Here is a 72,089-nt window from a genome sequence, read left to right as displayed (position 1 = left end):
TGAAGTATCTGTTAACAATAGATGGTAAAGCATTTGTGAGTTATTTAGCTGATATCTTTGGAAAACTAAATATATTAAATAAGCAACTTCAAGGAACAAATAAAACTCTTGTTGATGCAAAAGCAAAGATATTTGGTTTCATTACCAATATTGAGTTATGTCAGAAACATATTAACAACAAAAACTTTAAACAGTTTCATTGGCTCCAAAAATGTGAAGTAACTGATACCGCTTTACTTGTTATTGTCAATCATTTGAATATTCTATCGGCTAATTTAAAAGGAAGATTTTCTGATTTAATTTTTTAATTTTAATTTTTATTTTATTTTATTTATTCATTTTAGAGAGGAGAGAGAGGGGGAGAGGGAGAGACAGAGACAGAGAGAGAGGAGAGAGAGACGGGGGGAGGAGCTGGAAGCATCAACTCCCATATGTGCCTTGACCAGGCAAGCCCAGGGTTTCGAACTGGCGACCTCAGCATTTCCAAGTCGACGCTTTATCCACTGCGCCGCCACAGGTCAGGCCCAAAAGATTTTCTGATTTAAAACAAATTGATTTCCCAACATGGATGATGCAACTAATGTTAGTGGATTTGTCTGATATATCAAATATGCAGTATCAAGAAGAACTCGCAGAATTGCAAAATGATGAGTCAGTTAAAGCTTTATTTAATATCAAAGGAGTGATGGCATGGCTTTGTGAGGAAACAGAAATCAAATACCCAAATTCAACCAAATGTGCAAGAAAACTATTGCTACCGTTTCCATCTTCATTTTTAGCTAAATGTGGATTTACTGCTGTAAATGATTTACTGGTAAAAAAAAAAAAAAAAAGAAATCGGCTGGATATAACACAACGTGGAGACTTGAGACTAAAGCTAACCAAATTGGAACCTAATATAAAATCTCTGTGCAGCAAGCATCAAGCGCAAGGATCACACTAAGTTAAAATAATAAATCAATATAGAAAAATCTGTATTAAAATTATTTGGAATTTAAATTTCTGTTTTTCATTATATGTTTTGAAATTTTACTTACTGTGTTTTGTTAACAATTTCATAGTGATTTCTTCCTAGAACCTATCATTTATGTTTATTAAGTGAACAAATCAATTTTTTAATGTTAAAAATTTTGTATGTTACATAGGGGGGAACATAAAAATTTTAGAAAGGTTAAGGTGGGGCATGGCACAAAAAAGGTTGGGAAACACTGTTTTAATCGGTCTGTTTAGGATTTCTGATCCTAAGTTTTGGAAGATTGAGTTTTGGAAGATTGTGTGCTTCTGTGAATTTATACATTCAGCCTAGGTTGTCCAGTTTTTTGGCATACAGATCTTCATAGTATTTTCTGATAATCCTTTGTATTTTTTCAGTGTCATTTGTTACCTCTCCACTTTCCCTTCTAATTTTATTTATTTGAGTCCTCTCTCTTTTTCTCTTGATGAGTCTTGTTAAAGGTTCATCAATCTTGTTAATTTTTCAAAGAACAAGCTCTTGGTTTCGTTGATCTTTTGTACTGGTTTTCTTGTTTGTTTGTTTGTTTTTGCCACGATGTCATTTATTTCCACTCTGATCTTTATTATTTCCTTCCTCCTACTTCCACTTAGCTTTATTTGTCCATTTTCTAGGTTTTGTAGATGCAGTGTTAAGTTGTTTATTTGAGCTTTTACTTGCTGCTTAAGTTATGCCTGTAATGCTATGAAAATCGCTCTCAGGACTGCTTTTGCTGTGTCCCATAAATTTTGAGTTTCTGTATGTTCATTTTCATTTGTTTCAAGGAAATTTTTTATTTCTCCCTTGATTTTGTTGTTACATCATTTGATATTTAACAACATGCTACTTAGCCTCCAAGTGTTGGAATGATTTTTATTTTTTCTATTGTAGTTGATTTCTAGTTTAATACCATTGTTATCAGAGAAGATTCTTGATATGATTTCAATTTTCTTAAATTTATTGAGACTTGTTTTGTGTTCCAACATGTGGTCTATCCTAGAGAATGTCCCATGAGCACTTGAAAAAATGTATATTCCACTGCTTTGGGGTAAAAGGTTCTGAGGATATGAATTAAATGCACCTGATCTAGTGTGTCACTTAAGGCCACTGGAGGCCTTAATTTTCTGTCTAGAGGATCTATCCATTGATGTTAGTGGGGTATTAAAACATCCTACTATTATAGTATTGCTGTCGATCTTGCCCTTTATATCCAACTAAATCTACATTATATATTTAGGTGTTCCTGAATTATGGTCATAAATATTTACCATGGATGCATCCTCCTGTTGGATTACTTCCTTTATCATTATGTAGTAGCCTTTTTTTTATCTTTTACTATAAACTTCATTTTAAAGACTATGTTGTCAGATAAATGCATTGTTACTCGAGCTTTTTTTTTTTTTCATTTCTATTTGCATAAAATACTTTTTTCCATCCCTTCACTTTCAGTCTATGTGTATCTTTTTTTCTCAGGTAGGTCTCTTGTAGACAGCATATGTACGGGTCCTGTCTTCTTATCCATGTACCTACCCTATGTCTTTTGATTGGAACATTTAAATCATTTACATTTAGTGTTACTATTGACATGTACTTATTTATTGATACTTTATTCTTTAAATCTACATTCCTCCTTTTCTTGATTTCTTTTTTTTCCTTTGTTGTTTTTATAGCAGGCCCCTTACCATTTCTTGCTGTAATTTTTTGTTATAATGAATTCCTTGAGGGTATTTTACTTTTTTTTTTTTTTTTTGGTCTGGAAATCCTCTTATTTCTTCTTTAATTTTAACCTATAGCCTGCTGGATAAAGCAGTCTTGATTGTAGGTTCTTGTTTTGCATCACTTTGAATACTTCTTGCCAATCCTTTCGGGCCTCAAGTGTTTCTGTTGAGAAGTCAGATGACATCCTTATGGGGGCTCCTCTGTAGGTAATTAATTGCTTTTCTCATGTAGCTTTTAGTATTCTTTCTTTTTCTCTTAACTTTGGCATTTTAGTTATTATATATCTTGGTGTAGGCCTTCTTGGGTTCCTCTTTAATGGGACTCTCTGTGCTTCTTGAACTTGTGTGACTTTTCCCTTCATCAATTTAGGGAAGTTTTCAGCTATGATTTCTTCAAACAGGTTCTCTATCCCTTGCTCATTCTCTTCTCCTTCAGGTATCCCTATGATGCAGATGTTGTTTCTCTTCAGATTTTTTTTTCTAGTAAAGAAAAAATTTTTTAATTAGTTATGTAATAAACATACTAGGTAGCATATGAATTCAAAGGAGTGAGGAATCACATTAGTCCAGGGTTAAAAAGAAATGTATCTCAGATGTTGGTGCATTTGAGGATGCAATAATGAGACTATTACTGTGGTAAAAGCTGAAATATGTGTACTCATTGGTATTTTAGTTATCTTGGCAATATATCTAACCACTGTGGACCAAACACATTTTTAGCAACACACTTTAAGGTGTACTTTTTTTGGGGGGGGTTATTTATTAAATTTAATGCAGTGACATTGATAAATCAGGGTATATATGTTGAGAGAAAATATCTCTAGATTATTTTGACATTTGATTATGCTGCATACCCCTCACCCAAAGTCAAATTGTCTTCTGTCACCTTCTATCTGGTTTTCTTTGTGCTCCTCCCCTCCCTCAACCCCTCTCTCCTTCTTCACCCCATCCCCCCTCCCCCCACCCCACCCCTGTTGCCATCACATTCTCGTTCATGTCGCTGAGTCTCATTCTCTTCAGATTTTAACAAAGGTTTTATAGTTTCCTCAGTCTTTTTGTGTCTTTTTTCGTTTTGCTGCTCTCCTTCTGTGCTTATGTTTATCTTGTCTTCTACATCACTGATTCAATCCTCTGCTTCACCAGCCTGCTGCTGATTCCTTCTAGTGCAGTCTTTATTTATGATATTGCATTTGTCATTTCTGACTGGTTCTTTTTTATGATTCCAATGTCCTTTTTGATGCTTGCTATTTCTTTATTTAGGTTTTCATTATGTCCACCCATTTTTCCTCGAACATCCTTGAGCATCCTAAAAATCATTATTTTAAACTATGCATCTGGTCCTTTGGTTACTTCCATTTCATTTAATTGTTTTTCTTGGGATTTCTCTTGTTGATTTACTTGGGTCACATTTTTTTGTTTGCCCATTTTGTCTGTATATTAGGTAGAGCTGTCTGATTTTGAACTTTTGGTGGTTTCTTTATGTGAAAGATTGCCTCAGTGGCTCTGACCTCCAGGCCACCTGTTTTTCTTGTTCTAGGAATGCTGCTTGAGCGTATATTTTTCTCCTGTTGTCTGTGAGTATTGAATGTAGTTGGTCCTTTTCTGGGTGCAGTTATCCCTTCAGGCAGCTGGTTCTAAGAGTCAGCCATGATCATGTATATTACACACTGTGCAATGCTTGTCTTGTTGGGTATATTTATTCTTCACAGTGTCTGGTGCCTTCTAGACCCCTCATTTGGATGTGCTGCCTGTGTAGGTAGCTGAGTCTAGGGTTGGTGCTGTCTGCCACTCACTACCAGTTGTATTGGTTCTAGATCTTCTTGGGTTGGCGTCAGCTGTTGCTTGTAACTGGCTATGGGCTAATTGCAGCTACTGCTCTTTTCACTGTTTGTGTCTGCGTTTTCTGTGCCTGAGTAGTGTGGGAGGGGTGAATCTGTATATAAGGATCAGCTCCCTCCTGCTTAGTGATGACAGAAGCTCCATAAAATCCCAACACTTCGCAAGATTTGCCCCCACTTTTCAGCTGCTCCACCTCCTCTTGCAGCTGACTGGTCTTCCCAAAGAGTCTTCAATAGTAAGACTATGTAGTGTGGGCCCAGACTGATCTCACCCAACCAACCCCTCTGCAGGTTGCACGCTTGGTGGGTTAGGGCAGCTGAGGTTGGGAATACAAGGTTAGTGGGACCCCCTACTCAGTGGTCTCTTGGTCAGGAGCTCAGTACAGGGAATATGGCCCTTACTCCAGAGCCTAATCCCTCATCCACTGCTGGATACTTAAATTTTATTTCTCCCCAAGAAGGTGAGCAGCAGGTACAGATTGAAGTGGGGCCAACAGTCCCCTCTGCAGAAGTTCTTACAGCTGGTGAGACCCTGGTCTCAGGGAGGATGACTGAGATAGTCCTCTTCTTGAGCTGACTGTGGCCCCCTAGAAAGTGGTTAAGCCCCTTGATCAGATCCAACCATCAGCTCACAGGGACCCACTTTGAGTGTCCATGCTCCAAGCCTGTCTCCTTTCCCCCAGTGGAATCTAGCCCAGCAGGACAGGATATCCAGCACTTGGGCTGGCTGACTGTGAAGCTTCACCCTATCCAATGCACATGAGCCTCTGGGCTGGTGCTGATCACAGAGAGAGAAATTTACCTCAGCTGGGACAGGTGTGAGGACCCCTTCCTTTGGATATCACTATAGCAAGGGTTGATAGGTCCTGAACCGATGCTCTTCATATATGCCATCCCTGGGCTTCCTTGGCAGGAACCCAGTGCAGACCAGTGGGAAACACTGCCTGTGACTGACCTTCAGCAACCTTCTTGGAGCTACTTGTGGCTGGCTCTGCTGGGCCGAGGTGCACATGGAAATATCAAGCTGCATACTTAGGCTGATGTTTACCCACACTGGGCCTGGAGGAAGGTCCACTTAAAAGGCCAAGGTTCCTGAGTCCCACCTCCTACAGCCTCTGTCTGCTGGCTGCTTGTTGGGCTTGACCACTGAATAAAACTCTACTAGAGTCTAGAGCAGGCATGGCCAACATACGGCCCACTGGCTGGATCTGGTCCACGTAATGAGTTTATGTGGCCTGCGACTACATTTTTAATATTCTCTGCTACTTTAAAATCTCAGCTACTCAGAAGCGGAAGTGTCTTTGATTACTGGAAATCAAGATATTTAAGAAGATAGTGATACACAGAATTCTGTGCGTGACTAATCTAGGGTTAACGTCCAATAATTGGTTGAATGGATTCGTGATACTTCTTTATTTTTTGAAAAAAATTCATTATAAAGATTTACAACTTCTGTACTCGTCTGTACTAGTATGAACTGTTTGACATTTAGCGGCGATGTGAAACCCACATTCTTTTACGTGGAGCTTGCCAGTGCGCACCCAAGGTCAAACAATTCGTAATTTTTGTGGTCAAGTGTGCTGAATCAAGTGGCATTGTAGCATAGACAATAGCTGCAGTTGATAACTGAAAACGTGTCCAGGCTGTTTGTAAAATGAAATAATTGTTTTATTTGCGATATAACCCCTTCAAGTTCACTCTATTAATTAAATATTGTTTTGATTGATTGCGATATAGTTTGGATATTTATACAGTATGTTATTATATTTTTATTAAAATATAATTTTATTAAAATAATATTGTATATTAAAATTTTTTCACTCACATTTATTCATAAACAAATTACATAATAAAATTTTGTTTATTTAAATGAATCGTTTTTGTATTTAACATTTTTAAATTTTAATATTTTGTCTGGCCCATGAAAAAAGTTTTCTTTCTAATCTGGCCTGGGGGCAAAAACTGTTGGCCATGCCTGATCTAGAGCCTGCATCAATTCAGGGACTAGGAAGGGTGGTGGGTGTGGCTCTGCCCTCTTCCCCCAGCCACCAGTCTCAAACTGTCAGGACTTTTTTTTCACAGACTTTAGTAAAGTGTGGCTCCAGGGGTCTGGTGGTTGTGGCCTCTGAGATCCAGAGGTGTGGTCTGCCAGCATTCTGGACAGTTTCTACTGAATCTCCTGTGAGGTGGAATTATCAATCTTAGACTCAGGAGCTTAGGTGAGTGGGGGGCAGCTCCGGCCTCAACACCAGAAAATTGAGTCACTGATGAGCCCCTGCCTCCTGGCCTGTCAGAATGACCTGTGGCCATGACTGGAGCAGGAGAGACTTCCGAGGGCAGAGCAGTTGCTTCTTCCCAGTCTGTTGCCACTCAGAGGGGACTACTCCACCCAAGAAAGGTGGCAACTGCAGAATTGGGGAATGACTCAGCAGAGCAGCTCCAGTGGCTGTCCCCCACAATGTCTCTCCTTGGGCCTCCAACTTTACACTCTTCTCATGCAACTTTTGTCCTCTCAGTTCTCCCTCTACCAGAGTTCCCTGTAAGTGGCTGTGGACAAGATTTTGTGCACACGCCCTTTAAGACAGAGCCTGTGCCTCTGAGAACTCCTTCTCTTTCTTGCAGACAGAAACCCAGCACTTTTCACCACCAAATGCTGTCTGGGTGCCTCTTTTAGGTTCTGGGGCTCTAAGCTGCAGCTCCAGGCCTGGGGCTGAGGACCCACACCTCTCAGGGAAACCCTCCCCACAGCGTGTGTCCCTCTGGACTCTCAGCCACCACTCTCTCACTCCTGGGAGCAGGGCAGCCCTTTCTATGTCTCCACACTTCCTACCATTCTCAGTGTGGCTTTTGTGATCCTTGGTCATAGACTCCTCTTTCTTTAGTACAAAGTTGGTTTTTCAAGATGATTGTTCTTAAATTAAGTTGTAATTCAACTTGGTCCTTGGAGGCGACAGTTGGAACATCGGCTTACTCCATCATCATCTTTGAATCCTTCTCATGTCCTTTTAAGAATCTATATTCTGCTTATGAGAACCTTGCTCTAGGTATTGGTTCATATGGCCATATGCAGACTATGGTAGATTGATTGCAGAGAGGGTGGAAACAATTCCTCTCATCCCTGAGTGTGCATCCCTTTTGCACTGGGACTTTTCCACTCCTTCTATCAAGAGGTGGAGTCCATTTTTCCACTTCCTTGAACCTGGGCTGGCCTGTGATTTGCTTTGACCTATAAAATGTGATGAGGGGATACTCTGGGATTCCTGAGTCCAGTCAAGGAAGCTTGATACTTCTTCTTTTGTTCTCTTGCAACTCTCAGTCCATATCAAGAATCTGGAAACTTAAATCTGGGGAATTCTGATTATACATACAAAGTGTAATTATATATTTACATACTTTTGAGCCCCATAGCTCCTGAACAAGAAGCGAGGACAAGCATGAATTTTCCCCTCAAAGTCATCCTGGAAAATACTGCCTTGCTACCTGGATCTAACACAAGGACCAATGACACATGGCCTGTGGTCTCCATGGTTCTGCATTGCTGGTAGATGGACAGTGACTCAGAATGTTCCAAGAGAGCAAAGGGAAGACCATGAACCTCATCTTCATACAAGCAGCCCACAATCCATCCTCAGGGAAGCAAGGCACACAGGTGGGTCTGTGCTCACTCCAACACACATCTTCCAGGCTGCTTTTTACCGTTTTCTGAATTTCTGTTCTGTGTCAAAGCTGTTTTCCACGTTCATTCTCACCACAACTCTGTTGTTTAAAAGTGTGTATGAGAGATGACGTCAGAGTGATGGCGCGGTAGGAAGCGATACCGAAAATCTCCCCATAAACTCAACAAGTTCTTCAACCAGAAACAGAAAAACCTATCCTTGGAGTCTTCAGATGCTTCACAACACACCCGAAGGTAGGATCGCGTGAAAGATTGGCTAGATATATGATCAAACCCCGGGGGAAATAAGGAGTAAGAAATGCTCCGCCTTCCTCTCTAATCCAAACAGGATGGCTTTCACTGAGAACTGAGAATATAGAAACTAAGGCGGGCATAGGGAGTGAATAGATCCAGGCCGTGGTACAAACAGCCAAACCAGGCTGTGGCACGGAGATCCAAGCCATGGAAAAACCTGGGCAATTCAAGCTAACACGCGCGCCAAACCCAGACAAAGAAAGACAAGTGGGGCAGCCATTTTCTGCATCCCCTGGTTGGCGCGCGCGTGGATACTGGGCAAGAGATTGCTACGAACACTTCAGGGGTGGGCACAGCCCATGCTAACCCACAGAGAAGCAGAGTCAGAGGACTCTGTGTGGGCAAAAAGCGGCATCTCCTAGGAGCCCCAGCGCCCTGAGGGAACCGGGCACGGGGAGGGAGCTGGAGCCAACTCCAAGGGCGGAACTTTTCTGTGCGGGAGGAGGGCTTTCTCGGAGCGAGAGGCGTCCCGCCTGAGCCTCATATTCTGGTCAGCGCGCACGCACGGAGAGTGGGCAGGAGATTCCTCCAAACTCCTCAGGGGTGGGCGCCCGTGTTTTCCCACAGAGGAGCAGAGTCAGAGGCCTGTGAGCGGGCCAGGAGCAGAAGCCCCAGCACCCTGGGAAAGCCGCACGGGGACAGAGCGAAAGCCAATTCCAACCCAGTAACTTTTCTGTGTGGGCAGAGGGCTTTCTCGGAGTGAGAGGCGTCCCGCCTGAGCCTGATATTCTGATCAGCGCGCACGCACGGAGAGTGGGCAGGAGATTCCTCCAAACTCCTCAGGGGTGGGCACCCGTGTTTTCCCACAGAGGAGCAGAGTCAGAGGTCTGTGAGCGGGCCAGGAGAGAAATCTCAGGCAGCCCTACCCCCCTGGGAAAGCCGCACGGGGATAGAGTGAAAGCCAATTCCAACACTCGATCTTTTCTGTGTGGGTACGGATTTCACTCAAAGTGTGACCTGGCTGGTCTGACATCCTGGTGGGTGCGCACGGAGAGTGGGCAAGAGATTCCTCCGAACGCCTCAGGAGTGGGCACCCGTGTTATCCCACAGAGGGGCAGAGCCAGAGGTCTTTGAGTGGGAGGAAGCCCCGCCTGATTATGCTAGCAGCTCTGACTGACTGAGCCTTACTCAGAGCCCGTGCTGAGTGGGAATAGAGTGGGGAGTTGCCAGCTCTTTGAGACTCTTACTATCCAGGCAGAGGCAGCAGCAACCACATAGCTGGATTATCAGGCTTCTAATTGTGGAAGGAAAGACTAGGAGAGAGGCTCCAGGAACACTCTCACAGTGAGAGATCTTCTCACTGTTGGAGCCTATAAACACTAATGAGCCTTGATTGCCAACGAGACTGAAGCCCAATACATGACATCGCCATAGAGAATTATCAACTGCAAACCTCTTCCAGAGCGTGCCACAGGGGCAGAACCCGGGGTACAAAGTCACCGACCAGAAAGACAGAAAAGAAAAAGCAAGACGACAACCTCTCAAAATCAAGAATAATCTGCAGATTTTATAACCTATCCCATTTTATTATATTTGTTCGTCTGTGTCTCTTTTCTTCATTCTTGATTTTTTTTTCTATTCCAATTTGGTCATTTAATTCTCTCTCAGTCTTACTCTCAACTCTCTTTGAACTACACTACCCATAAGTGTTACATCTCCCATTATCTTTTCTTTCCTCCTCCTTTCTCTCTATGAGGGTTGCAATCCAAAACCCCTAACTCTCTCTTTCTCTCTCCTCCTTTTTCTTTTTTCTTCTTTAAGTGGTTCCATCTTTTCTCTCTCCCTCTCTCTCTCTCTCTCTCTCTCTCTCTCTCTTCTCCCTCTATATTAGTCTCTTCCTCACTCCTTTACGTCTTCTCTCATTCAAACCTCAATAATGAACAAATTATCTTATCTGGGACTCAAACTTAAGTTTGTGGCATTTTGGAGGGTTTTTACTTCACCTTTTTAACACATTAGCAGTGCTCCCATCCCTGGCTCTCCATTTTATCTAGTTCTTGTTCCACTAAATACAATAGTAATTTTTTAATTTTCTACCCCTTTTTCCTGTTTCCCTCTTATTCCTCTCATCATAACTCTGAGTCAGCCAACACCTAAAAGCAAATCATTTTATTCTTGACCCAAATTTTTTCCTAATTTGCTTTTTGTGGGTCTATACTGCTCCCCCCTTTTTTATATATAAATATTTTTTTTCTATTCTTTTTTTCTTTTTCTTCTTTTTCCTTTACCCCTTTATTACTTCTCCCCAATTCAGGCCCTCCACTACAGGTATTGTTTGTTCTATTTAGTACAATATAATTCACAGTTCATCACAAGATTTTCTCAAGAAAGAGGGGAGAGGAGAGGAGAGGAAAAAAGGAGGGGAAGGAATTATTCCCTTTTTTTCTCAAATTTTTATCTTATTTTATTTTTCTTTATTTAATGACTAATTTTTTAAAAAACGCAATTTTTTATTTTTTTTATCTTTTTATTCCTTATAAAATCTCATTAATACTATCAAGAAAACCACCCTCAGATGCCATTAAAGAAGAGAAAATCGAATATCATGGATACAAAAGAAAGAGAGGTAACACAGAGAGATGAGGAAAAATCTATGGAGAAAAAAATTATATATTGGAAACCTTGGAGTTAAACGAAAGAGAATTTAAAATAGAAATCCTAAAAATACTCAGAGATATACAAGAAAACACAGAAAGGCAATTTAGGGAGCTCAGAAAACAACTCGATGAACACAAAGAGTATATCTCCAAGGAAATTGAAACTATAAAAACAAATCAAACAGAGATGAAAAACTCAATTCATGAGCTGAAAAATGAGGTAACAAGCTTAGCTAATAGAACAGGCCAGATAGAAGAGAGGATTAGCAAAATAGAAGACAAGCAACTTGAGGCTCAACAAAGAGAAGAAGAAAGAGATTCAAAAATTTAAAAAAATGAGCTAGCCCTACAGGAATTATCTGACTCCATCAAAAAGAATAACATAAGAATAATAGGTATATCAGAGGGAGAAGAGAGAGAAAATGGAATGGAGAACATACTCAAACAAATAATAAATGAGAACTTCCCAAGCCGGTGGAAAGAACTAAAACCTCAAATTCTAGAAGCAAACAGAACTCCAAGTTTTCTTAACCCCAACAAACCTACTTCAAGGCACATCATAATAAAATTGGCACAAACCAACGGCAAAGAAAAAATTCTCAAGGCAGCCAGGGAAAAGAAGAATACAACATATAAAGGAAGGCCCATTAGATTATCATCAGATTTCTCAACAGAAACTCTACAAGCTAGAAGAGAGTGGACCCCAATATTTAAAGTCTTGAAAGAGAGGAACTTTCAGCCATGAATACTATACCCATTAAAGCTATCCTTCAAATATGAAGGAGAAATAAAAACATTCACAGATATAGAAAAGATGAGAGAATTTATCACCAGAAAACCCCCACTCCAGGAAATACTAAAGGGGGTTCTCCAATCAGATACAAGGAATAAAAAAACAACAACAACAAAGCCACAAGTAAAAGCTCCAAGAAGAACATAACAAAACCAACTTTAAACTATGACAACAATAAGAAAGGGGGGGAGAGGATGGAGATTAACAGTAGCAAAGGGCGATGGAGTGCAAAAGTACTTACAAAACAGTGCACTACAATGAACAGGGTAGGAACCCTTTTCATTACTTAATGGTAACCACCATTGAAAAAACCACCACAGAAGCACATGATTTAAAAAAGATAGCAACAGAAGAAAGATGTATGGAACACAACCAAATAAGAACAAAAGATAGAAAAATGAAAGAGAAGAATCAAACAAGGCACAAAACTAACAGAAAGCAATCTATAAAATGGCAATAAGGAACTCACAAATGTCAATAATTACACTAAATGTAAACGGATTAAACTCACCAATAAAAAGGCACAGAGTAGCCGAATGGATCAAAAAAGAAAATCCAACTGTATGCTGCCTACAAGAAACTCATCTAAGTAACAAAGATAAAAACAAATTCAAAGTGAAAGGCTGGAAAACAATGCTCCAAGCAAATAACATCCACAAAAAAGCAGGCGTAGCAATACTCATATCTGATGATGCTGACTACAAGACAGCAAAGTACTCAGAGACAAAAATGGCCATTTCATAATGGCTAAGGGGACACTGAATCAAGAAGATATAACAATTCTTAATATATATGCACCAAACCAAGGAGCACCAAAATATATAAGACAGCTACTTATTGACCTTAAAACAAAAACTGACAAAAATACAATCATACTTGGAGACCTCAATACACCGCTGTCGGCTCTAGATCGGTCATCCAAACAGAGAATCAACAAAGATATAGCGGCCTTAAACAAAACACTAGAGCACCTGGATATGATAGACATCTACAGGACATTTCATCCCAAAGTGACTGAGTATACATTTTTCTCCAATGTACATGGATCATTCTCAAGAATTGACCATATGTTGGGCCACAAAAACAACATCAGCAAATTCAGGAAAATCGAAGTTGTTCCAAGCATATTTTCTGATCATAAAGCCTTGAAACTAGAATTCAACAGCAAAAAAGAGGGAAAAAATCCCACAAAAATGTGGAAACTAAACAACATACTTTTAAAGAATGAATGGGTCAAGGAAGAAATAAGTGCAGAGATCAAAAGATATATACAGACAAATGAAAATGACAATATGACATATCAGAATCTATGGGATGCAGCAAAAGCAGTGATAAGAGGGAAGTTCATATCACTTCAGGCCTATATGAACAAACAAGAGAGACCCCAAGTGAACCACTTAACTGCACACCTTAAGGAACTAGAAAATGAAGAACAAAGACAACCCAAAACCAGCCAAAGAAAGGAGATAATAAAAATCAGAGCAGAAATAAATGGAATAGAGAACAGAAAAACTATAGAAAAAATTAATAGAACAAGGGGCTGGTTCTTTGAAAAAATCAACAAAATTGACAAGCCCTTGGCAAGACTTACCAAGGAAAAAAGAGAAAGAACTCATATAAACAAAATCCAAAATGAAAGAGGAGAAATCACCACGGACATTGTAGATATACAAAGAATTATTGTAGAATACTATGAAAAACTTTATGCCACTAAATTCAACAACCTAGAAAAAATGGATAAATTCCTAGAACAATACAACCTTCCTAGACTCAGTCAAGAAGAAGCAGAAAGCCTAAACAGACCTATTAGTAGAGAAGAAATAGAAAAAACCATTAAAAACCTCCCCAAAAATAAAAGTCCAGGCCCAGACGGCTATACCAGCGAATTTTATCAAACCTTCAAAGAAGACTTGGTTCCTATTCTACAGAAAGTATTCCAAAAAATTGAGGAAGAAGCAATACTTCCAAACACATTTTATGAGGCAAACATAACCCTTATACCAAAACCAGGCAAGGATGGCACAAAAAAAGAAAACTACAGACCAATATCTCTAATGAATACAGATGCTAAAATTCTAAACAAAATACTAGCAAATCGAGTACAACAACATATTAAAAGAATAATACATTATGATCAAGTGGGATTCATCCCAGAATCTCAAGGATGGTTCAACATACGTAAAACGGTTAACATAATACACCATATCAACAAAACAAAGAACAAGAACCACATGATATTATCAATAGATGCAGAAAAGGCTTTTGATAAAATACAACACAATTTTATGTTTAAGACTCTCAACAAAATGGGTATAGAAGGAAAATATCTCAACATGATAAAGGCCATATATGATAAACCATCAGCTAACATCATACTAAATGGCACAAAACTGAAGGCTTTCCCCCTTAAATCAGGAACAAGACAGGGTTGTCCACTCTCTCCACTCTTATTTAATGTGGTACTAGAGGTTCTTGCCACAGCAATCAGACAAGACAAAGAAATAAAAGGCATCCATATTGGAAAAGAAGAAGTAAAGGTATCACTTTTTGCAGATGATATGATCCTATACATCGAAATCCCCAAAGAATCCACAAAAAGACTTCTAGAAAAAATAAGCCAATACAGTAAGGTCGCAGGATACAAAATTAACATACAAAGTCAATAGCCTTTGTATATGCCAACAATGAAACATGTGAGAATGAACTCAAAAGAATAATCCCCTTCACGATTGCAACAAAAAAAAAAATAAAATACCTAGGAATAAACGTAACAAAGAATGTAAAAGACTTATACAATGAAAACTATAAACCATTGTTAAGGGAAATCGAAAAAGACATTATGAGATGGAAGAATATTCCTTGTTTTTGGTTAGGTAGAATAAATATAATCAAGATGGCCATATTACCCAAAGCTATATACAAATTTAATGCAATTCCCATCAAAATTCCAATGACATTTTTTAAAGAAATAGAGCAAAAAATCATCAGATTTATATGGAACTATAAAAAGCCCCGAATAGCCAAAGCAATCCTAAAGAAAAGGAATGAAGCTGGGGGCATTACAATACCTGACTTCAAACTCTATTATAGGGCCACGACAATCAAAACAGCATGGTATTGGCAGAAAAAGAGACACTCAGACCAATGGAACAGAACAGAAAGCCCAGAAATAAAACCACATATATATAGTCAAATAATTTATGATAAAGGGGCCAACAACACACAATGGAGAAAAGAAAGCCTCTTCAACAAATGGTGCTGGGAAAACTGGAAAGCCATATGCAAAAGAATGAAGCTGGACTACAGTTTGTCCCCCTGTACTAAAATTAACTCAAAATGGATCAAAGATCTAAACATAAGACCTGAAACAATAAAGTACATAGAAGAAGACATAGGTACCAAACTCATGGACCTGGGCTTTAAAGAGCATTTTATGAATTTGACTCCACAGGCAAGAGAAGTGAAAGCAAAAATTAATGAATGGGACTACATCAGACTAAGAAGTTTTTGCTCAGCAAGAGAAATTGATAACAAGATAAACAGACAGCCAACTAATTGGGAAATGATATTTTTAAACACCTGCTCAGATAAGGGCCTAATATCCAAAATATACAAAGAACTCATAAAACTCAACAACAAACAAACAAACAATCCAATAAAAAAAATGGGAAGAGGATATGAACAGACACTTCTCCCAGGAAGAAATACAAATGGCCAACAGATATATGAAAGGATGCTCATCTTCTTTAGTTATTAGAGAAATGGAAATCAAAACTGCAATGAGATACCACCTCACACCTGTTAGACTAGCTATTATTAACAAGACAGGTAATAGCAAATGTTGGAGAGGTTGTGGAGAGAAAGGAACCCTCATCCACAGTTGGTGGGAATGTAAAGTAGTACAACCATTATGGAAGAAAGTATGGTGGTTCCTCCAAAAACTGAAAATAGAACTACCTTATGACCCAGCAATCCCTCTACTGGGTATATACCCCCAAAACTCAGAAACATTGACTCCTAAAGACACATGCAGCCCCATGTTCATTGCAGCATTGTTCACAGTGGCCAGGACATGGAAACAACCAAAAATCCCATCAATAGATGACTGGATAAAGAAGATGTGGCACATATACACTATGGAATACTACTCAGCCATAAGAAATGATGACATCGGATCATTTATAGCAAAATGGTGGGATCTTGACAACATTATACGGAGTGAAATAAGTAAATCAGAAAAAACCAGGAACTGCATTATTCCATACGTAGATGGGACATAAAAGTGAGACCAAGAGACATTGATAAGAGTGTGGTGGTTATGGGGGGAGGGGGGAGAGGGAGAGGGAAGGGGGAGGGGGAGGGGCACAAAGAGAACTAGATAGAGGGTGACAGGATAATCTGACTTTGGGTGATGGGCATGCAACATAATTAAATGATAAGTTAACCTGGACATGTTATCTTTGAATATATGTATTTTGATTTACTGATGTCACCCCATTAAAAATAAATAAAAAAAAGAAAGAAAAAGTGTGTATGAGTAGATGCTACTGAGAAAAAAAAAGTATACATGGTTGTCAGCTTAGGCCTTGCCCTCCCTGAAATGCAGCCTTTTCCCCTCACATTCCACAGGAGACAGCTGTGCCTATCTTGACCCACAGATCCTGGTCTGCTCTGTCTTGTGTCTGTGTCGTGATCAGCATTATATCCCACGGAAGCCTCATAGTTTACCACTAAGAGCTACAAACAGATCTTCCATATGCTAGTGTGTCACTTCAATGGCATGAAAAAGATACTCCCAAATTAAAAGGACTTAGGAAAAATGAATAGCCTTGATGCTTTAATAGATAGGATTGTAGCCATGTTTTCTTCTTCAAACAAGTCCTTTCCTTGCTTCTACTCTGAAGTTGCACTGTTAGTGGAAGTGCAAATAAGTCCAACCAAATGGGGAACCTGTTTGGCAGTATTTACCAAAGCTAAACACAAGCATCCTTGTGACTCAGAGATTGTAACCACAAGTTCTTTACCTGGAATCATACAGATTTTCAACAAAAGATATGTACAGGAAGTGATTATATAGAGCAAGGAAAGAAGTAGAGACTATTAGAATAATCCAAGAGAGTGGTAAAGGTGGTTTGGACAAGTGGAGGTGCAAAAAAGTGGTCAGATTCTAGTTGTTTAGTGAAGGTGTAGTTGAGGATTTGCTGATGGAGTTAATATGAAGCATGAGAAAAACAAGAATCAAGGAGGACATCAAGGTGTTTTGCTTGAGCAACAGGAAGGATAGAGTTACCATTGACCTGGATGGGAAAGACAGAGGAAGAATAGATTTGGGAGGAGAAAAAAACAAACAAACAAACAACCTTGTGTCTTAATGAATAAACCCTTCACAAATACTAAATAAGTCTGCTTCCTTTTTTAAAAAATGTAAACCTATAAACTTTCTCAGGCAGGAAATGAAACATTGCAGTTTGGGTGCCTCCAGACTGAATGGCAAGAACAGAGTTGCTGAGCCAAGATCTTTACGAAATCCCAGGAGAAACCCATGCTCAACCACCCAGCAAAGCATGCCACAGTCTTGCTTTCCTTTCCCCTATGGGGAGATTTTAATGACCACAATAATGTTATTTTCTGAAATGTTTAAACTATGGTAAGCTGTACAGAAGACAGGCAATTTTAATTAATTGAAAATTCTATATAAGAAAATGCAAACTGTACTGATACGTCTAAAGACCAAACAATGCCAAAAACATTATTCCATCCACTTAACTTAATTCTGATATTACAACACTTTTATAAGATCTGCTGGTGTGATATAACAAAAGATGCCTCAGATACAAGGGACCAAGATTCAAATGCAGGCTTCACTAGGAATAAATGGCGTGCCTGCTGCTTTTAATTTTGGTCCTGCTGAATTCTGGACTGATCTTCTGTACAACAATGCTAGTCACCTTACATCTGTCTTAACCTTGGGAGTATCAGGAGATTGCCCATACCCCTTCCATGATCCCCCCAAAGTGTAATTATGGCTTTCATGAAGTGGCTGAAAGGATCACTTCTCACAGGGAGATCTTAAATTACCTGCGACCTTTAGGGGAATGCTTTCTTAAACAAAGGCAAGAGATTAACAAAGGGGAAGCACTTCTGTAATGGCCTGGAAACTCCATTCCTCCCCATCAAACCCTTGTCCTTAATCCATCGGATGCTATAGCTCAGAACTCTGCCCTGGTTCAGGCAATGGCGCACAAGGCAGAGCCACAGCTTCTTTGATCATGTTGGTGTTCATTGTGAATAATAAAAAGCTACAAATGGGATCTACTGAAACAAATACATTTTATTGGAAGAACATAGGTATTTTACAAAACTTAAGAACCCTAAGCAACAAACACATTTTTTCTTTTTCTTTTTAATTAAATTTATTGAGGTAACATTGGTTAATAATGTGTAATTTTCAGGTGTACAAGATTACAAGTCAACATCTGTATATTCTATTGTGTGCTCAACACCCAAAGTCTAGTTTCCTTCTGTTGCCTTATTTTTGACCAAACACATTTTAAAGACAGAGATATGAGGACAGCTCAGGGGAACTCAACAGTAGGTTATTTAAATTATATTCTCTGAGACATAGTTCAGGTTATTGTTGGTGGATTAACTGTATTACACAGGCAAACACATATTTTGTGTTTTGTGGGTTTTTAAAAAATCAGCGGTAATTAACCAAGTATCTTACTGTCTTAGCACCTTTATTCATGCACTTGGTATCCCTACATTTACCTACAACAGAGTCCATTGATAAAAACTGGTAATTTTTCTCCCATCGTTTTTTTCTTTTTATTATAGAGTGGTTATAGACAAGTTGGGAATTTTCTTGATCTTTATTGCTGCTTACTGTTGAAACTGTAAACCTAGCTATGTTCTAAGCACAAAGCAGATTCTGTTTAAGGAATGCTCCTAAGTAGCCACACAGAGCATCTTCTGTCACATTAACTGCCTTTAACGTTACGTTGAATTTCATTAGCATATGTTAGTCAGCTAAAACTGTCAAAATGAATGTTAACAAAACCAGCTATTCTAGACAACAGTATAGGACGGTTGAAGGGCCACCATTTCATGACCGGTTTTTTTGTAGACTAAGGTACTTCACACAATGAGACAGAGACAGCAAAGTGTTCCCCAGAAGCTAAGTCCAAAATTCTCAATGAAGCTGGATAACTAAGGAACAGCCTCCATCATTTAAAAAAAAAACTATCTTTGCCAGAGTCAACACTATGCATTGATATCTTCTGTCCTCTAGCTATGCTGAACCCACATAGTGCCAGGAATGGGAAAGAGGGCAGAAGGCACTGTTGAACACACAAAGGTGCAATGCAGCTTTCACACTGAGAGTCCATATCCTCCTGTCTGCTTTCCCCTTGAGTTCTGAGAGTATGTCTACAGAAGGCCACTCGTACCAACCCTCTTCCCACCTGTAGGCTTTAGGGGCCAGAACAAAGGACCATATTGATTGAGTCACTCCATGTCTCCTGGTCAGAGAATCCCTGCCTACTTTTGAGCCTCTAACCTCTATAGTTCTTCTCCTTAAAAGAATGACAATCAGCCATGAAGACAACGACCATATGATATAGCAATCCAACTGCTGGGTATATATCCAAAGAAAATGAAACCACTATCTCAAAGACATATCTGCACTCCAATGCACATGGTAATATTAATCACCATGGCCAAGGTATGAAACAACCTAACTGTCTATCAACAGGAACATGGATAAATAAAATGTCACACACACACACACACACACACACACACCAAACTGGAATATTATTAAGTTGTGAAGCATGCCTATAACGGGGAACCAGTATAAGAAGAAATACACTCCATTTCAGAGCCCTTGCCTTGAAGTGCCCGATATTATTCACTCTCTGTCACCCACATAAATAATCAGAATGACAAAATACATAAGGTAAATATGAGTTTGATGTGGAATACTTTATACCCAAAATTTCTAGCACATTAACATTCCCACTAGTGAGTAGACATCGAGTAGATGCCTCATGAGGTTGAGTTACCCGGCCGGTCCAGGAACGAACTCCCGGGAAAGAACCACAGAGCCAGATTCCACCTAAAATTCTGAGGAGGGTTGCATTCTCTTTCCCTAAGATTCTGCCTTTGAGTATGCCACCAATTAAAGAGTCACCCCATTTGGAATCTTCACCCTTGTGACTTATTTTTAAGTGCCAACACTCAGTGGATTTACCCACGAACCATTCACTTAGGTGAATGCGTCCCTTGCCCCCAAGGAAGGGATGCAAGATGACTTTGATGGGCAGTGGGCACAAGTGTGTGTGGTAGGAGGAGACAAAATCACAGTTATTGAGTTTCATCACTGTTTTGGGCCGATAAATAGGCCAGTCTTGGTTACTGTCATGTCACTTGGTGAAGGAACATGGGTTTGGGTACAAGTTTTTCTAAGTATGTCAGGCCACAGGTTCCCCATCAATGGGTGGAAAACAATAGTGCCCCTCATCTTCCACGTCCTCAAAGTAATTTAACCACTTACAAGGATAAATCTTTGAAATGTTCATGTGCTGTATAAAGGCTAAAGGCTACATACTTCAATTTCTCTTCTTCTTCTTCTTCTTCTTCTTCTTCTTCTTCTTCTTCTTCTTCTTCTTCTTTCTCAAATTTTACTATGCGTCCTGTGTTCTTATTGGCTACATCTGTCCCTCTGGATCAAATACATACTTCAGTTTCTAATTACAAAGAACAGTGGATTATTTTTCTTCTTTTTGTTTTTTTTACGTTTAGTGAGTGAACTGCAGGTTCTGTGCTGCCAGCTTCTGGATAAAACCCATGCTAATAAAGCAATAGAGGAGCCATGGGTTGCTATGAAACTAAAAGTGAAAAGTCTCTGAATGCACCTTCGACCAGTTATTATTGATATTGGGCACTCTCCCCTACTCAAACTGTCAAAAAGCCTTCACCAGATTTTCAACAAACTGACCACTGCCTTGTAAAGGAGTGACATGACATACGCAACGACCTTTTTAAGCACAGCCAGTTAACAAGCAACCTCCAGCCTGAATTTGATGCTGAGCCACATCGCTTCAAAGAAAGGCATCCGCATTGGCCAGAAAAGAATGTGGCTCAGAGCAAGGCAAAGTCTGGGTTGCTAGGCATCATAGCAGAATTAAAGAGTTGGTTTCCAAAGAGACATATGCTCAGTCACCTCTGAGGAAATTTGCTGGCCATGTGAAAGAAAACAAACATTTAGTGGAAATCATGGCAAAAGTGTAAAGAAATGAAGTGGGAGTGGGTTCTGGCCGGGTAGGGAGAGGAGCTTAATCAAGCCCTAATGACCCGCTTCCATATATGGATTCTGGAAATGGTGTACTAATTCCTTTAGTACCTCCAGGGTGCTGAGCACTTTACAGAGACCATCACACTTGATTCTCACAAACATCCCTGACAACAAGGTGTGATTCTCATTTTGCAAGTGTGGGAATTGAGGTTCAAAGATGAGAGTAAAAAAGAGTGGAAAGCCTTTCAGATTCAGATACTAGAAACTTAATGTAAATGAAACACATTGTGTGGCTCCAGTAACATCTGCAAGGAAAATCCACAGCTTTAGTAAGAAAAAAACAGGGGGGCGGGACCCAACAAGGTATGGAAGAATAAATGTTTAAAGACATATTCATCTACAGATTACTTGAATCGTTAGCCTATGCTTCAGGGCCACTGATAAATAAATGCTATCATTCTCTGAAACCAACTTGGTGTACAGGTCTCATCTTTCCCCCTTCCCTAGAGAGAGCTGGTTTTCAATCACATTCAAACCCATGTTGTTGTCCTTGAAAAAAAGAATCACAATATCAGCACTCCCAGAATCTCTAGATTCCTGAAGTTTGTTTTGACAATCCCATACAGTCCATCCTGCCTGGTATTACAATAGTTTCCAAAAGAAGAAAAGATAAAGAGACAAATAAAAGCCTTGATATGAAAATATCAAGATATATTTTCTGGTTATGTATTATTTTCTTTAATCTGACATTGTAGTCACATCAATGTGTTTATAACAGTGGCACCTACAGCGACCAAAGGAATACAGGTAATGACCAGAAATAGATGCTAGTGACTACTTAAAATAAAATTGATTATAGACATAGGGTCTCTATCATGCGGTTAATAAGCAGTGTCCAGGGAGTTAGCCTGATATTGTTGGAACGGCCTATCTTAGAGACTCAAGGAAGGGATTTCAACACCATCTTAAATAATAATACAGCTGACTGGGGACAGGTGCTACCTACAGTCATCTCAACATTTGTGGTCTCACACAACATAAGGTTGCTCTTACTTTTGTCTGGCTGGTCTTGACAATTACACTCTGGTTACACTCTCTTCTCATTTCCAGCCCATGGGCTGACCAGTACTGGATGTTTCCTTCACAGGTCCTGAAGGAGACGATGATTGTACAAATATGACTTGCCTGCAGGTGGACTGTATAGCATAACTGCTGGAAAGTTCAGTAACCTGGAAAATCATAAGATGAGTGGCTGGGGCAAACTTCCTCTTTCCCTTATCCAGAGGGATTTCTGGAAATGGTTGGTAGGACCAGAGTACCCAATCAAGCAGCCTAAATGAGCTAAACCAAAAGAGTACAAGATAATGTAAGACAGGAACTGCGTGAACCAAACCACAAGATAAGACTGCTGCTTTAGAGGCTTGATTGTGCTTTCAAAATGTACCATTGTTTGTCCTGCTTTAATCAAATATCATAGAATGGTAATTAAATATTATGTTGAGAGGTACTGTTGTAAAGTAAACAATCCACAATTCCGCGGGTTTTCGTAGAGGCATGTAGTCCAAATAAGTTTTTGAAAAGTTTTATTAAAGAAGGAAATTTATTAAATATGCCAGCCACATATAGCTTACATGGGGTCAGTCCAAAATCGTGTGTCATTAATATTCTAGGGGTTGGTTATATACCGTTACTTATACATGGGTGGGGAAATAACCTGACATCATGGTTATTATAAAAGCCTATACCTTTTGTTTTCTCCTATACAGGTTTGGGGAAAGGATGAAGGGAGGGGGATGGGACACAATTCATTAGCAAGTTCATAACATCTGTCTATAGGATTCATAAAAAAACGCTTCTACATTAAAACTTACAAGGCAACATAATGGTAAAAATGTCACTTTACATACTAAAAGACATCCCTATAATTTTCTAGTGTTCATTTGCTATTCCTTTGTGTAGAGATACATACATTAACTACATGCTTTCTGGAGGGCAGAGGTAGTTTCCATGGAGACAAATGCCTATAAATGGTCCATTAGTATAAGGAAAGGTTTAATTCAATCATTTCTCTCCCTACACCTGGCTAGCTATTCACTCATTTCCCCATAGGTATGGGGGAAGGTCAGAGAATCCAAGTCTCCTTTCTCTTTCTGCATTTACAACACAATGTCATCGGCCATCTTGATTTTATGCTAATCACAGAAGTACAGAGACCATTTACAAAATCTCTCTGTATGCCTAGCCCAAACTAATAAAATGTTCTTTAAGCTTCCTAAAATATTAATATTAATTCTGTAGCCTTTGGTACCTTACAACAGTACTGCCATTTGTTAGAAGGACAGTCTCAGAACTCCATTTTTACTCCCCTTCAGTGATAAGGCAATCGACTCATACACTACTATGGGTAACAAACCTTTGGAATGGGTACATGTATTCACTTTGTTACCAATACTGACAAATACCATGCAAGATTATGGGTAACAAATAATTTGATTGTGTTTTTTTTCTTCTACTAAATAAACCATGAAATGCATATTATACAATGGCATTGTTATATTAGCTTAAATAATTGGTAACATTGTAAGTTCAAATATTGCAAAAGTAGAAATGAGCTAATTCAAATCTGAACAATCTCATGAAGAATTTCACACATTACATCATGTTCTCACTCTCTGAAAATGAACATAGTCTTTGAGGAGAAAACAACAGAAAGAAACTGGACATTTGGTAATACACAGATTGGGGGATTTGCACTTCATTTGCTAGTATGTTCGTCCCTAGGATACGATGGGCAATGGGCATGTATTAAAAGTACCTTCACTCCACAACTAGATATTGTTAGAGGTCTAGGGCTGTACCTGAAAAGTCAGGATTAGTGGAGCTAGTTTGTGTCCCACTTCCTGAACTCTCCATTCCTGCCAGCACCAATGACACAGATAAAGTAAAATCCAAATACCAGCAATGGACCTTTCACTTTTCTAAATGTAACCAAGGTGGATTTAGATAACACCAATGTTTCACAAATATAAGTCATGAAATATGCATAATTTAAGACAATATCAAGAATCTACCAGCACAAAGGCAACCATCACCATTATCCAAAGAAAGCACCATTTTCTTTAATGCCAACTATCAGGATACCTTCAGTGATTAGAACCTTAGGGTTTTGAGTAATGTAAGGTCGGTGGATAATGGGGGATGGTCACGTGGGGAACTCAGACCCGCAAACTTTGGCTAGGACCACCTACAACCAAGCACGCCAAAGGAGGCTTCACAGGAACCGTTTGGGAAAAAGCGATTGTCTGCCAGCCAGTGGGATTTCACCACGTCATGTTAGCTCGACTTCCCTAGAGGGATCCCTTTAAATATCTCCCACGCGGTTTAATCCTTGCGACTTCCCTGGCCTCCATCTTCTCCATCTTTCTTTCTTTGGGGCCAGGGAACCTCGCCGGGCGGGATGCATGCTCTGTACTCAATAAAGCCTTTTGTTATTCCACACTTGGTGGCTCCGAGCCCTCTTCCTTCCTTCTCGGCAGGGAAAAATACCTTACATTTTGGTGCCGAAACCCGGGAAGAGTTGAAGTCCGCAAGGACCGCTCCTCTTCCTCATCCCCTCCGAGAAAGAACCAGCATCTCCGACCTTCCACCCACTTCGGCGCACGGTGCGGTAAGTCCCCTGCCTCCAGCCATCCATGAGTTCTTTCCTCCGAGACTCCCTGTCTGAAACTGTAGCTACGTCAGGGAAGTCTTTTCCGTTCCGAGTGAGCATGTGCTTGTGGAGACGTCCCAAGCATATCCACTTTACCTTTTCCGTCCGTGGCTGGACCTTGAGTTTTAGGACGCTAATACTCAAATCTGACCACTCCGAGGACTGAGGGCGGCTGTGGGGGCACAGGAATCTCCCTCCATAAAGAAGAACTGTTCTTCTCTGCTGTGGCCAGGCCACAGAACCCACTGAACTAGCCTCCTGAAGGGACTTTCGGTTTTAACACCCTCACCAATTTAACTATCGCCAAAAAAGCTGGGAACTGATTGGAGATCTCTTACATACACGGCTTCTAATTATTTGTGCACCCGTCCTTAATCTCTGTGCTTCCTGTTCCACTGCACAGGCCTTTCTCTGGCCAGAGAAACCTCACCTAAAACCTCGACTCCTGATCTTTCCTTCTCCACGGACTCCCAACTCTCTTTTCCTCCTGCCTGACCCCCGGGGGTGCCCCTCTCTTGGGACTTTTCTCTGGTCCCTCTGCGGACCTCTTTTGTGCTCGGGTATCTTCCCTCTGAGAGCCCCCTCCCCTCCTTTTGCAAAAAACCTGTTTCTTATTCACCACTACCATTCTCTTTCCCCTCCCCTGCTGGCCAGGGGCCCTTCCCTTCTCCACTGTGTTCTTAAGTCCCTCCTCCGTCAGGCCAGTCTCAGCCTGGCATTGGCTCTTACACTGGTTTTCAGGATGTCCAACCCCAATTTCCTTGCAGGAAGTTCTGGCCCTGTCCTGCCTTTGGCTCCAGCATTTCCTACGGGATCTGGGTGCTGGGCTCCGCACAAGCCCCCCTCTTTTATTCCCAATCCCCCAAACCCCTATCCGGAACGTGTGAACATGGCATTTAAAGTTTTTAACGGTCCCAATTAGTAGAAACAGGCCAAGGCTGTTCGCCAGGCCCGCATGCAGCAGAATGTAACGCTGCAAACCCCAGCTCTTGTGGCAACCCTGAGGCCAATAGAACAACAGAGGCAAGGCATAGAAAGTGCCTGACCCAAATCCAAGCCACAAAGAGAAACCCCACCAGCAGCTTGCTTTAAGTGTGGCAAGCAGGATCATTGGTCCCGGCAGGACCCCTGCCTGCAGCTGCCCACTGAGCGTGCCCTGACTACAAACAGCCCAGTCACTGGCGGAGAGATTGTCCCTTGGGGCAACAGGCTTTTCCTCGACGCCTCCATGTGGCGGACAAGCCACCCAAATGGGAAGGCCAATCTAGCCAGGTGGGTGCATTGGTCAAACTCCTAGGACATGGCCTGGACTTGGAGAACCCAGGGTATGCTGCAACTAGTGGGTAAGTCCATCTCATTTCTTGTGGACACGGGGCTACCTTCTCTGTTCTGCCATCACACTCTGGACCTCTAGTTCCCTCACAGGTCTCGGTTATGGGAATGGATGGGACCCCTTCCTTTCCCCCTTTACGCCACTCCTGACATGCAGTTCTGCCTCAAGCTTGCCTCCTCACAGGACCACTGGCAGTCGGAACCACTGGACTCCATTCATCTCCAGCTCATCAAAAGGCTGGACCCTACAAATCCCCCTATTACTCCTCTTTCTTTTAAATCCTTACAGGTCCGCATCCGCAAAGTTTCTCCAATCACGGCCACACAGATGTTCCTCCTGACACCCCTCAAAGCCACCACCTTCCGATCTCCCCCTCCCCACAACACCCCTAATCAGCAGGAAGTAGCCAGACGAATAAACGGTGCCCCTTTTTCTATTTAACACAGAAGGTCAGAATGTAAGGTCGGTGGATAATGGGGGATGGTCACGTGGGGAACTCAGACCCGCGAACTTTGGCTAGTACTGCCCACAACCAAGTGCGCCAAAGGAGGCTGCACAGGAACCGTTTGGGAAAAAGCGACCATCTGCCAGCCAGTGGGATTTCACCACGTCATGTTAGCTCGACTTCCCTAGAGGGACCCCTTTAAATATCTCCCACGCGGTTTAATCCTTGCGACTTCCCTGGCCTCCATCTCCTCCATCTTTCTTTCTTTGGGGCCAGGGAACCTCGCCGGGCGGGATGCATGCTCTGTACTCAATAAAGCCTTTTGTTATTCCACACTTGGTGGCTCCGAGCCCTCTTCCTTCCTTCTCGGCAGGGAAAAATACCTTACAAGTAAAACTGCAGTTTTCTTTTCATTTAAGCCTCCCCCTGAATACACTCTAGGTGTCACACGGGGGAGACATGAGTGTCAATATAGCAAGCACTGCCTATTTCTTAAGCCAATACACTAGCACTTGAGGCATTAATGCACAGTCAGCACTTGCAGCCAAAGAGGCAGGGGCAGCACCCTCTGTAGTGGGAGATGGAGGCAGGAAGTAGCATGTCCAGTAGGGCTGAGGTCCTCAAACAAGGAGAACAAGAGTTTCCCTGGCCCAAAGAGGCCAGTACATATACAGTCATATCCTCCTTTTTCGTAAGTAAAAACTACACAAAACATTTTCCCCCCTCTGGGAGAACACCTGGGAAGGAGAACTTAGGCAGACATTAAAAAGTAATACTATATTAAATGCACAAGTATGTCCTAAAATAATATTCAAATTGTACCCTATGACCTGCAAGTGTCATTCACTACTAGAGAACTGAGAGCACTCATTCTCAGGATGAATTCTTTTTATATGTAAATTGATTTTTAATCACTGGCTCCAGTGATTTTCAAAGGAACCACTTAAGAAGACTTTGGGCAGAACTGAATTGAGGAACATGGTATTCGACATGCAATTATTGGAAGCATGAAATTCCAAAAACACCAAAATGAATCCAGGAGTTGCCAGTGACCGGTACTTCGGCAATTCACTGTCCAAAATAACAAACAAATGCTCATCCAGATTGTCAGTCTGTGTACTTCTCACACTGAACACAGAGCTTGCTTTAGTTTTAGTAAACTTATGAAACAAGAGACACAAAAATGACCTTTTCGACAAGTAAAAACACTTGACGGTAAAATAAATGAATGGTTTGGTTAATGGGCCACTCCAAGCCAATAACTGTCATAAAGAAGAAGCACAAAGACAATTAGAACAATCTTTTCCTCGTTTGTAAATTGAAGCTAACGTGAAAATATTTAATGCAAAGCTTATGGAAAGGGCTAGGACCCACATTTAATAGAATAAAATGATATCAAACACTTTTTCCCCCTGTAAAACAAAATACCAGATTGTGTTAATGGTGGACAGCAACACATGTTTAAGAGCATTCACTGTCATAAAATGCCAAGGACTCGTGCAACTGACTGTTGTGCACTGTAAATGGAGCGTACCTCAAAACATTTATTTCTTCATTATATATTGATTGACTTAGGGGGTGGGGAGAGAAAGGGGAGGAGAGAAGCATTCATTTGTTGTTCCGCTAACTTGTGCATTTATTGGTTGCTTCCCGTATGTGCCCTGATTGGCATCAAACCCGCAAACTTGGTGTTTTGGGACGATGTTCTGATGCACTGAGCTAACCGGCCAAGGCCTCACATTATTCAACAGCATTTATACAGTGGTACCTGTTATGATTTCTTTTATGGTTCGGACTCACAAGGAGTAAGACACATCAGATGAAAGCAGTATAAGCAGAGGGCTAAAACTCATAAGGCGGAATCAGCCCCGAGAAACTGCGTCACTGCATATTTATTGAGTTCCAAAAGCCACAGCTCAGCAGATAAAACTAGAAAAGCCTTTTTCCGAACGAAACCATCTTTAATCCCGCATGTCTACTGTTTCCTTCATGATCAAGGACACGAGAAGAACCAGAGTCTCAGAGTTTATCAAACATAAAGGACATCTGGTTCTTGGAGGCATTCCTCCAAGAATCCTGCGTACTTGCATTCAAGTAACCCCAGGCCAGGCTCCTGTTATGATTAACGCACTCCAAGATCTCCGGTCTCCAAGTAACCTCTGCTCTGAAGTTAACTACTGCTTATATTTGTGCAGGGTCTTTCCCTTCAGGTACCTTGACACACGAGTTCAATTCGTCTCATGGCCGAGCTCGTGACTCAATTTGCTCGTGTGTCAAATTGAATTTCCCCATTTAAATGAATGGGAATGCAATTAATCCATTGTGGCCCCCCAAAACCACATGAATTTTTTGTTTTATATGCTTTTAAAACAAGAAAACGTACTTTATAAATAACAAATACATACATATATACATAATATAAGAGAGAATGTAAAGAAATACACTGGTTTATGAAGTGTATTTACCTTCAAGGTCAGGCAAAGATGCTGGCGGAGGGGGAGGAGACTGGCAGAGGAGGTTTTCATTTCCTGTGCTATTGCATAACATAAATTACACTCTACACACTTAACACTACATTTAATTGCAAAATTTAACTTACACACTACCTATGATATGTAACTTTATCGCTAAAGTTGATTGCTATTTTTTTACTTTGCTTGATCATCATCATTTTCTTCACTGAATTTTGGTAATTTTTTGCCACTTTCCTCGCTTTCACTTAGAGGCCGTTTCAACAAAAACCTTTCCATGGAAGTTTGTTTCTTCCTCCCTTCCAGAACGTTCAGCAGGCCATCTCATGGAGGGTGGTGGAAGCTCGTGATTCAAATATCCACTTGTGACTTAAAGCAAAAAAATCCCGTGAGCGAATGCTTCTCTCTCAAATTGCTCATGATTTAAATTGCTTGTGTGTCAAGGTACTACTGTAAATAAGAAACAAGAACAGGGTCCTGGTCTGTTAGCTCAGTGGTAGAGCACTGGCCCGGTGTATGGAAGTCCTGGGTTTGATTCCCAGTCAGGGCACAGAGGAGAGGCGCCCATCTGCTCCTCCACCCCGCCCCCTCTCGCTTTTCCTCCCCTCTCCCTCTTGCGTCTCCCTTCTCTCACTCTTTTCTCCTCCCCTCCTGCAGCGAAGGCTCCATTAGAGCGAGTTGGCCCGAGGCACTGAGGATGGATCCATGGCCTCTGCCTCAGGCGCTAAAAATGGCTCTGATTGCAATGAAGCAAGGGCCCCAGATGCAAGGAGCATCACCCCCTGGTGTGCTTGCTGGGTGGACACCTGTTGGGCACATGCGGGTGTCTGTCTCTGCCTCCCCTCCTCTCACTCAAAAAAAAAAAAAAAAAGGAAGGAAGGAAGGAAGGAAGGAAAAGAAACAAGAACAGAATTTAACAAAACTAATTTTGTCAAATATGCAACAATATTATAAACCTTAAGGCAATCAGATGTAAGTTCTTTCTCAGTAAATAAAAAGTTACACCAGACCATTTAAAGGAAATTAGTGCCAGAACAAAATTTAATTGAGTGCATGGGGATGATCATCCCAAACAAGGTCCAGTCTTGACCGATGAGAGCGTCTCAGGGGCCTTCAGAGTTGATCAAACTTTCAAGTGCCCGGAGGGACGATTCATTTCCAAGTGTACACTGAAAATATCCTGATGTGAAGAATGTTCATGAAACACAGCCTAAATAAAATCTAAATCTAAATGACTGCAATGTGATGGGAAAAAAACACATACCATTATATTATAAAGTAAAACAAGAAAGAGGATGGGGGTGGGGGATGATTCCTTCAGGGATTTAAAGCGACAAGCTCTTGCCAACCAAGTTTCTTATTAGAAATTTGAAAATAACTAAACATGTTTTTGTGGAAAATGCAGGAACAGCATCTTGACCAATCTTGGTTGAATAAAATGATATTAAATAGACAAGTACATTATATACAAATGCAAAACAGAGTTCAACGTGAAGGAACCTGAGCCAACAAGGCCTGTTTAATCATTTTTATGTTGGAATTGTCAAGATTCTTTTTTCCTTATTAAGGCAACATATGAAAAAGGCTGATTCCATTTTTTTTTAGAGACAGAGAGAGAGACAGAGAGAGGGACAGATGGGGACAGTCAGACAGGAAGGCAGAGAGATGAGAAGCATGAATTCTTTGTTATGGCATCTTAGTTTCTCATTGATTGTTTTCCCATATGTGCCTGGGGGGGGCTACAGCAGAGTGAGTGACCCCTTGCACAAACCAGAGACCTTGCGTTCAAGCAAGCGACCATGGGGTCATGTCTGTGATCCCACCCTCAAGCCAGTGACCCCGGTCTTTCAAACCTGGGTCCTCCACGTCCCAGTCCGACACTCTATTCACTTCACCACTGCCTGGTCAGGCTGATTCCAAAATCTGACCAAACAAATCATGGTTTTAAACGTGTCATGTTGTTAAATGAAACACCAGTAATAAAAACAACAAAAACTGCACTCAAAGGCAGCTACAGCCATCAGCTGTCAAAAGTACACTCACACTCCTCAAGGCCTTTCTTCCTCTTATTGGGTCCAACATGAGAGAAATCCTGTCACTGATAAGAAATCTCACAAAAATGGGGCAAGACCACATTTTAAACAAATACTCGCCAACAATATGCCCCCAACAACATTGTACAATAAAAGACAACATCAGCTTCCTGGTGGCCAGCCGCCACGGTGCTGTCCAGGACCCACACTGACTCAGCCATAAGCACTAGCCGTTTACTCTTTTTTTTTTAAGTCCTTATTTTTCTTTTTTAATTTTTTAAAATAATTTTATTTTTTAATGGGGCAACATCAATAAATCAGGATACATATATTCAAAGATAACATGTCCAGGTTATCTTGTCGTTCAATTATGTTGCATACCCATCACCCAAGGTCAGATTGTCCTCTGTCACCTTCTATCTAGTTTGTTTTGTGCCCCTCCCCCTCCCCCTTTCCCTCTCCCTCTCCCCCCTCGCCCCGTAACCACCACACTCTTATCAATGTCTCTTAGTCTCACTTTTATGCCCCACCTACGTATGGAATAATGCAGTTCCTGTTTTTTTTCTGATTTACTTATTTCACTTCGTATAATGTTATCAAGATCCCACCATTTTGCTGTAAATGATCTGATGTCATCATTTCTTATGGCTGAGTAGTATTCCATAGTGTATATGTGCCACATCTTCTTTATCCAGTCATCTATTGATGGGCTTTTTGGTTGTTTCCATGTCCTGGCCACTGTGAACAATGCTGCAATGAACATGGGGCTGCATGTGTCTTTACGTATCAATGTTTCTGAGTTTTGGGGGTATATACCCAGTAGAGGGATTGCTGGGTCATAAGGTAGTTCTATTTTCAGTTTTTTGAGGAACCACTATACTTTCTTCCATAATGGTTGTACTACTTTACATTCCCACCAACGTTTACTCTTTTTAAGCAGCAGACATCATAAAACATTTAAGACCACGAATAGTGGGATTCAAGGCCCACATTTAAATAAATGAAATGGTCCGAAAGACCCATCATGTTGTTACACAAAGCACAACACTGCGCCGGCAGGTGGCTAATGGACGTTCGCAGTCACCAATCCAGGAGCACATGCGAAGTGTCTCTCAAAGTATATCAGGATACACCATCTACCCCAGTGTCTCTGCCGCGGACCAGCGCAGCTCCTAATAACGGTGCAGAATTAAGGAAACACACTTATCAAAACAAAAACGATGGGACCGGGAGGAGTCTTCAACATGCCTGGCAGTATCCGAGTGCCCCATAGCTCCAGTTTGCTTTATTATATAGCCATATGCAAATCAAGGACCCTGATACAAAGTTGCACATCCAACGCTAAGACAGGAACTCTCCCAAGGCAAAAACAGGATACATTAGTGAAATCTACCAACACCTGAAACAAACAAAGAGTCAGAGGAAGGGCATGTATATTGCTTCCAGCAACCCAAGGAAGCAAGTAGAGTGGGTGCAAATACTCAGCATCATAGCCAATATGGAGATGGAGGGGGGATAACTTAGCCTTTTGCTAAGCCTCGAATCTACAACGGCTTTGTGCCATTTAGGGTCCACAACATGTCTCTAAATCAAATTATAGACACCTAATTACAAAACAAAATAAATAAAACTCACACCTTGAGATCACGAGACAGGGAGCTGCCATGTCCCCTCAACATCAAGAGAAAGCTTTTATGGAAGCCTCACTGCACAATCCAGATTTTCAGGAGCTTGGTCGTGTGGCAGTGCTTCGTGAACAGCTTTCTGCGGCCCCGCCTTCACACACCCTCATTGAAGAGCCTGCAACGATGGACAGGGAGACTGTCCGCTCTCTCCAGGTCTATGAGTGGAAACGTTGCCCATATCCCAAGGCCCAAACAGAAATCTCATCTTTGCTCATACTGTTAGCACTTTTACATCTATGCCCAGTCTTCAATGTCCATCTCCTCTACTCAGGCCTTGGCATATACCATAGAGAGCCTCTATGTCATTTCTCATTTTGGAAATCTTGCAGACCAAGTTCATCCAGGCCTAGTTCAATTGCACTCTCCTCCATAGAGCCTTCCACACTTTACTTCTCTCATCCTTATGGGTAATTGTGAGTTTTACTTTGCTGTTAGATGAGGACACGAGGAGACATCAGAGCTGGGATGCAGCGGAATCATGTGAGCTATGGGATCAGACAGTATTGTCCTGGGCACAATAAGAAGGACCAACAGTTTTATTCCAAAGTACTTAATTCCAATGCACTTAGAATTTGGGAAAGTCAGTTAAGGTGGTAAGAACTGGGGCCAAGGCAAGGAAAACCGACAACAAGGTCATAGCAGACTCCCAGGACTTGTCCCAGCAATTAATACAAACAACTCCCAACCCCTCTTTTCAGGATTTCCACATCTGATCATTTCTTCCTTTTGTCTGCAGACATCTATTCCCCTTTCCACTTTCAAGACTCTGGAACGAGCAGCCTCTTCTCTGACTGCTTCCCTGAATTCATGTTCCCACCCCCACGTGCAGAGTAATGATTTCTTCTGTTGTCGTATGATGAAAGATTGCCAGTTCCAGATCTTGTCTGGAAAGGGTACCAAGTCTCATATAATTTGAGACTGTAAGCCTGCTCTTTTTCAGTAGGCTGTCTGCTAAGTGAATTTTACAGCTACCCAAACAGGGATATGCAGCTCAACTTAGGAATGAGTACCTTCAATGTTGAACTTGACTGCTCCCAACTGTGGTAGGTGGACCACATCGTCACTGGGACATGTGATGTCATTGTTCATGATACTGTCCTACCCACCCTGGAATATCATCCACATGCAACAACAGAAGCTGATAGAAATGGCCTCAGAGTTCTGCATGAGGCTACATAAAGACATAGTAAAATAGAACTGGTTAAATTCAGTTCCAAAGACATCTAGGCCAGACCTGTGGTGGCGCAGTGGATAAAGCCTCGACCTGGGAACACTGAGGTTGCCGGTTTGAATCCCTGGGCTTTCCTGGTTAAGGCACATATGGGAGTTGATGCTTCCTGCTCCCATTCTCTCTCTTTCTTTCTCTTTCTCTCTCCTCTCTCTCTAACAGTGAATAAATACAATCTAAAAAAATAAGAGAACAAAACCAAACACCAGAGACATCTAGCCAGATGATTGCGTAGTGCTATGAACATAGCAACTGGCCTACATGGGTGGCTACCCACTAGAACCTGGCTCCGTCTTTGGGAACTCAAATAAAGATAGGTGAGTCCCTCCAGAGTTGGTCTTTCAACACTTTTACACTATTTTTGGTTGTTTATTCTTCAATATGAACATTAAAATAAGCTTGGCTAATGAAAACAAAATCCTCTCGGTGTTTTGGTAGGATCGTGTTGGGGGGAAATTGTTGCAGTGCAACCCACGAGGAACAGAACCAGAGCCCAAACTGATTAGGAATTCGGAGAACCTTAATTAGCCAGCCGGCGTCTGTCCGCTGCTGACTGGGGAAGCAACGAACAGCGATGAGCTGGGGCGGGGGGTATTCATAGGCAAAAACCACAAGGTTACAGTTGTTTCAGCACGTTTGTACAATATCTTTGCAAAAGTACACACTGTTCTAAGGATAATAAACCACCTTCCTGTAGTATCTGCAAGGCTGACGCACAGAGAACAAACACATCCTGCGTCTGTTAGCAAGATTGGATCTGCTGAGGCTTGTAAGAATTTTCTACTAGCAGCTGTAGCTATAAACTAGTTCCTCTTAAGCGTTGAGCTAAATTGGGTCAGGGGTCCTCAGCACGGGCTGGCACGCCAGCACAGAAATTAGTTGGGTTAAACACAATATTGACTCACGAATTACTTCGTCATGGGTTGCAAGTGTAATCTGACTTAGAGAAATTTCACATCTTTAGATATGGGGATATCTTACTATTTGTTTGTTTATCTTTCTTTAGCATTTAGAAACTTTCATGTGGCTTTTACAATTAAAAAAAGATATTGCTAGGCACCATTTCCTTTGAATTGCTTTTCTGAATAGGGTATAAAACACCACTGTATATCCTAACTGGTTATTTTCTGTATATATAAAAGTCTGTGACAAATTTATATTACTTTTTTACCCAGCCATACGAATGGACTAAGATATAGTAGTGAGTGACGGTTAGTTGCCACTCCTCCTTTCCAATTTGTGAAACACTTAGTGATTCCATTACTTTATGGTCACTTAAAAACATGTACAAAGTCGCATATGGAAAGCATCACGCTTCTCTTATTTTTGTCGGTTGGTTCCTATACTGATAATCCTTCTTTGTCCTCTCAAATAGCACATTAAGAGATTTCTTATCATTTAGCCCTCTTCACATTAACTGATTACGGTGCATTACTTTTCTAACATCCTGCTCTGGATTGTGTTGACTACCATTTCCGTTATGGTGCAAGGCCACCGCATCTACAACCAGCGGTGTAATACTCCTCTGGCTGAGAGATTCATCCATGAGCAGGAAAATGTGCTCACAGATCCTCACTCAAGTGGTGTCCAGAGCTGACGGTCAGCCAAAATGACGCAGGAGCCAAGGGCTGGAAGGGAATTTGAGGCAGAACTCCCCAAGCCTGGTTAAAGGGACCCTCCGCTCCCACCTGCAGCAGGCAACTGCCTCACCACATAGAGCTAGGTATCCTAAGCTCCTCGTACGATTCCCGCCCCGCCCCGGAGGCCGGCCCCGGAAAAGTTCAGCCCCCTGCCCCTCCGACTTCACTTCTCTTCTTTCACCCGGAGTTAGCCACGCCCCTCCCCTCCTTCTCAGGCCCTAAGTCAGTGCCAGAGCCTTCCTGTTTGGCGCCCGCGTACTAGCGACCACACGCCCTCTGGGCGGAGCCCGCGCAGGCGCAGAGTATGTACCTCGCTCTGCCCCCGCCCACCGCAGCCAAGGGCCCGCCCGTGCACACACGCACTTCCCTCCACACCGCCCCGCCCACCCCGCCCAGCCCCGCCCTGCCCCGACGAGCCAGAACCAGAGCGGCGCGATGGACGGCCGAGTGCAGCTGATTAAGGCCCTCCTGGCCCTGCCCATCAGGCCCCGCACGCGTCGGTGGAGGAACCCGATTCCCTTCCCCGAGACGTTTGACGGAGATACCGATCGGCTCCCGGAGTTCATCGTGCAGACCGGCGCCTACATGTTGGTGGACGAGACCCTGTTCTCCAGCGATGCCCTGAAGGTGACGTTCCTCATCACCCGCCTCACCGGGCCTGCCCTGCAGTGGGTGATCCCCTACATCAGGAAGGAGAGCCCCCTGCTCAATGATTACCGGGGCTTCCTGGCCGAGATGAAGCGGGTCTTTGGATGGGTGGAGGACGAGGACTTCTAGGCCGCGAGACCCTCGGGCCTGGGGACAGGTGCTCTCGGGGGAGGGTCCCCATGCCAGTGGCTGCGGCCCCCATCGCCACGGGCGTCCTCCCGCCGCGCCTCCCCCTCCCCGACGTTCCGGTCGCTGTGGTCTCCCCCGAGCTCCTGTCCCCTCCCGCGTAGTGCTTGCCTTTGTTCCAGGAATAGCGCTCTTCCGTTCCTGCCGCTGCCGCTGGGCCTCGCTCTGGAGCGCGCCGCCGCCCACCCCCGCCAGCCCGGCCCCTCCCTCCCGTGCACCCTTGGACTCTGTCCTGGGCTCCAGCCGCGCGCTGGGCTCCCGCCGCGCGCTGGGCTCCCATGGCACACTGGACAGACCCCCACGGCCCGGCCGCTGCCAGCCTCTCCCTGCCAGGCTGCCAGGCCTGCATGGATGTGCCCAGAGACCTGCGCTGCGGCTCCATCCGCCGTCACCATCCGCCGACTCCCACCGACAGACAGACTGCAGCCTCCAGAGAGCTAGCTCTATCTCATCTCCCCCAGGTGGTATCTGAGCTGGTCACAGCCCCTGGACAATGATTCCAGCAGCTCACCACCTCCTAGAGGGGCCGACCAGCCTTTCGCCGCCGTCAGCGGGACCCATTCCCTCCCTACTCCCAGAGACACCTTCTGCTCCTGCCGCCTGGCTGCCAGGCCCCGGGGGTGCCTGAGTCACTTATGTGGACCTGTTAGTCTCCTGTGGACCTGTTAGTTTTGCCCAGCATCCACTTCTCTTCTGACTTTGCAGCTGTCTCTCTGATGTGTGCCTTTTGTTCATCACAGTGACCCCTGCACTCTGCCCAGCTCTTCTACACTACCTGGACAAAAGTCTTCTTTTTTTTAATTTTCAATAAACATCAGATCCTATTTTTTAAAAAAATGAGTTCAGTGGTACCTGACCTGTGGTGGCGCACTGAATAGAGTATCAATCTGGAATGCTGACATCGCAGTCCAAAACCCTAGGCTTACCTGCTGAAGGCACATACGGGAAGCAACTACAACTTGATTCTTACTGCTCTCCCTTCCTCTCTAAAACGAATAAATAGTCTTTAAAAAATGAACTGAATGCCATTGAATATAGTGTCTCTCCCTCCTTGGTCCATTACATATGGTCCATGTTTTGTTTAGCAGGTGTGCCCTTTGCCATTCTGTGGCTGATGTTGACTAGTTTAGGGGGTAGCTTAGGGGATGGGGACACCTCTGGTGATCATTCAGTCCCAGATGCTAACTTCTCCAAACCAGTCATTTCCATTTCCATTCCCCTTAGAAAGGTCACCTTGGTCTGATTTTGGCAAAGTCGATATAATGAGTCAGGAGGCTTTTCAGAGAAGCTCTCTGTTTCCAAAAAGCTGCTAGAAAGCACACTTAATTGTGACAAACCTTGAGTTCCACACATTTCTTTGTCAATGTATGTCTTAAGTTTTGTTTAAGCCATTATTCAGGGAAGCAATAAAATGACAAAGGTGCTCCAGAACATGGGTTTATATTTATTAGAATGGTTTGTGTAAGTAGAAGGTGAAGGAATATAGAATTGTGGTTTATTTAGGTATAAAGGTGGCTGAGGACCCTCAGGACATTATATTACAACTTTGTTTACCAGGCAGAAAAGGAAAAGAAAAAAACATGTTACTCCTTACTGCTTTTTTGCATGCTTATCCCTCAAATGTATAGTGCTGAAAAAATCCTCTGCTACTTCATGTTATGGCTGGCAAAAGTTAAATATTCCAACAGTCACATAATAGGTGAGCTTATTAGACAAAACTCAGTCAAATCTGCCTCATTCATAGTTTAGGTAATTTTCCCAGAACATATGATAAAGAGCAATCACAACAGTGATTTTGATGATTTTTGTTCTCCATAAGAACAGGTAAATCTTTGCCCTACATGTCTAATCATTCATAAGGTTGTACATGGAACTAGGGGTGCATTTTCTGCATCATGTATCTAATAATGTTTTTGTTCCCAGAAATAGTGGAAATATTAACTTGCAATGTGACATGTAAGAGAACAAAGTCTTGAAATCAGAAGAAACATTTGAGTTAATACAATGAATTTATGGTCCAAGTGGTTTTAAAAACAATTGAAAGCAGCTAATTATGAAGTTCCAGTTGTAGGACCTAACAGCTTGCCGTTCTGAATGGGGTAGAATAATTATCGTGTTAAGCATATTCACTGTTTGGTTTTAAATATAGGTTTTGCTACCTTGGTTTGAGAAGTGTTTGATACCAGTTTACTTTAAGGAGTAGTTCCATCATATTCTCTACAATCCACCTGTCTGTCAATGAGGGTGGAACGGCAGGGACCTGCTGGATATTTGAACAATGTCACTAACACCCTAACTCACTCAGCAAAAAATTTCTCTGCCTGAATAGACTTAGTTAGGGCTTTTTTTTTTTTTTTTGACTACATTATTTATATTTTCCTAAGTCATCTTCCTCACTGAAAATGTCATGGAGAGGGTATTTCTTTGTAATAATTAGCAATGAACATCTCAAGATTTCATACAAGGACAGAAGCTGATGGCATTTGTAAAAGAAGGGATGTTCTTTTTCATTCCTTTGTTATCTTGCCCCTAGCAGTGGTCATGTTGTTTTCTCTCCTCCATTTCCTACTCTAATCTTAACAAAAATGCACACTGAGAAGTAGATGATGCCAATAGTCTGCAAAAAGAAGAATACAGGAACTTCCAGGCAGAAAAATAAATTTAGTTTTGTTTTTTTTTAATTTGATGACAAATGATTCCCAGTGTAATACCTAGTGTAAAGAAATTAGGAAAGGCCACCACTTCCTACAGAGACCTGGAGGAACTTCTTATAATGTCACTCAAAAAAACCCCACCCTTATTATTTCTTTCTGGAAGCACACCTTGTGCTGTGAGAGAAGCACACTAACCAACTGATAGTGCTGTGAAGGTTTTTATCAATCCAAATGGTTCATGTCCTTGGAGGGGCCATAGCTGTGGTGAGGCAGGGAAGTGCATTATAGAATAGTGTAACTTCTTTGTTATTGGGAAGAAAATTCACTTCCTAATATGGGAGGCTACTGATAAACTTTTGACTGTAAATTACAGAAAAATTTTATTAAAGCATCTGCAAAATTCAGGTTCCTTTGCCATCTGAAGAAATTTCCTTCTTTCACAAAGAAAAAAATACAAATATGGTCCTATATTAGTTTGCCTGGGATGCCATAATAAACTACCTCAAACTGGTGGCTTAAACAACAGTAATTGATTTTCTCACAGTTATGAAGGCTAGAAGTTGAAAAACCAAGGTGTCAAGAAAGTTGGTTTCTTTGGAGGCCTGTGAAAAAAGACTCTCTGTTTGAGGCCCCTCTCCTTGGCTTGTGGCTGGCTATCCTCTCCCTAAGTTTTTTTATATCATCTTCCCTCTATCCATGACTGTCTCTGGTTCCAAATTTCCCATTTTATAAGGACACCTGGCATACTGGATTAAAGCCTTCCATAACAACCTTCTTTAACTTGATTACCTCTGTTAATCTCCAAATAAGGTCATGTTCTAAGATACTGGGGGTTAAGATTCCAACATGTTTTTTTGGGGACACAGTTCAACCAATAACAGGTAGCATGCTCATATCAGTGTTTCAAGAGAAGAACTTTCTCACCTGGTCTGTTCATGTGGCCTCTTTTATTCTAGATCCTGTATGTCACTTACTTTGAAATGAGTAGAAGATGTGAAAGAATTCACCTTCCTTTAAATAGGAAGAGGACTTTGGCTCCTTTTAGTGCAGCAGATCTGGGGGAGGAGAGATAGATAGAGATAGACATAGAGAGCAAGAGGGAAAAAGAAAATATCAGATCCCTTCAGATGTTTATGATCTGTATTGGGCCCCTGTGTATGTACTTTTTATTTTTCTGGTTGATCTTGCACAACTTTTCTGAAAACTTTTAGATAAGTCAACATAGTCACTCTAAAATCCTCTCCTCCCCATCAGAATTGTCCCCTAGTAAGCAGACCCATATATTGGTTTGAGACCTGGAATAACTTTTGGAGTTACAAATTGTCCTAATAATTTCTTATACATTCCCAAATTTCTAATTAACATTATAATGTTGAGTCACAGAGAGTAGTATAACAGAGAAAAATGCTTTTACAGCAACATACTGAAATTTGAAAAAATATTAATTAGTGGTGAATTACATTGATGTATTCAGCCCTCTAATCTTTATCAGATTGTATGTGTTAGTTGGTTAACATATGGTATAGTTAAAATGCCTAGGCCCTGGCTGGGTTGCTCAGTGGATAAAGTGTTGTTCCATCACACCAGAGGTCACTGGTTCAATCCCTGCTCAGGACACATACAATAAGCAATCAATGAGTACACACCTAATTGGAACAACTAAGTGAAACAAGTTGATGTTTCTCTCTCTTCTTCTCCTTTCCTTTCTTTCTCTAAAGTCAATGGGAAAAAAATTTAAATGCCTAATAATAGTATATAATGTGGTCACCATTCATTTGCCATCTATTTTAAATCTTCTCTGCACACCTTGATTAATTGACTGGGTCACTTATTTATCAGTTAGTCAATTATTTATTAAGTTTTTTCTGCATCTTAGGAACCATACTATAAACTATGGATATTTTGTTGCAAAATTATGGTTCAAGCCTTCATGGAATTTCGAGTTTATTTGACATAGTGGAAAACCATGTATATGGAGTTTCAGTTTTGGATTTAAGAAAGGCTTGAATCTATGCTTGGGCACACCAACTGTGTGATATTATACAAATTTATTAACCTTCCTAAGCCATTATTTATTTCCTCATGTGTAAAGTGGTTAAAATAATACATACTGAATTCCTTAAGAGAATTCAATGCAATAGCAAGTATTAAGTCTCAGTGGCATAGGGAACATAACTGGCGCCCAGGGCATGACACTTTAATGGCTCACCCTCCCCCCTAACTACGCTTCTACTACTACGCTTTTCTTGTTTGTCTTGGAGACCATTTGGCGCCCCTCTATGAGAGGACCCCCCTCGCTACGCCACAGTTAAGTCTGACCACTCAATAAATGGGACTTGCTGTAACTATACTAACAACGATAGTTATTTTTTTAGGGCATAACAATGACATGCAGCTCATATATGGCACAGTGGGAGCATAAGAAGAAGAAAAAACAGTTAAGTCTATCCTAGCCTCTTATTGGGACTCCGAACCTGGGCTATTTATGGCGCTGGTGAGGCTCCAAGAAGGCATCAGCATTTGCCACCAGCGGCAGTGGCGGCGGAGCCAGATGGGTCCTCAGCTTCTATCACGTAGCTCCTAGCAGCCTGCAGAGCGCACTGCAGGCCAGCAGTCAAGCTGGCGCATCCCAGCCATCGCTCCTCCACCTGCTCTGTTGAGAAGGGAAGAGGAACTAGTCAAGCATGGAGCCCAGCCAGCCCTTGGCCTACAAAGCAGGAAGAGGACGGCACTGAGAAGTGAGGGTGGGACAGGCCTCACAAGCAGCCTCCAAGAAGCCCAGTGAAGTACCAACACCTAAGAGATCTCAGGGCCTACCAAAGGGGAACAAAAACAAGGGTGATGCCAAGACCTGGAAAGCCACCACGACTCCAGGCAAGAAACCAAGGAGCAGACCCAAAAACTTGGAGAAGAATGAAAAAGAGGGCACCTCGCAGGAGTCCTCAGGGGAGAAGCAGTGACCATGCCGAGCCACCTGCTTCCTTACTAAGCAGTAGTTTCCTTCCGGGAATGGACAGTTCTGATCCACTGCCCCCGCTGCTTCCCCCAGACCCACAGTCACCTTCACCCACTTGCAACCACATCATATTACACAGCACACCCACTGCTGCAGGACACCGGTGGCCCAAGTGGGAAGCAGTTTTCTTTTGGTCTAGATTCACAGAAAACCTCTCACCTATGTGCATTCACTTGCCCTCCGGGGTAAAGCTGACTCCTCACTTAGCCTTACTCTGCCCCTGCTGCACTTCTGCTCCCTGGGTGGTGGGGACATTGCTGACTGGGCTCCTGATTTGGGGGGTTTCTTCTTCCCCATTCTTCCCTCTGCCTTCCCATTAGGAGTCTTGGCTTTCCAGTACTCCCCTGGACTTAAAGGGGCCTGAGTCTCATCTCACTTTGACATATCTGCCCACCATAGTGGTGGCAGCAACACGTATAGCCAGTGGATAAGGGCCCTTGGCCCCAAGCTGCCTCATCAACCTGTGTCTCACCATGTGCAGCTTATACTCACGTTTCTTCTTCTTCACCTTGTCTTGTCCTTCCACTAGTTTGGACAGCCCTCCTGGGATACAGGGAAGAAGGCAGATGAGGTTTGAGCCCCCTACCCCATATGCTTCCACTCTAAGCCTCAAGTGTCCCCTTTCTTCTCATGGGCACTACTAAGCAGGAGCTACCCTTGCCCACTCCCACTCCTCTGCTCCTTCCCAACTCCTAAGTTTCCATCTCTCCTCTCTTCACAAAAGTTGTGTTGTTTTTTGTTCAACATCTCATTCTTTGACATCTGTCATTGCTGCTGCTACTAGCACCAAATGTTCACCCTCACTGCCTCCTTTTCTGCCCACATTCTCCTCCAAGGTGCTCTTGTGAAGGGGCCTGGGGCCAATCAGGCTGGGAATTGACTACCCTAGTCCCAGAGAAGGTGGGCTCTGCACCTAGGATGGTACAGCAGAGTGAGCAGGGGAGCAGTGATGACTACCTTTCTCCCACTGTTCTGCCAGGGAGGAGGTATCCATGATTTGTCCCAGCCTGGAATACCCACACCCTCTTGTTTCTTATTTGCCGTTATTTGAATTAAAAAAATGTTTTTCTGGAATAAAAATAAATCTGTCTTAGATGAAGCCAGAACAATTTCAATAAAGGAAGTCACAAATGAGTTAATACTTGATTCCAATCTAAGAGGGCTATGTTTATGAGAGGTAGAGAAGGATTTCAGAGTGTAGTTGGTATATAAAAGTTAGGAACAAAATATGGTAAAAGTTGAAATGGCACAGGTGGAAGGCTATATCATGAAAAATGTGTCATGCAAGGGCATATATTAATTATCCTACATTCACCAGGAACAATAGAAAGATATTAAATGGAGGACTGATGTGATTAGATTTGTGTTTCAATGTTCACTCTGGGGCTGATGTTAAAGATTAATTGTGGGAGCATGAAATGTGAGCTAAATCTGGTAACAAAGTATTTTGCATTTCATAGTTATTGAGGGATTAAAGACAAAGAGGAAGGGTAGATGAAAGTGACATTTAGAGTCATTAGAACTTGGTGATTAGTTGGAAAGTGGAGGTTGAGAAGAGGTCAGTATCTAGGATGGGCCCAAGCTCTTGGCTAAGTTAATTGGGCCATACTGGGACCTGACTCTTTCTAGCTTTTTTTATTTGCCTGGAATATTTCTTATTTCCTTTTTGCTTTTCAATAACTTTCACCAGACTAATTCATACTCACTGGATCTGTTCATAATTCAGAGGTTCTTCCTTAACCACCAAGTCTATTTCAGTAGTTTCTCTAATGGGCATTCCATAGGTCCTTAAATTTTCATATAACACCATAATAAAATAGGATAAATCTCATTAAAGTGTGGATATTAAACCCATTCTTTTACAGATTTAAAAATCAACATTAGATCAAGTTATATAAAATCACCCATTTTAAGTATACATTTCAATTAATTTTGAAATACATTCACACATATGTTCACATATGTGTGTGAGCATATGAGTGTGTTTTAACTGCCTTCTATTCACCCCATTGGTGACAGATTCCTGCCCTAGGATTATGGGGATGGTTGAATGACACCTGACAATGGGCAGACAAGATAAACAATAGTTTATTACATGTAGTCACAGCACAGGGGAAGAGAACACTGCATGCCACACAGGGTCGTTGCACTAGGGAGTCAGGTGAGCAAGCAGGGGCTGTGGAGGCAGGTTTGTAGTATAAATAGGATGTAGTACCCCTGCCTGGTTCCTGGGGGAGGATGTTATTGGCTTGTTTGACTAATTTCTCATACTGGTGGAAAACGGAAACCCACTACTAAAGGATAAACAAGAACTGCACTTAGTCTCCTTGATAAAATTTATTTGGCTGGGGGACCCTACCTATGGCGGCAGAGTGGGGAGGAGAACCTGTGGTTAAGATGTTTGAGGTCCTTCCAGTTTCACCAGATGTCACGAAAGCACATAATATTGGGCTTTAATTTTAGGCCTTACACCATAGTATGTGTATATTCATATATGTATACATTTGTATATATGTGTGTAAACACCACCACAATTGAGATATAAAACATTTAGATCACTCTAAAATGTTTGCTTGAGCCCTTTGCAACCAATCATACCCCAAGTCCAAGAAAACCAGACTATAGATTAGTTTTGCCTATTCAGGATTTCATATAAATGGAGTTACACTGTATGAACTATTTTATGTCTGGCTTTCCTTTATCTCAGCATAATGTTTTTATATTCAACCATGTTATAGCATATACCAATACTTTAATCCCCATTATTGCTAGGTAGTATTATAATGTGTAGATATACCATATTCATTTTACTTATTAATCTGATGAAAATGTGGTTAATTTCTACTTTTAGGGTATTATGAATAAAGGTACTATAAAAATGAATTATGCAAGTCTTTTTTGTGTGTGACAAACACAGAGAGAGACAGAGAAAGTGACAGAGAGACAGAAAGGGAGAGAGATGAGAAGCATCAATTTTTCCTTGCAGCACCTTAGTTGTTCATTGATTGCTTTCTCATATGTGCCTTGACCGGGGGGCTACAGCAAAGTGAGTGACCACTTGCTCAAGCCAGCCACCTTGGGCTCAAGTTGGTGAGCCTTGCTCAAACCAGATGAGCCCGCGGTCAAGCCAGGGACCTCGGAGTTTCAAACCTTGGTCCTCTGAGTCCCAGTCTGACATTCTATCTACTGTGCCACCGCCTAATCAGGCGACTTATGCAAGTCTTTATTTGGGCATATGTTTTCAATTCTAGAGCAAATGCCCAAAAGATGAATTTCTAAGTTATTTTGTTGGTATATACTTAACTTTATAAGAGACTGCCAAACTGCCTTACCAAGCAGTAATACAGTGGATAGAGCATTGGACTGGGATGCGGAGGACCAGGTTCAAAACCCCAAGGTCGCTGGCTTGAGCACAGGCTCATCTGGCTTGAACATAAGCTCACCAGCTTGAGTGCGGGTTTGCTGGTTTGAAGCCCAAGGTTGCTAGCTTGAGCAAGAGGTCACTCACTCTGCTGTAGCCCCCTAGTCAAGGCACATAAGAAAAAGCAATCAAGGAACAACTAAGGTGCCTCAACGAGGAATTGATGCTTCTCATCTCTCTCCCTTCTTGTCTGACTGTCCCTATCTGCCCCTCTATCTGTCTCCCTCTCTGTCTCTGTCACAAAAAAAAAAACCTGCCAAAATGTTTTACAAAATGATATAACAACTACATACTCCTACCAGCAATATATGAAAATTCCAGTTCTTCCACATCCTCATCAATACTTGGTACTGTCATTATCATAATGTATTGGTAATTTATTATTTTAAATTTTAGACATTTGTGTGTGAGTCTTATCTCGTGGTATTTTTGTTTTTTATTTTTCTGATGAATATTAATATTAAGCAGATAACTCATGTCCCTGTTGTTCACTCATATATCTTATTTTTTAATCTTTTCTTTTTCAACTACAGTTGACATACAATATTATATTAGTTTCAGGTGTACACCTCAGTGATTAGACATTATCTAACTTACTAAGGAGATTGTCTTGATAAATCTTGTACCCATCCAACACCATACATAGACATTAGAATATTATTGATTATATTCTTCATGACAATTCTGTAATTACCAATTTGTACTTCTTAATCCCTACACCATTTTTACCCATCACTCCAACACCCCTCCCATCTGGAAATCATCAAAATATTCTCTGTATCTATGAGCCTGTTTCTGTTCTGCTTATGCATTTATTTTGTTGGGGTTTTTTTACATTCAAATATTGATAGATATGTATTTATTGCCATTTCATTGTTCATATGTTTTGTCTTTCCTCCTCCTCCTCCTCCTCCTCCTCCTCTTCATTCTTCTTCATTTAATTACATTTAATACTGGTTTGATGGTGATGACTTCCTTTAGTGTTTTCTTGTCTGGGAAGCTCTTCATCTGTCCTTCATTTCTAAATGATAGCTTTACTGGGTAGAGTAATCTTGGTTGTAGCCCCTTGCTTTTCATCACTTTGAATAGTTCTTGCTGCTCCCTTCTGGCTCACAAAGTCTCTGTTAAGAAATCAACTGACAGTCTTATGAAAGTTTCCTTGTAGGTAACTATCTGTTTTTCTCTTGCTTCTTTTAAGATTCCCTCTTTGCCTTTAACCTTTTGCATTTTAATTATGACATGTCTTGGTGTGGGCCTCCTTGGGTTCATCTTGCTTGGAAATCTCTGTGCTTCCTGGACTTGTATGTCTATTTCCTATACCAGATTAGAAAATTTTTCTGTCATTGCTTTTTCAAATAAGTTTTCAATTTCTTGCTGTCTCTCTTCTCCTTCTGGCACCTCCCCCCAATGCAATCTTTTCCCAGAAGTTACTTACACTATCTTCATTTTTTTTGGATTCTTTTAAAAATATTTTAATTTATTGATTTTAGAGAGAGAGGAATGGAGAGAGAGAGAGAAACATTGATTTGTTGTTTCACTTATTTATGCATTGATTGGTTGAAACATGTATGTGCCCTGACTGGGGATCAAATACACAGCCTTGGAATATTGGGACAATGCTCTAACCAACTGAACTACATGGCCAGGGCTAGATTCTTTTTTTCTTTTTGCTCTTCTAATTATTGTCTTCTTCTTCTTCTTCTTCTTCTTCTTCTTCTTCTTTCTTCTTTCTTCTTTTCTTCTTCTTCTTCTTTTCTTCTTCTTCTTCTTCTTCTTCTTCTTCTTCTTCTTCTTCTTCTTCTTCTTCTTTTCCCCTCCTCCTCCTCCTCCTCTTCCTCCACCTCCTTCTTCTTCTTCCTCCTCCTCCTCCTCTCCTTCCCCTTCCCCTTCCCCCTCCTCCTCCTCTCTCCTTCTCCTCCTCCTCCTTCCTCCTCCTCCTCCTCCTCCTCCTCCTCCTCCTCCTCCTCCTCCTCCTCCTCCTCCTCCTCCTCCTCCTCTTCTTCTTCTTCTTCTTCTTCTTCTTCTTCTTCTTCTTCTTCTTCTTTTATATTCCAAGTTACTGATTTGATTCTTGGTTTTATGAACTCTACTGTTGATTCCCTGTAAATTATTCTTTATTTAAGTTAGTGTATCCTTCATTTCTGACTGGTTTTTTTTTTATGGTTTCCATGTCATTTTTATAGTGTTGAAGTTCTATTGAAGTTCAACTCTTCTTCCCCTAAGTGCATTGAGCATCCTTATATCCAAGGTTTTAAACTCTGCAACTAGTAGATTACTTGTCTCCATTTTCTTTAATTCTTTTTCTGGAGTTTTTTCCATCTAGGATGTTTTTTGTTTGTTTTTTGTCTTCTAATTTTGGAAGCCTACCTATGTTTGTTTCTATGTATTAGGTAGAGCTGCTATGTCTCCTGGGTTTTGTAGAGTGGCCTAATGTAATATGTTTCTTGTAAGGCTCAGAGGCACAGCCTCCCCTTTCATCTAACCTGGGCACTCCAGGTGTGCCCCACTATGTAGGTTGTGTGTGCTTTCCTGTTGTAGTTGAGCCTTAATTGCTGTTGGCACATCAATGGGAGAAATTTACCCCAGGCTGATTGGCTGCAAGGAATGGCTGAGACTACCACAGAGTATCAGCTGTGCAGGGGTCTACCCCATGGAGCAGGACTTACTTCAGCAGGGCTCTAGTGCCTGCTGAGTGTGCTGCTTGAGTGTGTCGCTTGTGGAGGTGGGTGGGTGGTATTTTAACATGGTCTGAAGCTGTCCAGTGGTGCCTCCTAGGAGGTGCAGGCCAAGGACTGTTGCCACCTGTGTTCTGCATGGGATGACCTGGTGTGAGCTACAAAGTGACCTGCAGATGGCTGCTACTAGTGCTGGCATTAGAGGTGTCCAGGAGAGGCCAAGCTGCAAATCAAAGCCAGCTGCTGCTAGTGCCTGGCCTGGGGCAACTTAGCAAGATGTATGGGACATGCTGAGGCCAGATGCTGCTTATTTGAGAGATTTTTTGAAAGAAGTATGAGCCAAGACAGACCACTTGTATGGAAAAGCCATTGAAAGCAGCATGGGTGGGCTCCAAAGTTGGGTCAGGATGGGTCTCAGAGAATCTCCAGGGCTGGGTGAACAGTTATAGCTAAGTTGAGGAAGACTCAGATATGGTGTCCACCTACTGGCTCTGTGGGGGAAGGGACCAGAAAAGGAACAATGGCCTCAGCTAACACTTCTGTCTGGTAGAATACTGCCCCTCCATTTCTGCATCCAACTCCAGACAATTCAGCTTCTCCCTTCTTGTGTCTTTCAAGCTGCTGTGACAGTGCTAGAGCTCGGGGGAAGTGAGTATGAATAAGTCCATGTGCAGGCCCTTTAAGAGGAGCTGCCTGGGACTCCTGCAGCCTCCATCTCTCTCAGCCTCAATCCCCAATGGTTTTTACTGCTGGAAGTTATAGGGAATTTTCTTCTTGGCACTGGAACCCTGGGCTCGGAGGCCTACTGTGAGCTCTGAATTCCTCTCTCCTTAGTGGGGAACTCCAGAGCTGAGATACCCCTCCTGATTTTTATCCACCACATGTGGGTGTGGGACCAGCCAATTCCTCCTCTCTTCCCCTCTTACCAATCTCAATGTAGCTTCTTCATTATATTCTTAGTTGTAGGACTTTTGTTTAGCCAGATTTCAGGTAGTTGTGAATGATGTTTGTCATTCAGACAACGATCTGAATTGATGTGGTTCTGAAGAATGCACGTACCACTTTTACACACACCACGTCATGACTGGAAACCCCATTCTCACATATCTTCTTTTATGAAGGGTCTGTTCAAGTTGCTGGGCCATTTTTATTTTTATTTCTTTGGGTTTTTTTAAGTTTCATTTATAAAAGAAGGGAGAGAAAAAGAGCAACATTGATTTGTTATTCTACTTATTTATACATTCATTGGTTGATTCTTGTATGTGCCCCAATCAGGGATCAAACCCCCAAACTTGGTGTATCTGGATGACACTCTAACCAACTGAGTGAACCAGCCAGGGCCGCTAGGCCATTTTTACATTGTTGTTTTCCTTCTTACTATTAAGTTGTAGTGGTCCTTTATTATAGTCTGCATTAAAATTCTTTGTCATATATATGCATTGCAAATGTTTTTTCTAGGTGTGTACCATTCCTTTCACTTTCTGAAAGTAATCTTTTGAAGTTTTTCATAGTTTATATGAAGTCCAGTTTATAATTTTTGTCTTTTATGATTTGAGGTCCTCCAAAAAGTAGATGGCAAGATAGAACATTCATGAAGTTTATTAGGGAAAACACCAGGGAAGGATAAAAAAGAGGAGGAAAAGAAGGGACAGGTGAAGGGAGCCTTCAGTCTGTGAAAGGAGAGGGAGAAAGAAGGAAGAGACTCAGCCTGCAGCTCAAATATAACGAAAAATATCATTTGGATAAATATGGAACCCAGAGCAAAGACTGTTGTTATTGGAGTTGTGTGTCAGACAGGAGTGGTCAGTTCTGGTACCCCTCCACTGCTCAGTCATTGGCTGGTAGCATCCTAAAGAGAGTCCGGCCTCAGTATGAATACGACATTAAGTCCAAAAGTGCAGTAGCTAGAAGGTGGTTGCTTACTATTATTGCTATTAAATGCAGGTTTGGCTGCTTGCCGACACACAAAAAGCTAATATTTTCGACACAGGTGCTGGTGCAAAGGAAAGAGTTATTCAAATGTCAACCACCTGAGAAGATAGAGGTACTCCTGTTCTCAAAAATCCATCTTAACAGCTCAGACGCCTTGGCCAGATTATATAGGGGATTGGAGGAATTCTGGACGTGGGAGAACTCCTGGAAGGGAGGCCAGATATGTGGATTCTCTTAAGAAAGGAGCTTTTTCTTATTTTCATGGCTTACTGGACACTTCTGCAGTCCTCTTGGTCTTGTAACTGGAACTGAAATTAGCAAATAACTTAAAAACTACAGTCATTGTCCTTCCGAAAGATAATTATTATTTTCAGTTAAATTGGTGTCTCCACAGTCCTGTGGTCAGGCTGTCCAAAGGGGAGAGGGGCTGAGGGTTCACTCTTTTCTCTATGATGTTAGCTCTTGATGTGCATCAGCTAGATATCTGTAAATTATTGTCAGCATTAATGTTCCTTATTCCATGAGGGGAACAGGCTGTTGAACTGTAAGGAGAACTCAACCAGAGGTGAAAGCACAGGATTGATTACATACTTTTTGTTTGTTACAGAATACATTACTTTGATTACTAGATTGGTAATATTAAATCATAATTACAGTTAGAGTAATGAGTTCGGTTTAATATTTACTAAGATTAACATGAGTGGCTTTACAGAAATTATTTTATAAGCTTATATTATTAGTATATTCTTATTTTAATTTTATTCTATGGCTAGTCATACTAGTATCAGTGATATAGCATATTTATTCCCCATTACATTATCAGCATAGAAGATTGTGTTGAAGGTAGATCCAAGAGGCACACTTCCACAAATACATCACTGCACCCCTTGTGCAACACAGATCTACTTCTCTATGCAAGTTAGAAAAACATCTCCTTCATGATTTGTATGGCCTCTCTTTCTGAGAGAAAACTTAGAAAATGAGATTAATGTAATAAATTACAGCCCCCATAACTGTAATTGGTCTCCAGATTAAAATTTTGATCCATCCTCTTCATCCTCTGCTATGTAAATTTCCATCATTTTCAGGTGCCACCTTTCAGGTTTTGGTGCCTTACCTGATGTTAAGGGCTGAGTCCTTGCCAACAATATCCTTCTCAGCTCAAGCTTCCTGTAAATGTGTAGTAATTCATAGTTAAAATTCAGCAAAAGGTACTGGGAGGTGACAAAGTAAATTGAGAGAGTTTAAGCCAAATCAAGTTTGTTTCTTTTTTTAAGGCTGAATAATATTCCATTGTATTTATATACTACATTATCTTTATCTATTCACCTATCAATGAACAATCTTGGCTATTGTGAATAATGTTGCAATGAATACGGGCATGCAGGCATCTCTTTAGAGAGATCTTGATTTCAATTCTTTGGATAAATACTCAGAAGTGGGAATGCTAGATCATATGGTAGTTCTGGTTTTAATTTTTTTTAAAAACCTCTCATACTATTTTCCATGATGGATTTACTAATTTACACTCCTATCAACTGTGTACCATGGTTCTTATTTCTCTACATCCTCACTGACACTTGTTCTTTTATTTTTTTAATAATAGTCATCCTAATAGGTCTAAGATGATAGCTCACTGTGGTTTTGATTTGTATTTTTCTAATATTAGTGATGTTGAGCTCTTTATCATATACCTATTGGCCATTTGCATGTCTACTTTGGAGAAATGTATATTTAGGTACTTTACTCAATTTTTAAATATTTAATTGAAGTGGGGTTTTTTTTGTTTGTTTATTTGCTTTCTTGCAGTTGAGTTGCAGGATTTCATTATATATTTTGGATATCAGCTCCTTATCACATATGTGGTTTGCCAATATTTTCTCCCATTCCATAGGTTGAATTTTCAGGTTGTTGATTGTTTCTTTTGTTATGCAGAAGTTATTTATTTATTTATTTTTAGAGAAAAAGAAAGACAGAAAGAAAGAGAGTAAAAAGCATCTACTCATAGTTGCTTTTACTTTAGTTGTGCATTTGTTGTTTCTTGTATGTGCCTTGACCAGGAATAAGACCTCGGTTCAAGCCAAGCCAGTGACTCCTTGCTCAAACCAATGACCTTAGGCTTTTTATGCCAGCAACCTTTGGGCTCAAGCTGGCAACCTTTGGGATTGTGTTGACGATCCCATGTTCAAGCTAGCAACCTGGTGCCAAGACAACAAGCCCATTCTCTAGTATGTGACCGAGGAGCTTCAAACCAGTGACCTCAGCATTTGGTGTTGACACTCTCCACTGTGCCACCACTGGTCAGGTTGTGTAGAAGCTTTTTCATTTGATAAAAATCTCACTTTTTTTCCTTGTTGTCTGTGCTTTTGGTGTCATAGCCAAAAGAGATCATTGCCAAGACCAATGGTGTTCTTACATCACACATGTGCACGCACACATACAAACATACACAAATAATAGTAAAGGGGGCAGGAAGAAACACTGGTAGATGACAGATGTATCTCTGCCCTGTTGGTGGTGATAGTTCCACAGATATATTCTTATCCCCCAACTAATCAAGTTTTATACATGGGCTGGCAAAAGTAGGGTTACAGTTGTTCTGTATCTGAAATTATGGAATTTTAGATAGTGGAGGAGGAAGAGGATGGAAAAATTACTGTAGCTTTGAGAGGTTAATTTGTAGAAATATAGTTCATATGGAAAATACATGCAGAGTATGGTTACTACAACAGCTTTATTAACTGTTTTATGTAATCACAACAGTAAACCTACTTTGCCAACTCTTTATATTAAACATGTAAAGCTTTTTACATATTAATAACATCTAAATAATTTTTGAAAGAGACCGAAGGGCCACCCTCCTCCATGTGAGTATACAGCAGAAAGGTGGCTATCTGCAAACAAAAAAGAGTGCCTTCACTAGACATAAAATATTCCAGCCCCTTGATCTTGAACTTGTCAGCCTCCAGACCTGTGAGAAATAAATGCTGTTTAAGCCATCCAGTCTATGCTATTTGTTATAGCAGCCTGAACTAAGAGGCTTCTTTTTAGGTGATGAAGATGTACTAAAATTAGATTATGGTGACATTATAGAACTCTGTAACTAAAAGCCATTAACTTTTACAATTTAAATGGATGAAATTTATAGCATGCAAATTTCATTTCAATACAGCTGTTAAAAATAAAAATAGCCCTGGGACAGGCAGCATATTTTTTAAAAGTACAGGATTTCTGGTATCTTCAATGTGAATCCCAGCTCTGCAACTTTTTAGCCATAGTAGCTTGGAAAAATTAATTGTCCTTTCTAAGCCACAGTTTCCTCAAATATAAAGTGTTTACCTTCACTGGGAAATATAGAGAATTAAACAAGAATATCTGGTCTGAAGCCCTGGCCGGTTGGCTCAGTGGTAGAGTGTCGGCCTGGCATGCAGGAATCCCGGGTTTGATTCCTGGCCAGGGCACACAGGAGAAGCGCCCATCTGCTTCTCCACCCCTCCCCCTCTCCTTCCTCTCTGTCTCTCTCTTCCCCTCCCACAGCCAAGGCTCCACTGGAGCAAAGTTTGCCCAGGCGCTGAGGATGGCTCTGTGGCCTCTGCCTCAGGCGCTAGGATGGCTTTGATTGCAGCAGAGCTACACCTCAAGATGGGCAGAGCATCACCCCCTGGTGGGCATGCCAGGTGGATCCTGGTCGGGCGCATGCAGGACTCTGTCTGACTGCCTCCCCATTTCCAGCTTCGGAAAAATACAAAAAAAAAAAAAAAAAAAGAAAAGAAAGAAAGAAATAAAAAAGAATATCTGGTCTGATCTGTGGTGGTGCAGTGGATAAAAGGTCGACCTAGAATGCTGAGGTTGCAGGTTCAAAACCCCAGGCTTGCTGGGTCAAGCAGCATCTAGGAGCTGATGCTTCCTGCTCTTCTACCCTTTTCTCTCTCTCTCTCTCTCTCTCTCTCTCTCTCTCTCTCTCTCTCTCTCTCTCTCTCTCCCCTCTCTAAAACCAATAAATAAAATATTGTTTTAAAAAAAGAAGATCTAAGTTTCCTGGGACACAGGGTGTGCTAAAATTTTCCAGCAATTTTGTTATTATATTGGCCCTCACCTGTAAATCAAGGACACCCTTTAAATGGAATAAAGTGAGCCTTATGAAAATAGAAAAAAAATACTTGCCTGACCTGTGGTGGCGCAGTGGATAAAGCATCGACCTGGAATGCTGAGGTCGCCGGTTCGAAACCGTGGGCTTGCCTGGTCAAGGCACATATGGGAGTTGATGCTTCCAGCTCCTCCCCCCTTCTCTCTCTCTCTCTTTCTCTCTCTCTCCCTCTCTCTCTCCTCTCTAAAATGAATAAATAAAAAAAATTAAAAAAAAAAAAGAAAAAAAATACTGTAGATTTGAGAGGTTAATTTGTAGAAATACAATAATAAGTAATATTTTTCTGGACATTGAGCAGATTTGTACCTAAATTAATATATATATTATAAATATATTTTTTAAGAGGGAGGGACAAACAGACAGGAAGGGAGAGATATAAGAAGCATCAATTCTTCATTGGGGCACCTTAGTTGTTCATTGATTGCTTTCTCATATGTGCCTTGAGCAGGGGGCTACAGCAGAGTGAATGACCCCTTGCTCAAGCCAGTGACCTTTACGTTCAAGCCAGCGACCATAGGGTCATGTCTAAGATCCCACACTCAAGACAACGACCCTGTGCTCAAGCTGGATAAGCCTGTGCTCAAGCTAGCAATCTCGGGGTTTCAAACATGGGTCCTCAGCATCCCAGGCTGATGCTCAGGCCACTGAAAACCGCCTGGTTAGGCTAAATTAAAAATCTTATTACTGCACTTATATCTCCACAATCTTTAAATTTTTCTATGAACTGGTTTCCTGAAAACAAGTTAAATAAAACTTTGATAGGTGTTCATCAAGAAGCTGTGTGAGAATTATGTTCATAAAGTTTTGAGTTATGTTTTCTTTCCTTTTTTTTGTATTTTTCTGAAATGAGAAATGGCAAAGTAGAGAGACAGACTCCCACATGCACCTGACTGGGTTCCACTCAGCAAGCCCACTAAGGGGCAATGCTCTGCCCATCTGGGGCATTGCTTCATTGTAACCAGAGCCATTATAGCACCTGAGGCAGAGGCCATGAAGCCATCCTCAGAGCTCGGGTCAACCTTGCTCCAATGGAGCCCTGGCTGCGGGAGAGGAAGAGAAAGATAGGAAGGAGACGTGGAAGAATGGAGAAGCAGATGGGTGCTTCTTCTGTATGCCCTGGTCGGGAATCGAACCCATGACTTCCACATTCCTGGCCAATGCTCTATCACTGAGCCAGCTGGACAGGGTATTTTCAAGCCACTTATTACACAAGTTCTCTCTGAAAGGTAGAAACAGCGGGACAAACTGAAAACACAAGGCTGGTGTGTTCCAAAAGGAAATTTTTATTTTCAAAATTGCTTGGGGGCAAGCGGACTGAGACCAAAGGGTGTCAGTCCTGAGCTGAAGGGAGGGCATTAGATACAGGGGATTTGCTGGCATGGGGTTTGTGCACCTGGGCAAATTTAGATGAGCATACCAGGGTTCTTGTGGCCTTGGTTACTGACTTAACAAGGGGATTTTTTTTTTCTACAGAGGCAGAGATAGACAGGGACAGACAGACAGGAACGGAGAGAGATGAGAAGCATCAATCATCAGTTTCTCGTTGCGCACTGCGACCTCTTAGTTGTTCATTGATTGCCCTCTCACATGTGCCTTGACCGTGGGCCTTCAGCAGATCGAGTAACCCCCTGCTGGAGCCAGCGACCTTGGGTCCAAGCTGGCGAGCTCTTTGCTCAAGCCAGATGAGCCCGTGCTCAAGCTGGCGACCTCGGGGTCTCGAACCTGGGTCCCTCCGCATCCCAGTCCGACGCTCCATCCACTGCGCCACCACTCGGTCAGGCAACAAGGGGATTTCTGTTGCAGAGACACAATTCTTTGATATAGAGCAGACTAGGTGTCCTTGGTAAATCCCGAAGACAGTCAAGAGGTCAGTCTCCCAGTAACAGCTGGGGGCCTGAGTCTGTGAGCCTGCTTTCACAAACAGCTATTGTTTTTTACAGCTCCCCTAATGGTCAGGTTCCTCCCCAATGCATTTTTGTGAAGGTAAGCTTTTGCTACATTACATAGTGAAGGCCAGGCAGCTGTATGGATAGAGAAGAGCAAGCAATTAATTCTACCTTTACAAAATGTTTGGGTAAGGGGAATATGAGTTTTACAGGGGCTAATTTAACCATAACATTGTCTACCAGGATTGCCCTGGAACCCAAAATCTCAGGACACTAAACCATTCAAAGGCCAATTTGTCCCCTCCATGCCTGCATTTTCTTTATTAAATTGTTGTACTTGTGTATCACAATATTTGTAATGTCTTAATTATATACTGTAAGTCAACATCCATTGCAACCACCACCACAAAATTTTAGTTGAATTGCATTTTCTCTCTCACACCTTTTGTATTTCTCTTACTTTCCCCAGTCTTTCTGTTTCTCTCTCCTTTGATGTTTACCTGAGTAGGGCTTCATGATGGGGGATAGTATAGATTGCTAGAAGAAAGTGAAGGAAACAAACTAAGAATGACAACTGTAAAAGGCGAGATGACTGAAGTAACTGCTATGGACTGAATGTTTCTATCCTCCCTCCCCAAACCCATATATGGAAGCCTTAGTACACAATGTGATGGTATTTGGAGGCAGGAAATCAAGGGAGGTTATTAGGTTTAGGTAAGGTCATAAAGTTGGAGCCCCAAGATGGGATCAGTGCCTTTATAAGAAGAGGAAGAGACAGGAGTGTTCTTTCTTTGTGTGTCTTTCTCTCCACCATGTGAGGATACAGCAAGAAGGCAGCCACTTGCAAACCAGTTAAGTGAGCCCTTACAGTACGCCTAATGTACCAGCATGGACTTCCCAGCCTCAAAAACTGTAAAATAAGTGTCTTATTGTTTTAGTTACCAAAGCTATGTTATTTTGTTAGAGCAGTCAAAAGTACCTGAGATACTAATAAAAAATAAACTACTGTTTGCCCTTACAAATAACATTTCTTATTTCCTTTTATGAAATCTTACAAAAATGATCATGATTCTTGCAAACTATTAAACCTCCACAAGACATGTGGAGCACATAAAAAGCCTGGAGATGATGCAAATAGAGTAGGTGAGAAAAATCCCTAAGACAGCCATTCTGTCAGAAGGTAGAAAACTTCTGGGACACTTCTGCTGAAGGAGGTGGGGGATAACTGACATTATTCCAAGTGTACCTAGCAGGACCTTGTCCATCCCACCTAACTCTAAACTCAGGTGGACACAGATTGTAGAGAATATGCTGTGACTACTCCCTAAACTGCTTCCAAAAAATTCTCAAATGAACAAATCTGTTTAAAACCAAATAGTGAACATGCTTAACATGATTATCCTGTCTGTACATCCAGGAAGACAGTCAGCACCTTGAACTAGACATAATTAGACTGATTTCAACTGTTTTAAGAATGTAGTGAACCATAAAAATTCACTTCATTAAGCAACACAAATTATTTTTCAAGACTTCCACATATTACATGTCATATTCCAAGTTACAGTTTCACTTTTTGGAGGAATAAGAAATAATTGCCTGACCTGTGGTGGTGCAGCAGATAAAATGTGGACCTGGAATGTTGAAGTCGCTAACAGGGTTGTTTGAAACCCTGTGCTTGCTCAGTCAAGGCACATAATGGAGTTGATGCTTCCTGATCCTCTCTCCTCTCTCTGTCTCTCCACCCTCTCTAAAATAAATAATAGTAAAAAATAATTCTCTTCTCTTTCATTTTGACTGACTTGTGGTGGCATAGTGGATAAATATCGATCTGGAATGTTGAGGTTACCAGTTCAATCTCTGGGCTTACCTGGTCAAGGCACATACAGGAAGCAACTACTATAAATTGATGCTTCCTGCTTCTCCCCTTTCTGTCACTCTTCCTCTCTTTCTTTCTCTCCTCTCCAAAAATCGACAAATAAAATCTAAAAAGACAAAAATAAAAACAAGAAATAATCAAGATGAGAGTGGGGGGAGGTGGAGGAGGGTACAGTGGAGATAAATGGTGATAGAGACTTGACTTGGGGTGGTGAACGCACAGTAGTTTATAGATAATGGGTTGTAGACTTGCTCACCTGAATCCTGTATAATTTTGTTACAGTGTCACACCAACAAATTCAAATTAAAAAAGAGAAATGATCAAGACACATAATGCAGGCAATGTTATTCCAGCTCTATGTACATATGGTTCTGCAAATCACAGCACACGAATGGCAAAAGCATAGCTTTTCAAATAAAGAAAACAGAGAAAGCAATAAAGTGAAAAAAACTAAACAAACCACTGGTGTGAATTATTCCTCTATCTCATGTCTGGAAAACCACTAACATTTAGAAATGAGACGAAAAGTTGATTGTAAAATAGAAAGCAGCTGGGAAAGAGAAACACTGCATAAAGAAAACCAGATGCATTAGTCCACAAGACTGAGAAGGGCTGAGGACTGACATTATAGACATCACTAACTCATAAAGTCTCCAATGTTGGAGCCGACTCAACACCATGAAACATAGAACCTTTAAACATCACACCAGAGAATTGTCTGACCTATGGATCACCTATCTGACTTATCATATTTAACTTTGTTGAACAATAATTGGTGAGGGAGCACAGGCTTTTAAAAGTACTATAAATATGAGGTTAAACTGCAGATAAACAAAGAGCAACGACTTTTTCCTGCTCATCAGGGATGTGTACACTTTTATGTCCTACAGGTCAAAAACAAGGTTGGTTTCCAAACAATCTCATTTCTCCCATGCTTCTGCCCACTGTCACTACCTACATAATGAATGTTCCATAATGTTTTTTTTAGAAGTGCCAATGTAATTTTGCTGGTTCTCTGAAGAATAGATTATAAAACTTTGCCATCGTTCACAATCTATGTGGGATTATGGTTAGGAAAATTTGGGTGCTTTCAAACTGTTTCTTTTTTTGGGGGGGGGCAAGGAAAACTTTTCAGAGAAGCCTCCTTGCTGACTTTTCACATTGCCTTGGCAAAAATAAAGATCAGTTTCTTAAAAGGATTGAAACAATCTTAGATGATTTAGGGTTCTTTCTCTGGGATATAACAGTTGTCACTGGAGTCTCCATCAGTAGGACCACCTAGGTTTCTAATTTGATGTTTTGTATACAATAGTCAACACAGAGGAGAGTGTGTCAAATATCACCCATGGAATGGAGAGGGATAGTTTTCTTGAACAGGAAATGGACGACTTTTACAGGAAAAAAAATAGTGCAATATGTATTGTGACAAATTATTTTTAATAGTGTCTCACATTTGAGAACATTATAATAAGTGGAAAAAGTAAATCAGAAAAAGCTAAGAACTATATAATTTCACAAATAAGTGGGATATAAAACTAGGAGTTATGGACACAGATAAAAGTGGTTACCAGAGGGAGGTGGGTGGGGTGGGAGAGTAAAGGGAGATAAATATAGGGTGAAAAATGCTTTGACTTTGGGTGATGGGTACACAAAACATTAAACAGTTCAAAAGCTATATAAGTGTTTACCCGAAACCAACGTACTCATATTGATCAATGACACGCCATTAAATTTAATTCTTATATAAAAAAAATAAGGAGTATTATGTACAGTGTTGAGAAATATGGTAAAATCTAAGAGTTACTTAGTTGACTACCAATACATACCTAAGAAAATACTGCAAATTAAGAAGAGACTTGGATACCCGACAAAAGTAACAAGTACACAGCAGAAAACGAGGGATTCATTTTGGCTGTGGGGCACGCTTAAGAACGTTCAACTTTATGGAGTTCTCAGAGTAAAAAAGGAATGGGTCCCGCTGACGGCGGCGAAAGGCTGGTCGGCCCCTCTAGGAGGTGGTGAGCTGCTGGAATCATTGTCCAGGGGCTGTGACCAGCTCAGATACCACCTGGGGGAGATGAGATAGAGCTAGCTCTCTGGAGGCTGCAGTCTGTCTGTCGGTGGGAGTCGGCGGATGGTGACGGCGGATGGAGCCGCAGCGCAGGTCTCTGGGCACATCCATGCAGGCCTGGCAGCCTGGCAGGGAGAGGCTGGCAGCGGCCGGGCCGTGGGGGTCTGTCCAGTGTGCCATGGGAGCCCAGCGCGCGGCGGGAGCCCAGCGCGCGGCTGGAGCCCAGGACAGAGTCCAAGGGTGCACGGGAGGGAGGGGCCGGGCTGGCGGGGGTGGGCGGGGGCGCGCTCCAGAGCGAGGCCCAGCGGCAGCGGCAGGAACGGAAGAGCGCTATTCCTGGAACAAAGGCAAGCACTACGCGGGAGGGGACAGGAGCTCGGGGGAGACCACAGCGACCGGAACGTCGGGGAGGGGGAGGCGCGGCGGGAGGACGCCCGTGGCGATGGGGGCCGCAGCCACTGGCATGGGGACCCTCCCCCGAGAGCACCTGTCCCCAGGCCCGAGGGTCTCGCGGCCTAGAAGTCCTCGTCCTCCACCCATCCAAAGACCCGCTTCATCTCGGCCAGGAAGCCCCGGTAATCATTGAGCAGGGGGCTCTCCTTCCTGATGTAGGGGATCACCCACTGCAGGGCAGGCCCGGTGAGGCGGGTGATGAGGAACGTCACCTTCAGGGCATCGCTGGAGAACAGGGTCTCGTCCACCAACATGTAGGCGCCGGTCTGCACGATGAACTCCGGGAGCCGATCGGTATCTCCGTCAAACGTCTCGGGGAAGGGAATCGGGTTCCTCCACCGACGCGTGCGGGGCCTGATGGGCAGGGCCAGGAGGGCCTTAATCAGCTGCACTCGGCCGTCCATCGCGCCGCTCTGGTTCTGGCTCGTCGGGGCAGGGCGGGGCTGGGCGGGGTGGGCGGGGCGGTGTGGAGGGAAGTGCGTGTGTGCACGGGCGGGCCCTTGGCTGCGGTGGGCGGGGGCAGAGCGAGGTACATACTCTGCGCCTGCGCGGGCTCCGCCCAGAGGGCGTGTGGTCGCTAGTACGCGGGCGCCAAACAGGAAGGCTCTGGCACTGACTTAGGGCCTGAGAAGGAGGGGAGGGGCGTGGCTAACTCCGGGTGAAAGAAGAGAAGTGAAGTCGGAGGGGCAGGGGGCTGAACTTTTCCGGGGCCGGCCTCCGGGGCGGGGCGGGAATCGTACGAGGAGCTTAGGATACCTAGCTCTATGTGGTGAGGCAGTTGCCTGCTGCAGGTGGGAGCGGAGGGTCCCTTTAACCAGGCTTGGGGAGTTCTGCCTCAAATTCCCTTCCAGCCCTTGGCTCCTGCGTCATTTTGGCTGACCGTCAGCTCTGGACACCACTTGAGTGAGGATCTGTGAGCACATTTTCCTGCTCATGGATGAATCTCTCAGCCAGAGGAGTATTACACCGCTGGTTGTAGATGCGGTGGCCTTGCACCATAACGGAAATGGTAGTCAACACAATCCAGAGCAGGATGTTAGAAAAGTAATGCACCGTAATCAGTTAATGTGAAGAGGGCTAAATGATAAGAAATCTCTTAATGTGCTATTTGAGAGGACAAAGAAGGATTATCAGTATAGGAACCAACCGACAAAAATAAGAGAAGCGTGATGCTTTCCATATGCGACTTTGTACATGTTTTTAAGTGACCATAAAGTAATGGAATCACTAAGTGTTTCACAAATTGGAAAGGAGGAGTGGCAACTAACCGTCACTCACTACTATATCTTAGTCCATTCGTATGGCTGGGTAAAAAAGTAATATAAATTTGTCACAGACTTTTATATATACAGAAAATAACCAGTTAGGATATACAGTGGTGTTTTATACCCTATTCAGAAAAGCAATTCAAAGGAAATGGTGCCTAGCAATATCTTTTTTTAATTGTAAAAGCCACATGAAAGTTTCTAAATGCTAAAGAAAGATAAACAAACAAATAGTAAGATATCCCCATATCTAAAGATGTGAAATTTCTCTAAGTCAGATTACACTTGCAACCCATGACGAAGTAATTCGTGAGTCAATATTGTGTTTAACCCAACTAATTTCTGTGCTGGCGTGCCAGCCCGTGCTGAGGACCCCTGACCCAATTTAGCTCAACGCTTAAGAGGAACTAGTTTATAGCTACAGCTGCTAGTAGAAAATTCTTACAAGCCTCAGCAGATCCAATCTTGCTAACAGACGCAGGATGTGTTTGTTCTCTGTGCGTCAGCCTTGCAGATACTACAGGAAGGTGGTTTATTATCCTTAGAACAGTGTGTACTTTTGCAAAGATATTGTACAAACGTGCTGAAACAACTGTAACCTTGTGGTTTTTGCCTATGAATACCCCCCGCCCCAGCTCATCGCTGTTCGTTGCTTCCCCAGTCAGCAGCGGACAGACGCCGGCTGGCTAATTAAGGTTCTCCGAATTCCTAATCAGTTTGGGCTCTGGTTCTGTTCCTCGTGGGTTGCACTGCAACAATTTCCCCCCAACACGATCCTACCAAAACACCGAGAGGATTTTGTTTTCATTAGCCAAGCTTATTTTAATGTTCATATTGAAGAATAAACAACCAAAAATAGTGTAAAAGTGTTGAAAGACCAACTCTGGAGGGACTCACCTATCTTTATTTGAGTTCCCAAAGACGGAGCCAGGTTCTAGTGGGTAGCCACCCATGTAGGCCAGTTGCTATGTTCATAGCACTACGCAATCATCTGGCTAGATGTCTCTGGTGTTTGGTTTTGTTCTCTTATTTTTTTAGATTGTATTTATTCACTGTTAGAGAGAGAGGAGAGAGAAAGAGAAAGAAAGAGAGAGAATGGGAGCAGGAAGCATCAACTCCCATATGTGCCTTAACCAGGAAAGCCCAGGGATTCAAACCGGCAACCTCAGTGTTCCCAGGTCGAGGCTTTATCCACTGCGCCACCACAGGTCTGGCCTAGATGTCTTTGGAACTGAATTTAACCAGTTCTATTTTACTATGTCTTTATGTAGCCTCATGCAGAACTCTGAGGCCATTTCTATCAGCTTCTGTTGTTGCATGTGGATGATATTCCAGGGTGGGTAGGACAGTATCATGAACAATGACATCACATGTCCCAGTGACGATGTGGTCCACCTACCACAGTTGGGAGCAGTCAAGTTCAACATTGAAGGTACTCATTCCTAAGTTGAGCTGCATATCCCTGTTTGGGTAGCTGTAAAATTCACTTAGCAGACAGCCTACTGAAAAAGAGCAGGCTTACAGTCTCAAATTATATGAGACTTGGTACCCTTTCCAGACAAGATCTGGAACTGGCAATCTTTCATCATACGACAACAGAAGAAATCATTACTCTGCACGTGGGGGTGGGAACATGAATTCAGGGAAGCAGTCAGAGAAGAGGCTGCTCGTTCCAGAGTCTTGAAAGTGGAAAGGGGAATAGATGTCTGCAGACAAAAGGAAGAAATGATCAGATGTGGAAATCCTGAAAAGAGGGGTTGGGAGTTGTTTGTATTAATTGCTGGGACAAGTCCTGGGAGTCTGCTATGACCTTGTTGTCGGTTTTCCTTGCCTTGGCCCCAGTTCTTACCACCTTAACTGACTTTCCCAAATTCTAAGTGCATTGGAATTAAGTACTTTGGAATAAAACTGTTGGTCCTTCTTATTGTGCCCAGGACAATACTGTCTGATCCCATAGCTCACATGATTCCGCTGCATCCCAGCTCTGATGTCTCCTCGTGTCCTCATCTAACAGCAAAGTAAAACTCACAATTACCCATAAGGATGAGAGAAGTAAAGTGTGGAAGGCTCTATGGAGGAGAGTGCAATTGAACTAGGCCTGGATGAACTTGGTCTGCAAGATTTCCAAAATGAGAAATGACATAGAGGCTCTCTATGGTATATGCCAAGGCCTGAGTAGAGGAGATGGACATTGAAGACTGGGCATAGATGTAAAAGTGCTAACAGTATGAGCAAAGATGAGATTTCTGTTTGGGCCTTGGGATATGGGCAACGTTTCCACTCATAGACCTGGAGAGAGCGGACAGTCTCCCTGTCCATCGTTGCAGGCTCTTCAATGAGGGTGTGTGAAGGCGGGGCCGCAGAAAGCTGTTCACGAAGCACTGCCACACGACCAAGCTCCTGAAAATCTGGATTGTGCAGTGAGGCTTCCATAAAAGCTTTCTCTTGATGTTGAGGGGACATGGCAGCTCCCTGTCTCGTGATCTCAAGGTGTGAGTTTAATTTATTTTGTTTTGTAATTAGGTGTCTATAATTTGATTTAGAGACATGTTGTGGACCCTAAATGGCACAAAGCCGTTGTAGATTCGAGGCTTAGCAAAAGGCTAAGTTATCCCCCCTCCATCTCCATATTGGCTATGATGCTGAGTATTTGCACCCACTCTACTTGCTTCCTTGGGTTGCTGGAAGCAATATACATGCCCTTCCTCTGACTCTTTGTTTGTTTCAGGTGTTGGTAGATTTCACTAATGTATCCTGTTTTTGCCTTGGGAGAGTTCCTGTCTTAGCGTTGGATGTGCAACTTTGTATCAGGGTCCTTGATTTGCATATGGCTATATAATAAAGCAAACTGGAGCTATGGGGCACTCGGATACTGCCAGGCATGTTGAAGACTCCTCCCGGTCCCATCGTTTTTGTTTTGATAAGTGTGTTTCCTTAATTCTGCACCGTTATTAGGAGCTGCGCTGGTCCGCGGCAGAGACACTGGGGTAGATGGTGTATCCTGATATACTTTGAGAGACACTTCGCATGTGCTCCTGGATTGGTGACTGCGAACGTCCATTAGCCACCTGCCGGCGCAGTGTTGTGCTTTGTGTAACAACATGATGGGTCTTTCGGACCATTTCATTTATTTAAATGTGGGCCTTGAATCCCACTATTCGTGGTCTTAAATGTTTTATGATGTCTGCTGCTTAAAAAGAGTAAACGTTGGTGGGAATGTAAAGTAGTACAACCATTATGGAAGAAAGTATAGTGGTTCCTCAAAAAACTGAAAATAGAACTACCTTATGACCCAGCAATCCCTCTACTGGGTATATACCCCCAAAACTCAGAAACATTGATACGTAAAGACACATGCAGCCCCATGTTCATTGCAGCATTGTTCACAGTGGCCAGGACATGGAAACAACCAAAAAGCCCATCAATAGATGACTGGATAAAGAAGATGTGGCACATATACACTATGGAATACTACTCAGCCATAAGAAATGATGACATCAGATCATTTACAGCAAAATGGTGGGATCTTGATAACATTATACGAAGTGAAATAAGTAAATCAGAAAAAAAACAGGAACTGCATTATTCCATACGTAGGTGGGGCATAAAAGTGAGACTAAGAGACATTGATAAGAGTGTGGTGGTTACGGGGCGAGGGGGGAGAGGGAGAGGGAAAGGGGGAGGGGGAGGGGCACAAAACAAACTAGATAGAAGGTGACAGAGGACAATCTGACCTTGGGTGATGGGTATGCAACATAATTGAACGACAAGATAACCTGGACATGTTATCTTTGAATATATGTATCCTGATTTATTGATGTTGCCCCATTAAAAAATAAAATTATTTTAAAAAATTAAAAAAGAAAAATAAGGACTTAAAAAAAAAAGAGTAAACGGCTAGTGCTTATGGCTGAGTCAGTGTGGGTCCTGGACAGCACCGTGGCGGCTGGCCACCAGGAAGCTGATGTTGTCTTTTATTGTACAATGTTGTTGGGGGCATATTGTTGGCGAGTATTTGTTTAAAATGTGGTCTTGCCCCATTTTTGTGAGATTTCTTATCAGTGACAGGATTTCTCTCATGTTGGACCCAATAAGAGGAAGAAAGGCCTTGAGGAGTGTGAGTGTACTTTTGACAGCTGATGGCTGTAGCTGCCTTTGAGTGCAGTTTTTGTTGTTTTTATTACTGGTGTTTCATTTAACAACATGACACGTTTAAAACCATGATTTGTTTGGTCAGATTTTGGAATCAGCCTGACCAGGCAGTGGTGAAGTGAATAGAGTGTCGGACTGGGACGTGGAGGACCCAGGTTTGAAAGACCGGGGTCACTGGCTTGAGGGTGGGATCACAGACATGACCCCATGGTCGCTTGCTTGAACGCAAGGTCTCTGGTTTGTGCAAGGGGTCACTCACTCTGCTGTAGCCCCCCCCAGGCACATATGGGAAAACAATCAATGAGAAACTAAGATGCCATAACAAAGAATTCATGCTTCTCATCTCTCTGCCTTCCTGTCTGACTGTCCCCATCTGTCCCTCTCTCTGTCTCTCTCTCTGTCTCTAAAAAAAAATGGAATCAGCCTTTTTCATATGTTGCCTTAATAAGGAAAAAAGAATCTTGACAATTCCAACATAAAAATGATTAAACAGGCCTTGTTGGCTCAGGTTCCTTCACATTGAACTCTGTTTTGCATTTGTATATAATGTACTTGTCTATTTAATATCATTTTATTCAACCAAGATTGGTCAAGATGCTGTTCCTGCATTTTCCACAAAAACATGTTTAGTTATTTTCAAATTTCTAATAAGAAACTTGGTTGGCAAGAGCTTGTCGCTTTAAATCCCTGAAGGAATCATCCCCCACCCCCATCCTCTTTCTTGTTTTACTTTATAATATAATGGTATGTGTTTTTTTCCCATCACATTGCAGTCATTTAGATTTAGATTTTATTTAGGCTGTGTTTCATGAACATTCTTCACATCAGGATATTTTCAGTGTACACTTGGAAATGAATCGTCCCTCCGGGCACTTGAAAGTTTGATCAACTCTGAAGGCCCCTGAGACGCTCTCATCGGTCAAGACTGGACCTTGTTTGGGATGATCATCCCCATGCACTCAATTAAATTTTGTTCTGGCACTAATTTCCTTTAAATGGTCTGGTGTAACTTTTTATTTACTGAGAAAGAACTTACATCTGATTGCCTTAAGGTTTATAATATTGTTGCATATTTGACAAAATTAGTTTTGTTAAATTCTGTTCTTGTTTCTTTTCCTTCCTTCCTTCCTTCCTTCCTTTTTTTTTTTTTTTTTGAGTGAGAGGAGGGGAGGCAGAGACAGACACCCGCATGTGCCCAACAGGTGTCCACCCAGCAAGCACACCAGGGGGTGATGCTCCTTGCATCTGGGGCCCTTGCTTCATTGCAATCAGAGCCATTTTTAGCGCCTGAGGCAGAGGCCATGGATCCATCCTCAGTGCCTCGGGCCAACTCGCTCTAATGGAGCCTTCGCTGCAGGAGGGGAGGAGAAAAGAGTGAGAGAAGGGAGACGCAAGAGGGAGAGGGGAGGAAAAGCGAGAGGGGGCGGGGTGGAGGAGCAGATGGGCGCCTCTCCTCTGTGCCCTGACTGGGAATCAAACCCAGGACTTCCATACACCGGGCCAGTGCTCTACCACTGAGCTAACAGACCAGGACCCTGTTCTTGTTTCTTATTTACAGTAGTACCTTGACACACAAGCAATTTAAATCATGAGCAATTTGAGAGAGAAGCATTCGCTCACGGGATTTTTTTGCTTTAAGTCACAAGTGGATATTTGAATCACGAGCTTCCACCACCCTCCATGAGATGGCCTGCTGAACGTTCTGGAAGGGAGGAAGAAACAAACTTCCATGGAAAGGTTTTTGTTGAAACGGCCTCTAAGTGAAAGCGAGGAAAGTGGCAAAAAATTACCAAAATTCAGTGAAGAAAATGATGATGATCAAGCAAAGTAAAAAAATAGCAATCAACTTTAGCGATAAAGTTACATATCATAGGTAGTGTGTAAGTTAAATTTTGCAATTAAATGTAGTGTTAAGTGTGTAGAGTGTAATTTATGTTATGCAATAGCACAGGAAATGAAAACCTCCTCTGCCAGTCTCCTCCCCCTCCGCCAGCATCTTTGCCTGACCTTGAAGGTAAATACACTTCATAAACCAGTGTATTTCTTTACATTCTCTCTTATATTATGTATATATGTATGTATTTGTTATTTATAAAGTACGTTTTCTTGTTTTAAAAGCATATAAAACAAAAAATTCATGTGGTTTTGGGGGGCCACAATGGATTAATTGCATTCCCATTCATTTAAATGGGGAAATTCAATTTGACACACGAGCAAATTGAGTCACGAGCTCGGCCATGAGACGAATTGAACTCGTGTGTCAAGGTACCTGAAGGGAAAGACCCTGCACAAATATAAGCAGTAGTTAACTTCAGAGCAGAGGTTACTTGGAGACCGGAGATCTTGGAGTGCGTTAATCATAACAGGAGCCTGGCCTGGGGTTACTTGAATGCAAGTACGCAGGATTCTTGGAGGAATGCCTCCAAGAACCAGATGTCCTTTATGTTTGATAAACTCTGAGACTCTGGTTCTTCTCGTGTCCTTGATCATGAAGGAAACAGTAGACATGCGGGATTAAAGATGGTTTCGTTCGGAAAAAGGCTTTTCTAGTTTTATCTGCTGAGCTGTGGCTTTTGGAACTCAATAAATATGCAGTGACGCAGTTTCTCGGGGCTGATTCCGCCTTATGAGTTTTAGCCCTCTGCTTATACTGCTTTCATCTGATGTGTCTTACTCCTTGTGAGTCCGAACCATAAAAGAAATCATAACAGGTACCACTGTATAAATGCTGTTGAATAATGTGAGGCCTTGGCCGGTTAGCTCAGTGCATCAGAACATCGTCCCAAAACACCAAGTTTGCGGGTTTGATGCCAATCAGGGCACATACGGGAAGCAACCAATAAATGCACAAGTTAGCGGAACAACAAATGAATGCTTCTCTCCTCCCCTTTCTCTCCCCACCCCCTAAGCCAATCAATATATAATGAAGAAATAAATGTTTTGAGGTACGCTCCATTTACAGTGCACAACAGTCAGTTGCACGAGTCCTTGGCATTTTATGACAGTGAATGCTCTTAAACATGTGTTGCTGTCCACCATTAACACAATCTGGTATTTTGTTTTACAGGGGGAAAAAGTGTTTGATATCATTTTATTCTATTAAATGTGGGTCCTAGCCCTTTCCATAAGCTTTGCATTAAATATTTTCACGTTAGCTTCAATTTACAAACGAGGAAAAGATTGTTCTAATTGTCTTTGTGCTTCTTCTTTATGACAGTTATTGGCTTGGAGTGGCCCATTAACCAAACCATTCATTTATTTTACCGTCAAGTGTTTTTACTTGTCGAAAAGGTCATTTTTGTGTCTCTTGTTTCATAAGTTTACTAAAACTAAAGCAAGCTCTGTGTTCAGTGTGAGAAGTACACAGACTGACAATCTGGATGAGCATTTGTTTGTTATTTTGGACAGTGAATTGCCGAAGTACCGGTCACTGGCAACTCCTGGATTCATTTTGGTGTTTTTGGAATTTCATGCTTCCAATAATTGCATGTCGAATACCATGTTCCTCAATTCAGTTCTGCCCAAAGTCTTCTTAAGTGGTTCCTTTGAAAATCACTGGAGCCAGTGATTAAAAATCAATTTACATATAAAAAGAATTCATCCTGAGAATGAGTGCTCTCAGTTCTCTAGTAGTGAATGACACTTGCAGGTCATAGGGTACAATTTGAATATTATTTTAGGACATACTTGTGCATTTAATATAGTATTACTTTTTAATGTCTGCCTAAGTTCTCCTTCCCAGGTGTTCTCCCAGAGGGGGGAAAATGTTTTGTGTAGTTTTTACTTACGAAAAAGGAGGATATGACTGTATATGTACTGGCCTCTTTGGACCAGGGAAACTCTTGTTCTCCTTGTTTGAGGACCTCAGCCCTACTGGACATGCTACTTCCTGCCTCCATCTCCCACTACAGAGGGTGCTGCCCCTGCCTCTTTGGCTGCAAGTGCTGACTGTGCATTAATGCCTCAAGTGCTAGTGTATTGGCTTAAGAAATAGGCAGTGCTTGCTATATTGACACTCATGTCTCCCCCGTGTGACACCTAGAGTGTATTCAGGGGGAGGCTTAAATGAAAAGAAAACTGCAGTTTTACTTGTAAGGTATTTTTCCCTGCCGAGAAGGAAGGAAGAGGGCTCGGAGCCACCAAGTGTGGAATAACAAAAGGCTTTATTGAGTACAGAGCATGCATCCCGCCCGGCGAGGTTCCCTGGCCCCAAAGAAAGAAAGATGGAGGAGATGGAGGCCAGGGAAGTCGCAAGGATTAAACCGCGTGGGAGATATTTAAAGGGGTCCCTCTAGGGAAGTCGAGCTAACATGACGTGGTGAAATCCCACTGGCTGGCAGATGGTCGCTTTTTCCCAAACGGTTCCTGTGCAGCCTCCTTTGGCGCACTTGGTTGTGGGCAGTACTAGCCAAAGTTCGCGGGTCTGAGTTCCCCACGTGACCATCCCCCATTATCCACCGACCTTACATTCTGACCTTCTGTGTTAAATAGAAAAAGGGGCACCGTTTATTCGTCTGGCTACTTCCTGCTGATTAGGGGTGTTGTGGGGAGGGGGAGATCGGAAGGTGGTGGCTTTGAGGGGTGTCAGGAGGAACATCTGTGTGGCCGTGATTGGAGAAACTTTGCGGATGCGGACCTGTAAGGATTTAAAAGAAAGAGGAGTAATAGGGGGATTTGTAGGGTCCAGCCTTTTGATGAGCTGGAGATGAATGGAGTCCAGTGGTTCCGACTGCCAGTGGTCCTGTGAGGAGGCAAGCTTGAGGCAGAACTGCATGTCAGGAGTGGCGTAAAGGGGGAAAGGAAGGGGTCCCATCCATTCCCATAACCGAGACCTGTGAGGGAACTAGAGGTCCAGAGTGTGATGGCAAAACAGAGAAGGTAGCCCCGTGTCCACAAGAAATGAGATGGACTTACCCACTAGTTGCAGCATACCCTGGGTTCTCCAAGTCCAGGCCATGTCCTAGGAGTTTGACCAATGCACCCACCTGGCTAGATTGGCCTTCCCATTTGGGTGGCTTGTCCGCCACATGGAGGCGTCGAGGAAAAGCCTGTTGCCCCAAGGGACAATCTCTCCGCCAGTGACTGGGCTGTTTGTAGTCAGGGCACGCTCAGTGGGCAGCTGCAGGCAGGGGTCCTGCCGGGACCAATGATCCTGCTTGCCACACTTAAAGCAAGCTGCTGGTGGGGTTTCTCTTTGTGGCTTGGATTTGGGTCAGGCACTTTCTATGCCTTGCCTCTGTTGTTCTATTGGCCTCAGGGTTGCCACAAGAGCTGGGGTTTGCAGCGTTACCTTCTGCTGCATGCGGGCCTGGAAAACAGACTTAGCCTGTTTCTACTAATTGGGACCTTTAAAAATGTTAAATGCCATGTTCACATGTTCCAGATAAGGGTTTGGGGGTTGAGAATAAAAGAAGGAGGGCTCATGGGGAGCCCGGCACCCAGATCCCGCTGGAAATGCTGGAGCCAAAGGCAGGACAGGGCCAGAACTTCCTGCAAGGAAATTGGGGTTGGACATCCTGAAAACCAGTGTAAGAGCCAATGCCAGGCTGAGACTGGCCTGACGGAGGAGGGACTTAAGAACACAGTGGAGAAGGGAAGGGCCCCTGGCCAGCAGGGGAGGGGAAAGAGAATGGTAGTGGTGAATAAGAAACAGGTTTTTTGCAAAAGGAGGGGAGGGGGCTCTCAGAGGGAAGATACCCGAGCACAAAAGAGGTCCGCAGAGGGACCAGAGAAAAGTCCCAAGAGAGGGGCACCCCCGGGGGTCAGGCAGGAGGAAAAGAGAGTTGGGAGTCCGTGGAGAAGGAAAGATCAGGAGTCGAGGTTTTAGGTGAGGTTTCTCTGGCCAGAGAAAGGCCTGTGCAGTGGAACAGGAAGCACAGAGATTAAGGACGGGTGCACAAATAATTAGAAGCCGTGTATGTAAGAGATCTCCAATCAGTTCCCAGCTTTTTTGGCGATAGT

Source organism: Saccopteryx bilineata, chromosome X (assembly GCF_036850765.1).
Source record: "Saccopteryx bilineata isolate mSacBil1 chromosome X, mSacBil1_pri_phased_curated, whole genome shotgun sequence".
Classification (NCBI taxonomy): Eukaryota; Metazoa; Chordata; class Mammalia; order Chiroptera; family Emballonuridae; genus Saccopteryx; species Saccopteryx bilineata.
Note: the sequence above shows the minus strand (reverse complement) of the source record.